This window comes from Gymnoscopelus braueri (assembly GCF_963280865.1).
Source record: "Gymnoscopelus braueri genome assembly, chromosome: 11".
Lineage (NCBI taxonomy): Eukaryota > Metazoa > Chordata > Actinopteri > Myctophiformes > Myctophidae > Gymnoscopelus > Gymnoscopelus braueri.
In genome coordinates, this window is record NC_137613.1 from 26,563,561 (window position 1) to 26,635,649 (window position 72,089).

The window sequence follows — 72,089 nt, forward strand, 5'->3', positions numbered from 1 at the left end:
AGTCTCTCAATCAGGGACACACATGGGGGCAGTGGTGTTAAGTAACTAAGTACATGTATTCAGTTACTCAAGTACAATTTTGAGGTACTTTTACTTTACTGGAGTATTTCCCATTTTCAGTACTTTTACTTCAACGCCACTATATCTATATCGAGGCAAATATTGTACTTTTATTCCACTTCAATTATTTGAGAACTTTAATTACTTTGTAGATTTTGATTTGATACAAAAGAACCACTTTATATATACATTTCGGCCATTTGAAAATAGCAGATCTAAAAGCTCACAATGGCTGGCTGCATAGCATCTTGTGAGGTTGTAGATCTGCTATTTAATTTAAGTGTGCTGGGCAGGCTGTTTCTGACGAGGTGAAAGGGTGACATCACTGAGACACATTTGATGATAGTGTGTGTCATCAGTGAAGACAATTTATCATCAAATGTAGCTGACAAACTGTACAACAGAAACACATGTTGCCCTCATTGTCTCTGGTTCAGCAAACGTCCTGTGCTCGTTAGCATAACAGAGCTGTGTGACTACGTTTGGTGAAGACGGACGCACTGTGCGTACATTATATCAACGCTTGTGTGTTCATTAAATAAACTAAACATCACATCCTCACCTGTCTCAAGGCCATTTAGTTTCCAATGAAGGTGTGTTTACTTCTGGAGACTGCGACACCGTCGTACGAGTCCGACGGATCATAAATAAAGCCTTACATATTCTCTGGCTGGCCCACCTTAACGTTGATGGACGAATCAACCCAAGCTGTTTAAATGTAAAAGGAACGTTTAAATGTAAAAGAGAACAAGAACAGCAGATAATATCCTCCTGGTAGCAGCGATCGTACCGTCAGCTGTTAGCTTGTTGCTAACATTAGCACTGTTTAGAGATGCGCGCGCCGTGCAGCTAACGTCCAATCATGAACTGCGCGTGCACGTCACTCCCATGGCAACGGTTAGTGGATGAAGAGGAAAAAGTTAGTGTACAATGTCCTTTTTTGGAGATGGAACCTTGTGCTGTGATTGGTCTGAGCCTCTTATAAATACCTGAGGAGAAATGGCTCCATATGTCAGTTACACCTTTGACTTTGTCCAGGAAGGTTGAAAGAGAGAGATAGTCCAGTAACTGACCAGACCATCAGCAACACAGGAAAGATGCTCATTGCACCAACACCATGCCTTCCTCTTCCTCCCACAATGATGATGAATGCAGAGAAGACTGAGCAGCAGTTCCAGTCATATCATGCATCAGGATCATCCATTTTTCCACAGGTTTACCAGACCAGCACAGAACAATACTCTGTGCCTGTGTACACCACTCTTGATAGGATGCAGCTGCAGCATATAGCACCCTTGCAGTATGACATGGAACCCAGTTACATGACACTGGAAGCTGCCTCAAGAGACAATGAACATGAAGACCAGTCAATGAATGCCTTATATGAACTGCTTAGCCCCAGCTCAACAATGATGGACAGCACCACCGCGCACCTGCCTCAGATGACCACCAACATGCACAGCCATGTTCCAGGTGTTCCTCAGATGGCAACCATGGACGGCCCTGGCTCATGTCCTCTTCAAGGAACGATGATGGTCACAACCACCGCACCCAGCCCCGTCCTTCCTCAGATGGCTACTGTCAACAGGCCCAGCTCAGGTCTTCCTCAGGGGATGACGATGGTCAACATGCATCTTCCTCAGATGGTCAATGTTTCAAGTCTTCCTCAGAAGGCCAAGAGTCGCCAGAAGCCTGTCATGGACTACGAGCGCATTAGAGAACTCCGCCTGGAGAAGAACAAAGGACATGCCAAAATCTCCCGAGAGAGGAAAAAGGCGTATGAGAAGTCTCTTGAGAGCCGCGTCAATGCGCTGGAGGCAGACAAGAAGCAGCTGCAAGAGAGGCTGCAGTACCTGGAGCTTTTCTGCCGTGCACGTGGCATTTCTACATAATGCATTATAGACTACCACATATGGTTCCCCGTCCAATAAATTGCCACATGCTGTCATAATTAATTGTAAACTGTAAATATTGTTAATTATATTGTTTTATATTGTTTTATATAGTTTTGTATCTGGTGAATAAAAAACAAAGAAAGACGACAACATTTGTATTTTGTTCAATTTATTTCAAACAAAGCAGTATCTCTGAACCCTAGCGTCACTATTCTGGGCATGTCATGAAGAGGGCCCAAGTATAGGCCCCATGGGGGTCACCCTGGTAAACAAGGTAAACAAGGTATAGAGGGTTTAAGTGGTTAAAGCCCTATACACTCAGTAAAGGGGTTAAAATGCCTAATGGTGTTAAAGGTTCGATTATTAATTTCTACTGGTGATGATGAATACATGGTTCAGTTATGAATTGCACTACAAACTATACACACAAAAAAATCCCACCACTATCGCTGAAGGTACAAATACTTTCCTTGGGTTTCCCTTTCTCCACTGGTTACACTACAGAAATATGTCAGGAGAAAATACAATAAAGATACAATGTCTGTATCCATAACCATCAGAAGGTAGTATAAAGTAGTATCTACAGTAAATGTAGACTCTTTAATCTAAGGCATTGAGGAATTTAATGTTTGTTGAATAAAAATAAAACCCAACATTTACTGTAATGTGGCACATTAAGTGTTGCAATGCTATCACAATGCTTTCACTGTTCATTATACAACAAAGTATATAATAATAATCATAGTAGTATCTCAGATTTACATAGCGCTTTTACCCAAGTACCCAAAGACGCTTTACTTGGGGAGGAGAAAACAAAAATAATTAACTTTATATGGGGGAGAAAATAAACTAAAATAAACTACGTCTATAGAGCTTAAGTGGTTAAATTGTATAGTAACAGATGGTATACATATGTCCAATTGGACTTGCAAAACTTTATGCAATTGAGCAAGTTAGTATTTGAAAACATAAAACATGATTTGAGGGTCTTTGGGTGGTCCGTGGTTGTATCTCTTGTTAAATTCAACAATTATTCCATCTACCTTTTATCAATATGCCACTACTTATTTCTCCAAATGACACCCCTATATACACACACAACTGGAAAGTTATGCTTTTAACACTGCTCAAATGAACATATTCTTGCCCCATGATATATTTTATCCATTTGAACATTATCTGCATCCCTATTCTGGGCATGTCATATTAGACAAACATTCTGCTAAAATAGTGGATACAAGCTCAGCTTGTAGAATGGCTATTTCTGGCAAAGAGATTAGGTGTAGAGGGGGAAAAAGCAAGTAGAGATAAAAGTTCAACTTCATAGTTTCCAGAACATATAAACCCTACAAATTGTCAGAGGTTGAAAATAAATTGACTGCATGTATCATTTTAGAGTGCTTTTAGAAAATCTGAGCAGCATTATTACATTTAACTAGTCATTCTGTAACATTAATTAATAATGTAACATTATTACATTACCAAAGTCCAAAGGTTTTCGCAAACATATGCTCACTTGTGGGTTGATTCCTCCACACTTCTTCAAATTGGAGCTTGTCTCAGGGTTAATGGGGTATTTCACTTTAAAACACTTCTGGGGTCATTTTAACATCTACTCTAGCTTTTGTGTGTACCCCAGACTGTTAAGTATGCTTAATTCAAAATAATGGGTTTATATAGGATGGGGGTATGTAAATAAATAAAGCAACTTAAAACATATTAAAAACATAAATCACAGAAGATTAAAAACTGATTTTAAAAAGTCAAGCTGGATCAAGGATGTTGCTGACATAAACTACACAACAATTTAACACGAAAAGGCCTTCCTAAATAGAAATGTTTTTAGGCCTGTCTTAAAAGAGTCCAGGGTCTGCGGTGCCCTTAAATCGCTTGGAAGGCTGTTCCACAGGCGCGGTGCAGCCGAGCAGAAGGCCTAGCCCCCCATGGTGCAGAGCTTGGTACTGGGGGACCTGGAGGAGGAATCTGTTCGCAGATCTGAGGGAGCGGGTGGAGGTTTGTGACGTAATGAGTTTTTGTAGGTAGGGAGGGGAATGTCTCTTTATACATTTATGGGTAATTCGCAGGACCTGGCTTGTAGTTGATCCTGGCTGAGACAGGGAGCCAGTGCAATGAGGACAGCATGGGTGTTATGTGTTCATGCTCACGGACTCTCATTAGGATCCTAGCAGCACTGTTCTGGATGTATGGGAGCTTCTGCATACTCTTGCCAGGGATCCAAATGAAGAGTGCGTTGCAGTAGTCCAGTTTAGAAGAGATAAAGGCATGGACAAGCTTCTCTGCGTCTGAAAGGTTTAGAAGAGGGCAGAGTTTGGACAAGTTTTTGAGATGATAGAAGGCGGTTTTGCACATATGCTTTATATGGTCATTGAAAGTCAGGTGAAATTACATGCTGCTACTTGTAATAAGTAATAATACAAAAAATGAAATAAATCTATTAATTGGTGACAGGTGAAAAAACAGAAGAACGGAACCAGATAGAAATGGAGAAATAACGACAATTTCAACATGGTTAATAAGAAATCATGACAGGCACATCCACAATTAACTGCCAAGTCTCCTCTGTAATTTTGAAGATCTGAAAAGCGAGCTTCGGATCCAATAATCACAAGCTCTTACATGAGAACCGCTCCCGATTTAAAAAGGTAGGGTAAGTGATTTTCTTTGGTTAAAATAAGTGTTAAATAGCTCTATATTTTGATAGTACTCATTGCTATAGAGTGTTTGTTCAGTAACAGGAGTCTCTATGTCTCTCCAGCTCTTTATTAAACAGAAACTGCATTTTCAGGACGGGATACCAATTTTATCCAATCAGGATAGAGAACTCAGTCAGTATACAGATTAAACAAGTGAAATTGGAAGTGATAACACAAAGAAATGAGCAGACAAAATTGGAACTGGAACACTATAAATATTAAGCTGATAAATGGGTACACTCTCTCCTGTTTGGCTGAAGTTTTGTCACCTACCTGAAAATGTATTTTCTGTTTATTAAAGAGCTGGAGAGACAGGGAGAGACCCGTTAGTGAGCAAACACTCTATAGCAATGATTACAATCAGAATATAGTGCTTTAACCTTTTAAGAAAAATATTTTAGTGAAAAAAAAAGTGAAACTTAATGAACTAATAACCACCAATACGACTAACACAAAAACCTTCACAAACACACCTATATGTTCAAACATACCGGTCAAGGACTTCCCATCCTTCCCAATTCAGGAAAGCTGCAGCACCTGTTGGAAAGAGTCCATAACAAAACAAAAATTCACTGACATAACCCAGAAGAATATTAGTGTACTTCATTGCTATACAAATCACTCAAAGTACAGTGTATTCAGGCTCCCTATGACTGCACTGGAGCAACCGATGCATTTACCCATCAACAGACATCATGGGGAACGAGTGCACTGTATTACTGTGTTATACTATACTAATCATTACTTCCAGACTCTCTTGTAAATCCTACCAGGGTATCAAAAGGTTGTCTGTCATTGAGGTGTTACTCGTCTCTCGCAAGTCCTCCACGGTCTCCAACCTCTCAACATGGGTGGTTGAAAGGGCAGGATCACTATTGCCAAGGCTCCTGACCTCCATGTAGTGTAGATGTCTCTTAAACAAGGATAGGAGAAAAGCTGAGGACAGGCAACAATGAGGAGATGAGGTGACAACGGCAGGAGACAAAAAGAAAGGAGGATATAAATCCTAGCATTAAGAATGTTTCCTAATCAGCTTGCCCAATGTGTCCTGTTCAATTCACTTTAGCTTCTTTTTTATAGTGTTTGAAACACCTCAACACTTACTTGTAATGGGCATTGGGAATATGACAGTTGTCGCCGCTAGGCCGAAGGCGTGGCAGAGACTATGCTTTGCACCCCGTCCGTCCGTCCGTCCGTCCTCTTATATTGAGCCAATGCTGTGTATAGACAATGACACTGCCTGGAGCAGCAGCAAGCCTACAGGCCAACATTGGAGGTACTGTGATTTATTTTGAGTTACATGTCCACAGTCTGAAAACAACAAAAAGGCTTGCGCACTGAAACACTTAGATTGAGGCTCTTTGGATGCAAAATAATATCTTATTTAAAAAAGTGAAAAAAGTTACATGGTGAAATTAACTGAGATAGAGGGTGGACGTTCGGTCCTCAGACCATCATCAACACTGAATGCAGGTTTCCCATGTTGTCTATAAGTATACAGTAGGCCTATTTGAGGTAACCAATGGTAGCGAGGCTGATCGAAGACACAGAGTGCCATCAATCAGCCCATTACCACTGTTGGGGCCCAAGGGCCTGCAGGAAAAATTAACACCATAATAGACATGGGGGCGTCTGGATATACATTTTGAATTACAATTCCATTCAGGTCTACATCTGGCGTGTGGGGCAGGTCCTCTCCTACGTTGGAGCCACAAGTCCTTGGAAACAGTAAGGATTCTGCCATCTTCCAATAGGATTTGCAGCATTTCTCCTTGGCTGAAACACGCCGACCATTTGTGTTTGTGCTGCGCCTGCCTTCTGTAAGACATAGAAAAAATATATACATTAGTTAACAGCCCAAGCTTCTTCCCAAGCGCCATAACCAAAGGCAGAGTTATTGCCTTTTGGTTCCTTCAAATTACAATATATATACCATCTGTATCGTTTTGTAGAAACACAAAACAAGTTCAACATTTGAGCATGTGGCTGTTATACATTTTTATTTAACATTAAAGATGTTTAAATATCTGTACTGGTGCAAAATTAAAACATCTTACCTGTTCCAGGGTCAGGTTCCTCAAAGAAACATCCTCCAAGACCCTCTGGATGTTGGTGCATTTGCATTATTGGCTTATTTTAAAAGACGTGTTTTTCCATGTATAGCTACTACATGGAAAAACATGTCTTTTAAAATAAGCCAATAATGCAAATGTTGCGTTTTTTTTACTGTGGAATGCGGTACTTGACACTTGGGAACTGAGCCATGTGATCACCTCGGCAACAGATACCAGTTGCCCAAGTGTCTTGTCCCCCAAATGGATGGCGGTCGACCGGGGGTACAGGAGGGCGTGGGCTTCTGCCTCCACCGCAGAGGTCGTGGCAATGACAGCCGCTTTAAAGAACATTGTGTTCTTGTTGAACAGGATTGAGTCATTTTTGCAGCCAAAATCTTTTACGGCATAAGAGCCACCCTCTCTCACCTTGTCCGACAGCTGAAACATAGGACACATACAGGTCAAATACTTAATGGAGTATGGGTTTATGTATGCTTTATGCAAGAACGCCACATGTACATTATGTATCGATGCACCTATAGTATAACAATACAAGGAACCAATAGCAAGGAGCACAAGAACCAGAACCATTATATTATCAAATACCCAGCCTTTATTGACACAGCAAGCATCTTCTGTTCCAAAGTAAACTCCAACAAAATCACTCTTATGCCACTGAAAATCAAGTCACCTTTTAGATCAAAACATCTGCCACACTTTTTAAAATGCCTATCATAGTTTTGACTGTAATTTACAATGGACCACAGCACAGAGAAAGTACATTTTCTAGATATGTGGGTCATGAAAGGCAATGGAGATCTATTCACTACACTATACAGGAAGGAGACTGATAGAAACACACTCCTTTTGGCCACGAGTTTTCACCCTACACCACTAAAAAGGGGCCTTCCCAAGAGCCAATTTTATAGACTAAGACGGGTTTGTCATTCTACAGAAGATTTCACCGAGAAAGCCTCAGAGATGTGAGATAGGTTTGTGGAGCGAGGCTACACCACCACTTGGGTGGACCAAGCCTACAATACAGGGCTCCAAAAACCTCGTTCTGAACTGCTCACCACCAGTAACAAGAACAAAAACAAAAATTCAGTTACTTGTATTACAACTTATTCCCCTCACTCGCAAGCCATTAAAGCAGTTTTCAAAAAACACTGGCACATTTTACAGTCAGACCCTGAATTAACCACTGCCTTTCGTGATCCTCCTCTATTTGTTTTTAAACGTGACCGCAATCTCCGAGACAACCTTGTCAATGCCTATTTTGCACAAAATAAACCAGCACAGTCCATCCAAACACGTCTTTGCCCCTTACCAAATGGAAATTATCGTTGTGGTCATTGTGCGCAGTGTAATAACACAACCAAACTAACGCACTTTAGACATCCACACACCGGAAAAAAGTTCCCTATTAGAAGTATCATCACCTGTGATAGCACCCATGTAATCTACATGATTCAGTGCCCTTGTGGCCTAGCATATGTTGGCAAAACTACCCGTAAATTAAAACAACGCATCAGTGAGCACAAAAGCTCAATACGCAGGAATGATCGCGAATATCCTGTGGCTATTCATTTCAATGATGCTAAACATGACATATCCTCTTTTAGATTCCAGGGGATAGAACAGATCAAGATGCCACCTAAGGGTGGTGATATAGACCTTCTCCTAAAGAGAAGCCTACTGGATCTTCACACTCCAAACATTGGCCCCAAAAGGCTTAAATGATGAATTTGTACTTAATGTTATGCTGTGATTAGTCATGCGTTATTTGGATGGACTAGCTATGTAATAGACCTGTGTTTTTAATTTGTTGGAGTTTTGTGCTTGATTTGTTTATTTTTAACTTTATTCTCACTGTGTGTCTTTTTATTGTCTCCGCCAGGCCGAAAGGCATGGCGAGAGAGTATGTTTTACCCCCTGTCCGTCCGTCCGTGTGTCCGTCCGTCCGTGTGTCCGTGTGTCCATCTGTCTGCAAGCGGCTAATCTCCGAAACCGTTGGCCCGGTCGCTGCAAAACTGTGCACACACACTCCCTGGATGCCAATTCAGAACCTCTGCCCCACATTTTTACATGGCCCTGTTATAGCGCCACCAGGAGGCCAATTTGTGCAAAATCCATTTTTTGATATTACTCCTACAGATTTTATCCAAACATCACGCAAATCATCAGTACACAGTATCTCTATAGTCATGTGATCAACACAGATCTGTCTGATTTTCCATATTCCATCCTGATTGGCTAAGGTTGGCTTCCAAAGTTTGCAGGATTGGTCCATTTTGAACTAAATTCCTCAAATTATGAACGCAGCTTGATATTTCCGTGAAATTTCACACGCACATTCCCACTAGGCCGAGGAAGAAATGCCACTTGGAAATTTTCAAATCAGCCTCATGGTGGCGCTATAAAAGGCCAAATTGCGTTTTTAACTGTAACTGCACCGATCTGCGTGAAACTTTGCACGCATACTCCCTAGAGGCCAAGGAAAAACATCTGCCCTGCATTTTTCACATTAGCCTTTTATAGCGCCACCAGCAGGCCGACTTATGTAAAACACATATTTTGAGATTAAGCCTTCAGATTTTATCCAAATTTCACGTAAATCGGTACACATGATCTCTATAGTCATGTGATCGAGATGGATCCGTTTGATTTTTCATATTCCATCCTGATTGGCACATCTAAGGTTTGCAGGAGTGGCCCGTTTTGAACAAAATGCCGCAAATCATGAACGCAGTGTCCAATTGCGGTGGAACTTTGCACGTACATTCGCACTACGTTGAAGAACAAATGCCACCCTTTTAACATTGCCCTATTATAGTGCCACCAGGAGGCCGATTTTTCTTTTTTATATTACTCCTACAAATTTTGTCCAAACATCATGCAAATCAGTACACATTATCTCTATAGTCAAGTGATCAAGCTGGTTCCGTCTATATTCCATCCTGATTGGCAAATTCTGAACATTGCTGGCCCACAATAACCTACCTAACCTGGCGGAGACCTGTGCTCCGAGGAGCACTTTTTCTAGTTATTATTGGGTCCACTAATATTATCTCTTTCTTTATAGATATTGAAGACCTGGCCCGATGACATGTACAGGCCTTTTCCTCTGCTATTCAGAGCCATAATTAGTGTTGCCTTGAAACAGAAAAAAAAATATTTTGTGAATGGGATTGGTGTTGCTTTAATATGATGGTGGTGGGAGTGGCTTTAGGTCTGAGATTGCGGGTGCAGCCAATGGGCTGCATGTCCGATGACCTTCACTTTGGAGGTGTAGCCTTTAAAATTGTTAGTGGTTGATGTGTTCTGTATAGTCTGTCCTGATGAAGGTCTAACGACCGAAACGTCGAAATAAAGAGCTACATTTTTTTTGCAAGTTCCAGGCGGTGTGCGGGTCCCATTCTTTGACTTAACCATCAGAGATCTCCTCCATAAAATGCCTATCATGAATTAGGTTTACTCTGTAAATGAATACAATCTGTCACGCTCACACCCGAGATCCGGGGATGGATGGTAGGACCCAAAATGCAGAATACAAATAAATACAAAAGCATTTGGCAAACTGAAAACTCCTGAAAACACAGGTACACCTCACAGTGCAAATGTCAAACATATAAATAAATACTCTCAAAAACAGAAACTCAAGCAGGAACAGAGCACAAGGCAGCAAACGAACTGGAGACAATAATCCATCAATTGAACTGAGCAGCACATAATGAAATACTCTGACAGTCTTTAACTCAGATGCATCATGCACCACAGCTTGGTGCCCACTGCCCAGGTGGAAGAACCAGTCTCTCAATCAGGGACACACATGGGGGCAGTGGTGTTAAGTAACTAAGTACATGTATTCAGTTACTTAAGTGCAATTTTGAGGTACTTTTACTTTACTGGAGTATTTCCAATTTTCAGTACTTTTACTTCAAAGCCACTATATCTCAGAGGCAAATATTGTACTTTTATTCCACTTCAATTATTTGAGAACTTTAGTTACTTTGTAGATTTTGATTTGATACAAATAACCACTTTAGCCCTATATACATTTCGGCCATTTGAAAATAGCAGATCTAAAAGCTCACAATGGCTGGCTGCATAGCATCTTGTGAGGTTGTAGATCTGCTATTTAATTTAAGTGTGCTGGGCAGGCTGTTTCTGACGAAGTGAAAGGGTGACATCACTGAGACACATTTGATGATAGTGTGTGTCATCAGTGAAGACAATTTATCATCAAATGTAGATGACAAACTGTACAACAGAAACACATGTTGCCCTCATTGTCTCTGGTTCAGCAAACGTCTGTCTCCGTTAGCATAACAGAGCTGTGTGACTACGTTTGGTGAAGACGGACGCACTGTGCGTACATTATATCAACGCTTGTGTGTTCATTAAATAAACTAAACATCACATCCTCACCTGTCTCAAGGCCATTAGTTTCCAATGAAGGTGTGTTTACTTCTGGGGACTGCGACACCGTCGTACGAGTCCGACGGATCATAAATAAAGCCTTACATATTCTCTGGCCCACCTTAACGTTGATGGACGAATGAACCCAAGCTGTTTAAATGTAAAAGAGAACAAGAACAGCAGATAATATCCTCCAGGTAGCAGCGATCGTACCGTCAGCTGTTAGCTTGTTGCTAACATTAGCACTGTTTAGAGATGTGCGCGCCGCGCAGTGCAGATAACGTCCAAATCATGAACTGCGCGTGCGCGTGCACGTCACTCCCATGGCAACGGTTAGTGGATGAAGAGAAAAGGGTTTAGTGTATAATGTCCTTTTTTGGAGATGGAACCTTGTGCTGTGATTGGTCAGAGCCCGTTATAAATACCTGAGGAGAAATGGCTCCATATGTCAGTTACACCTTTGACTTTGTCCAGGAAGGTTGAAAGAGAGAGATAGAGTCCAGTAACTGACCAGACCATCAGCAACACAGTAAAGATGCTCATTGCACCAACACCACGCCTTCCTCTTCCTCCCACAATGATGATGAATGCAGAGAAGACTGAGCAGCCGTTCCAGTCATATCATGTCCTTGCATCAGGACCATCGATGTTTCCACAGGTTTACCAGACCAGCACAGAACAATACTCTGTGCCTGTGTACACCACTCTTGATGGGATGCAGGTGCAGCATATAGCACCCTTGCAGTATGACATGGAACCCAGTTACATGACACTGGAAGCTGCCTCAAGAGACGATGAACTTGAGGACAAGTCAATGTCTGCCTTATTTGAACTGCTTTACCCCGGCTCAACAATGATGGACAGCACCACCGCGCACCTGCCTCAGATGACCACCAACATGCACAGCCATGTTCCAGGTGTTCCTCAGATGGCAACCATGGACGGCCCTGGCTCATGTCCGATGATAGCCCTGGCTCAAGGAACGATGATGGCCACCACCACTGTACCCAGCCCTGGCCTTCCTCAGATGGCTACTGTCAACAGGCCCAGCTCAGGTCTTCCTCAGGGGACGAAGATGGTCAACACGCATCTTCCTCAGATGGTCAACACGCATCTTCCTCAGATGGTCAACACGCATCTTCCTCAGATGGTCAACACGCATCTTCCTCAGATGGTCAACACGCATCTTCCTCAGATGGTCAACGTGTCAAGTCTTCCTCAGAAGGCCAGGAGTCGCCAGAAGCCTGTCATGGACTACGAGCGCATTAGGGAGCTTCGCCTGGAAAAGAACAAAGGACATGCCAAAATCTCCCGAGAGAGGAAAAAGGAGCATGTGAAGTCTCTTGAGAGCCGTCTCATCGCGCTGGAGGCAGACAAGAAGAAGCTGCAAGAGAGGCTGCAGTACTTGGAGCTTTTCTGCCGTGCACGTGGCATTTCTCCATAATGGTTTATAGACTCTATGCTTCTTCAGAGAGACCAAATGGTTCGGGCATCCAATAAATTGCCACATGCTGTCATGATTTAATGTAAAAAATGTAAAATATCACATTTATATTTTTGTATGTTGTTTTATAATATTGTGTATGATATTGTTTCTGGTCAATAAAAAAACACAGAACGAAAACAAATCTGCATTTCTTTCAAGTTAAGTAGGCTACAACTACATTTCAAACACAGCAGTATCTCTGAACCCTAATAAGTATAAGCCCCCTACTAGTCAACAAAGTATATAGGTTAAAGTGGTTAAAGCCTTATTATACACACAGTAATATGGATTTTAATTTTAAAAGCCTCATGGTGTTGAAAGGTTCAATTATGAATTTCTAATGGTGATGAATCCATGGTTATGAATTGCAGTCAAAACTAAACATAAAACACATTCCCACCACAATCACAAATAATGAAGGACAAATGTAACTATCATAATCTAATAATTAGACCATTTCCGAATGTACAATCCTCCGGATTTATACCTGTGAACACAACAGCCTGGTTTCAATGTATTACACAGTGTTCAGATCCGGCCTAGAGCCCGCCTACTGTATCCGGTAACTTTCTCCATACACATAAATGTCCATATCCGTTCCAGGGCGGATCTGCAACCTGCGAAGAGAGTCTGATTCCAGACTTCCTGATTGGTCGATAGGAGCACATCTGTTTGGTCGTCAAGGGCTGAGCACGAGTTCCGTTCCCTTGTGGCCGTAGAGCAGGGTTGCCATGTCCGCTTATTATAAGCGACTTTGGGCTTGTTTTTCTGTAAGGTTGCTTGTAAATATAAATTAGATTGGTAGTTGCGGGGTTGCAGTTTTCTGGGCTTGTTTTTAAAAGTGTAGTTGCTTATTTCGGTTTGTTTCCTAATGTTGTTTATACCAGTATTTCTCAAACATTTTCAAGTCAAGGACCCCCAAATTAATATGTATTTTTCTACGGACCCCCATGCCAGGGACCCCCCATACAGGATTTGTTTCAAAAATATTCAACATTTTTCAAATTGTCTTTCAAGATTTATTTTGAAAGTATTTTCAAATAGCCAATGGGTGAATCGCTTGTTTTCATAGACCTGGTTGCTTGTTTATATCGCAAAACCTGGCAACATTGCCGGTGAACACGGAACAGTGTAATTATTGGCGTAAAATGGCGCTGTCTCAAGGAACAAAGAAGAAAGTTTGCTATTATTATGACGGTAAATACATACATATTTATTTACATTTATCTCAGCCACTCTGGTCTTTGTTGCAGCCTTCACGCATGGAGAAATTGATTGAAAACCGCATAGGTTTCGTTTACAAAGCGGTGCCTAGTAACGGCTAGCGTAGCAACTGTAGTTAGCATGCTAGCTGGCTCGTTCACCAACGTTAGCTTGTGCTCCTGATTAGCATTAGCATTGAGTTTGCTGTAAGCTAACTGTTAGCAGTGTGTGTGCACTGGCAACATCATCTAGCAGCTAATAATGGGTTTATACATTTGTGAAATTGTTAAATATTTGATCGGATTGTGGAATCTGCCCGGAGCTAGTTTACTGATCTGACTCCGAAGAAGATGAGGGTCTGAATTCACCAGTGGTGGAAAGTAACCAAGTACATTTACTTAAGTACAATTTTGAGGTATTTTTACTTTACTTGAGTGTTTAAAATGTTCAGGACTTTTACTTCTACTCCACCACTGTACTTTTTGCTCCACTACAATTATTTAAAAACTTTAGTTACTAGTTACTTTGTAGATTTTGATCATTATTACAAAACATACATTAACCACTTAAGGCCCTACATTTCGGCCATTTGAAAATACTCTGTCCATTTTGCCACCACAGGAATTCACCACATTGTTTTGTAAAATAAACATGATTGATTTCTTCTATGCAAGTTGTATCTTAACTTGGCCATTGGTATTTTTTATTTATCAATCATTTACCGAACTTTATTGGCCTTGGATCAAGACTATGTAGATGTATTTTATCGAGTCTGACGACACGAAAGCAAAAGTCAGACTCGATAAAAATCGATAGTCTTGATCCAAGGCTAACCTGACTTGTGTTGTGCCCTAGAAAACACTTTGGATATTTATGAATATTTATTTTCTGCTCAGGACTTCACGTGAGGTCATTGAATAGACATTTTTTTCTGAGCATTTAAAGCAGCCACTGAAATCTAAGCATGAGATGCTTCCAGTGTTGCAGGTTTTTCGAGAGAAACAAGCAAACATGTCTATGAAAACAAGGCCAAAAGAAGTGATTAGGCCATTTGAAAATAGTCGATCTACAGGCTCTGCGACGATCTGCTATTTCCCCCCCAAAAAACTGAAAATGTAAAAAATGTGGAATATTTTTGACATGACAACGCTGGATGCTTCTTGCGACCTCAGTGTTCTCTCTTAACTTTCTAGAAGTCGAGAGAGATTTCTAGGAAATCTCTGGCTTTAGTGGTAACTGGAAACGTTACTAGAAGTCAGTGATTCTCAAAGTGGGGTCCCCAGCTAAATTAGATAATATAGCATCACAATCAGTTTGACAGCTTGAACCCTATTTTATACTTAGGATATAAAATAAATAGCCGATCTATGTACAATCTCACAACACCTTGCACCGCAGCGTTTTATGAGCTTGTAGATCTATTTTTGAAAAATCTTAGGAGAAAAAGTGAAGCTTTTGGAACAATTTAGAGAATTCTTGACACAAATCTGCTCTTCTGACAAAGCTGGTCTCTGGCACAAAATATATTCAAGTGGTGATCTGTGGCCTAATTCATTAATACATATCAATTTGCGTTTCCTTGACATGAAAATGTTTGAGAACCACTGCTATAAGTAATCAGCTGGCTGTAGTGGTAACATTACCATTAACCAACATGCATTGCTACCCAAGCACATGTAGCCACACCTTTTTTAATTAATGATAACATTTGTGTATAGCCACATAATTAATGTTTTTAATGTCTACAAGATTTATGAGGCACATCAACGCTGCAGAAAGCATACTGGTGTCCGTGACTGTGTGTCATTCCGCTGATGTGAGCCATTTTGTTTTTTCTCATCTAGGTGATGTGGGGAACTATTACTATGGGCAGGGTCACCCCATGAAACCTCATAGGATCCGCATGACCCACAACCTGCTGCTCAACTATGGACTTTACAGGAAGATGGAAATCTATGTAAGTTGTACATCCTTGGAATCTCTCACACACAGTGATATGCATTGGAGTCTAGGATGGCTTCATTAGTCAATGAAAAGAAAGTGTGAATGTCTGAAGAGCATGTAGCTAGGGCTGACTCGATTACAAATTTAAGTTGACGATTAATTGTCACACTAATGATTTTTGATGAACAATTTAATTATGTTTTTGGCATTGAACATTGGAACATATACACATAAAAAATACATTTCTGTTTGCCTTTTTAGGCTTTGTAATCAAAAATTGCACAGGGAAGATATGTCAAATAACTGAAATATACAAAGAAATGACTGACATTTATACATAAAAAGGTGAAAATAGCTGATCTACAAGCTTTCAACGCGCCACAAAGTAACGCGTTGTAAGCTTGTAGATCAGCTATTTAGGGGCCGTGCAATGGTGTTTTTGGCAACCGACGCAACTCAATTGACCCAATTATTCAGCCACGCTCGGTTACATTTAGGGAGAGAATGTAAACACGAACCACTAAGAATAAAGGCATTAGTGTAATAATTGCCAAGAACAATTGACAAGTAGTGACGGCGGTATGGTCCTTTAACCTCCCTGTTACTTTTGTGTGTGTGCGCAGAGACCACACAAGGCCAACGGTGAGGAGATGACCAAGTACCACAGTGATGACTACATCAAGTTCCTTCGGTCCATCCGACCTGACAACATGTCTGAGTACAGCAAACAGATGCAGAGATGTGAGTAAATATTAAATAACCTCATAAACATAGCCAACATTTTGCCAATGAGTCAGACTTAAGTATCAATCCAAGTATGTTTGACGGTAATGATACATCACTCTAGTTTTCTCAATATTACGAAATATGTATTCTACACTTGCAGGATGGATTTTCATTTAATGTGTCACAAACATAATTATTGTGCTATAATTGGCAAAGGAATCTTGGTTATTGAATGAAAATGAATGTAATATTGATGTCACACTGTAGTCAGTTTTTTCTTATGTGGATGCTTTCTGTGCATACACTACAGTCTGTTACAGTCTATGAGGGGGGACAGAGGGTTAGGTGCCCCATTTTATTTGATCTTTTTTTTGGAAACATGGCCTCCGTCAACTTAACGGCTAATCTAGCACTGTGTGCTTTCCTTCCACAGTCAACGTAGGAGAGGACTGTCCCGTGTTTGATGGCTTGTTTGAGTTCTGTCAGCTCTCAACAGGCGGCTCAGTCGGTAGGTCTCTCCAACTACACTTCCCACAATTCCACATCTGTCCCTCTCTCTGACCATATTCCTCTTCACACATTCCCTTCTCAGCTGATCAAACACAATCAACATCACGCCTGCATCGTGCATTGTGCGTCTTTTCAACCTCCAATAAAGTTTCGCATAAATATCATACAGATATTGGATTATATTTTATTAAATATAGCAGTCATCCGCAAGTTTCTGAACTGACACTTCTATTACTCTTGAAGTTTTTTTTATTGAATTTGTGCTGTTTCTGTGTCTTTTTTAAAGTTATTACATTGGTTAAACTGAAATGGATGGAAGCATACATTTGCCATTTGTCTCTTGACTTAACGTTACACTCTGTGCTATTCTGTAGCCGGGGCGGTGAAGCTGAACAAACAGCAGACAGATATTGCCATCAACTGGGCCGGTGGTCTCCACCATGCCAAGAAATCTGAGGCCTCTGGTTTCTGCTACGTAAATGACATTGTCCTCGCAATCCTGGAGCTGCTCAAGTAAGAACTGATCCGTCCGTTTTTCCACTTGAAATTCCTTTATGTATTTACTGTGTACTCATACCATATGTGGTCGTCTTCTCCCTAGGTACCACCAGAGGGTGTTGTACATAGACATAGACATTCACCATGGAGATGGAGTGGAGGAGGCCTTCTACACCACAGACAGAGTCATGACTGTCTCATTCCACAAGTATGGAGAGTACTTCCCGGGCACTGGAGACCTGAGGGTTAGTTGTGTGTTGTGTACACACGTGTGTATGTGTGTGTGTGTGTGTGTGTGTGTGTGTGTGTGTGTGTGAGAGAGACTTCACTACATAAACAGTAGCTTACCTATTTTGGGCATGTCATAGTAGATGAACATTCTGGGAAAATAGCAGAACCACAGCCTTCGCAAAGCGATGCGTTGTGTGCTTGAAGATATGCTGGTGAAGAAGAGATTTGGTTGAGTGGGGAAAAAAGGAGCAGACTAAGTATAGTGCCCTGGGGAACCCCGCTCTGATTTATTGATTGAATAAGTTATTAGAAATGTAGACATTAAGGCTAAAAGATAACAAAAAAACGTCCTGGGGATTTGTTTCCATTGTGGTCCTATGTATTCAATTCATCAGCATAGCATAAAAAATGTACACAATAATACATCAACATATACAAACACTGTATAGGTGACAGTGTTGGAAAAATGTCAACTACGTATATAGGGCTTAAGTGGTTAATGGGCATCTCCTATGCATTGCAGGACATCGGAGCAGGAAAGGGCAAGTACTACGCAGTGAACTACCCTCTGCGGGACGGCATTGATGACGAGTCCTATGAGGCCATCTTCAAACCCGTAAGTCTGCTTGAATCACTACAACTATAAATGCGTGTCTTTCTTTTCAAGACCAACGTGAAAAGGACATTATGTCTGTTTCTCATAAACATGTTGTTTATTTCATTTTTTAGATCATGGCTAAAGTGATGGAGATGTACCAACCCAGTGCAGTGGTTCTCCAGTGTGGAGCTGACTCTCTCTCCGGGGACAGATTGGGTTGCTTCAATCTCACCATTAAGGGTATAGAATAATACACAACTCACCAATACACTAAGGCTCATTTGTAAACAAGCGTTTCCTCCTAAATTAACATGCTCCTGGGACATCCTGTGGAAGTGTTCAATACCCCCTGTGAACCCTAGCGTTGCTATTCTGGGGTTAACATTTGGTAAAAAAATAGCCGTTCTACAAACTCACCAAACATTGCAAGCTTGTAGATTGGCTATATTCCGTGCAGATATTTTGTGTAATGCAAAAAAAGGGGGGGCCTTGGGAATCCGATCAAAGCCAAACAACCCTAACGCTGTGTGTCGTTTCGTTGTTCCAGGCCACGCCAAGTGCGTCGAGTACATGAAGAGCTTCAACCTGCCCCTGTTGATGCTGGGCGGAGGCGGCTACACCATCCGCAACGTGGCGCGCTGCTGGACCTACGAGACGGCCGTGGCCCTGGACTGCTCCATCCCCAACGAGCTGCCGTACAACGACTACTTTGAGTACTTTGGGCCCGACTTCAAGCTGCACATCAGCCCGTCCAACATGACCAACCAGAACACCAACGAGTACCTGGAGAAGATCAAGCAGCGTCTGTTTGAGAACCTGCGCATGCTTCCCCACGCCCCCGGCGTCCAGATGCAGGCCATCCCAGAGGATGCCCCCCACCCGGACAGCGCCGACGAAGAGGAGGAGGACCCTGACAAACGCGTTGGCAGTAAGACTAGTATTCATAGTTGTTCTCGTACACGCTATTTATTTTAAATAAACAAGATGGACAGACTAGTTATTCTGGGCAGTGTTTTGAATTGTCCAGCGTTATAAACATACCGTAATATAAAACGAATGCATGTAGAAAATATTACTATTGACAAATAGTAATATTTGTTGAGTCAGTCAGTGAATTATTGCATTTTGTTTGAGCACATCCTTAGTATTTTGTAATTATTTTACAGAAGTCTTGATTTCAAAAACATTTAGTTGAATTGTGCAATTCAAATTATTTAAGCTAGATGGCAACGGCCAGCACATGATGACCCCACAGTAGAACGCAGCAGCACTCGTGGTGAAGAAGACCTGACACTGTGTGTGTGTGTGTGTGTGTTTCAGTCCGTGCTCATGACAAGAGGATAGCGTGTGAGGAGGAGTTCTCAGACTCTGAGGACGAGGCTGAAGGCCAGGGAGGAGGCCGCAGGAACGCAGCCAATCACAAGAAGGCCAAACGAGTTAAAAAGGAGGAAGAGAAGGAAGGAGAGGAAAAGAAAGGTAAGAGGCCATAACCTTTTCTGTTATTTTAATGGCTGCAACGAGCAATTATTTTTTCGATTGTTTGGTTGGTTTATAAAATGTGATTTCCAAAGTCCAAATGTTGTCCCTAACCCAAAGATATTCAGTTTACTGGCTTAGGAGTAAAGAAAATATTCACATTTAATAAGGTGTTGTTTAGGTAATTTTGCCTTTTTCAAACCACTCATCAAAATAATAGATTCATTTAAGTCAACAACTAAGAGATTAATCGTTGCAGCTATAGCTATGTTCACATAAAATTCACACACACACACTATAATAATAACCCTGTTTCACAGTAACATTCACCCTCACACTGCAGTAACCCTCCCTGCTTCACATGATAACATGCACTGGTGTAATAACCCTTCCTGTTTCATTTTCCAGAAGTAAAAGAAGAGGAGAAAGAGGAAGAGAAGATGGACACATCAGGGTAAGAGAAACAAAGGGTTCACTTTCACTAAATCAAAATGCTGGAAATGACATTGAACAATGATAACATGATGTCCTGCACAGCTACTAAGCAACAGGCAATCTGAAGCAATCAAGACTACTAAGCATCCTGCACACACCATGCAGACAGGCATCCATCAACCGTCTCTAAAATATGATTTTGTTTTCCAGACCAAAAGAAGAGGTGAAAACGACTTGAAGAGGACAGTTTTAGCATCGTCCAGAAGACCCCCACCCTCCCCTTCCCTACCTTTCTTCTTGTACTGCAATGATGTAAAGGACTGAATTATTTTCTACTGGACTTTTACTGTGTTGTTACCCCCAAGAAACCTGCCACGAACAGTGTTTATTGAGAGTGCCAGGTGGATTGGGCACTCCCTGAGTGCCAGAAAGTTGAGACCATCGGAGTGAAGTATTTGAAATTAAACGTAGCATACTTTACTGATCGAGAGCTTACCTGGCACTATTTTATCTGTATCTATCCAATGAGGTAAACCCCCCCCCCCATCCATTTGGTGCTCCAAGCAATTAAAAAATAAACAGTTATAGACACTATTCCAGCCAGGCAAAAATATCCTGAGTTACTGTTCCCCATCGTGATGTTTTATGATTCACGACAATACACAAACGTGTTGTCTGAGAGACTCAAATCACGGAGTTCACCCTTAAAATATGCAGTTTTAAGTGAAGCCTAGAGCTGACATGCAAAAAGGCTTTTCTTAGTTTATAACATGATACTGTTAGAATAACCAGCATTTGATGAACAGCTGTTTGTTGCGTTAGTTTAATCAGTGAATGCATGTTAAAAATGTCTGCCTTCTGCATGTATATATCACGCTCCCTTTGTGCAGGTTCATTTCAGAAGCAGTCAGCCACTTTCCAGGCCCCTTAACTTTGTCTTTCAGTTATTTATTTTAAATAATGAAAACACGATACGTTTTAGCCCGTCTTCCTATGAATATCTGCTCAGTGTTTTTCCCCCACCAACCAGTTTCTTGAGTTTTGTATGTTAGGTATGAATGGGTATGCACCTCTTCAGAGGGGGATGTTGGGCAGCGAGTGACCTGTGTTCTAGATATTTTGTACCGTTATGCATTAACAGGTGGAGACAGTTCAGTTGGAAATTAGCCCTCCACATGTGGTTGTTGGCGTTCTTTTGTTAAATGTATTATCATAATTGACTTTGTTATAAAAATAAAGAAAACTTCAAGGTTATTTCATTGGTCTTTTTATTTTATTTGCGTAATCAAATTAAATACACTCTGGGTTAAGTCCAGTCTGACATTGCAAATCCAAGGGTACAAAAACAGCTTGTAGTGAGGACATGCTGCTATGGTAATATTCTTTAGTGATGTTAAATGATTTGCCTATTGAAGCAGTGGAACATACCATTCTCATTCATCTACACAGTACACCCTGACCACCTCTTCTGACCTCCTTTTCTCCATTTGCACTGATCTAAAAGAGTCACACAGGCCAAATCAAGTCCTGGACTGTCCTCCGCCATGAGTGCGCGATGTCAGATCGGTTCACATTAAGGGAAGGAAATGAGGAGAGGTGGTCAGGGTAGACTATGTAAATGCACTCGAGTCCCCTTGTTGGGGGTACACTTGATAGCAGATGATGCTATGAGGATGAAGTTCCTTTTTGTTTTATGACTCCAGCTCAAAGTCAAAGTACTGTGGGTCAAAGCAGTGAATCCTTGTGTATCCGTCCTCTCCGCCGCTGGCGTAACTGTAAACCACACAGAGAGGAAACAAATCAGTAAGGAGCAACTATCACAATACTACTTGGACTTGCCATATATTACTTCTTATTTGTACAGGGGTTGTGAATTTGTGTTCATTTCTTACCTCTTGCCATCAGGGTGGAATGCCACACAGTTGATGGGGCCGAAATGACCTTTGACTCTGCCAAATTCCTCCTCATAGGCTGCATGGAAGAACCTGATGGCGTAAAAACATGCCCAGGGTTAATGTGGTTAAAAACACACTGTTCAACAGTGGTACCTCATAGCAATTATAGCAACACTAGGCTAATGGTGAGGTGATATTGCAATCCGTTAACACAGAAAAAAAACCCGAATGGTTTGTCTGAGTCAGGTAACTATAGCTCAGATCAGCCTGCAAATACATAAACATCACTATTTGCATTTCCAAAGAATGTAAGACTACAGTAGATATAGAAACTATGGGGAGCAATTACTTGTGTTTCACAAGTGGGGACTCTGTAAGGGAAATGAAATATTATGGGCCCCAATAGAAACAATGAAGTTGTATAAATTATTTTTACAGCATGCCATTTTTACAGGGGCAAGCTGTCTAGAAAAGTGTTTATGTAGTCAACAGTCTGTCCATATTTGGACAGACGTCATAAAGTTGATAATAGAGATCCACAGGGAAGCCACACCCATTATTAGACCCTGTCTAACATATTACATTTAAAATCAAGTGAAACGTTAAGACTGTCTGCATGTACAGTACTGCCATAGCAACATGCAATGAGTCACAGCATCTGTGTTGGCTGAAAGTCACTCCAGCTGCCACAAACAGTATGTTTAGTGGCAAGTATAGTATAGTGACAGTCTACATCACAAAAAGATCCCAGCTTTACTCATAAATATGAACTACTTGGAGTCATGGACACAAATGGGTCCCATTTTGAGTTTAGAGCAGTAAAGGGCCAAGAGCCCTGAAATGATCTTCATGTTTGACCCAGGGTGGGAAGATGGCCACCAGCATGAAGTTGGTGGCAAAACTGCATGCCCTTACCTGGCCTCAAACTTTCCGATTCTTGTGGAGGTAGTGGTCACCTCCATGGCCTCTTGTCCACCACCCATCACCACCTGAAACACAGACACACACACACCAAAAGTCTCAATGGTCAGTGACGAGAGTCAGACTCTGGGGGCAGATCAATACATCAGTCTGGCAGATTGGCAATTGTGACTTATTTGACGACATCGGTATTGAAAATTATGCAGCCGATGCGTCCTGATTTTAACCTGGCATTTTTGGCATGGCATTACAGGTGAATTCAAAAATATTTTCAAAAATTCTCTAAAAAAGCAGATACACAAGCTCAATGCATTAGCATTGTGACGTGTTGTGAGCTTACAGATCAGCTACTTTTTGAATTACTTTACTTGTAAATGTGTTCTGTAGGCTTTGTGAAAGAGTGTTCTTACATGGTCCATGTCGGATGAGATGGCAGCGGAATTGACAGGTCTCTCCGTCTTGAAGGTCTTAATGTGGTCCAGAGTTGTTGAGTCAAACAGCTGGGAGGGAAACAAACCAAGGGGAAACCATTAAATGCTCTGCCCTATTGCTGCAGTTCTCATCCCTGCCGTTTCAGGTCCCAACTGTCCCCTTACTAGACAGCCAACATGACAAGAATGTCAACTACAACTTAATTTAATGAATAACGTGCTATTTTAACCACCAACATTTTGTTGCTTGTACTTGCATGAGTGAGTGACAAATACAATTCTTTGAATCTATATGGTAGACTCCGTTAATATCATCTGCAGTGCTTGGAGGTGGTCTCCTTACTCTTCCACTGAGAACTTTAGACCCCGGTGTCAAGTAGTAGGTTGACAAGTAGTACTGCCTAAAAGGCCGTTCACACTGAGCACTAACTATAAAAACATAGTTTAAAAAATCGTTCTAAGTGGATGGGCAGAGTTCACACCAACTATAAAAAAAATACAATGGTGAACGATATAGTTATAGTCATCGTTATAGTTATAGCGCTCAGTGTGAATGGCCCTTTGTTTGCTCACTCACGCAGGATAGCGGATTCAAATGCTGTGTGCAGGACATTAAGTTACAGATTGCAACTTTAACTTCCTAGTAATGTGACGGGGAAAAAAGGTGATACCAGGGGTCTGTGAGGACAGGGCACAGGGCCAGACAACTTTTCAACCACTGGCCACAGCAGCTGATGGTTTCCAAATAGCACCTGCCACTTAAGCCTTTAACAAACCAATGACTCTTTTAAAACTCCCCAAATGCCATCCACTTTGGCAGGTGTGCAACCACTGGTCGTGGCCGGCTGGCTACCTGTCATAGTGAATGGTACTTGGGGAGTCAAATTTACCAGCCAATGTCACAGTTTACCAGCATTTGGCTTGTGGCTAGCGTTCATTTTAAATTGCATTACTGTGTGGATAAATAAGAGAAGGCCATGCTGCTTGGTACCTTGGCAGTGTTATCCTTGGATGCACTGATGACCATGGTTAGGTCCACGGATGGCTGCATGTCATTGACCTGTTTGGTGTGTTCCTTCACCTTCTTCACAACCTCTCCAGTCTGAAGGAAAAACAAACAGTAGAGTCAGGAACCTTATGTGACAGTGCAATAGCTGTATGTTTATATTACTGGTAATAGATACGTATGATTATATTTATATCTCAATTTATTAATAGTTAAGACATTATGCCAACCCACTGAGTCCAAGGGTAGATGGAAATGTCAGACTTAAGTTATATCTCTCTACTCTAACCTGTATCGGTCCTGTTCTAACCTGTATCGGTCCTGTATTATTTCATGCAGTGCTGCTATGACACCTGCATTTCAGCTTTTTGAACACCAGAATCATATGATGAATAAAGATAATCATATCCATGTATATATGTTACAGGGAAATTAGCATTCCAGGGAAATTGAAAGGGGAGCGCTTGTTTTCACCACCCCCCCAGGCAATTCTGTAGAACCAACGCTAGAGGGCAATGCAAGCCAGACATGAGCCCCACACCACACACGCACGCATGCACACGCGCACAAACGAGCACGTACACACGCATGCACGCACACCGCGAACAGCCTTATTCCATCCAGTTGAAGCACGAGGGGGCAGGGCTGGCGGGCCATGTTAGTGCAGTGATCAGTTGGGGCAAATCATAGAGGGGCAAACGCAGTCCCCACAACATCATTTATGATTCTGTGCCTATCGGTACATAACTCGGACGGCGCTTAGTCGACTAGCAGACCATCGGCCGGTCGTCGCGGGCACTCGCGCCTGGAGGCGCTCGGGCGCGACTCCTCTGCCTCAAGGTCTGCTGAGTCGGCACGCCTCTGTCATGGTCCAAAACTATACTTTATCGGCGAAAAAAAAGTAGTCTGCGGTTGTTTGAAAAAGTAATGTCCCAAGCGGGAGTCAAACCCAGACTCCCAGTGGTAGTGGATGGGGAGTCTTCTTATCGAAGTGCGCCACTGAGGCCGGTATGTATGTATATCCATGTTGTCGTCGTCATCCTCGCATCAAAGCCCCGCCTCGCAGCCCCGCGCCTAAAAACAAGCGCTCCCCTTTCAATTTCCCTGGAATGCCAATTTCCCTGTGACATATACATTTGGAAAACAGATTGTGTGCATACTTTGGCGCTGAACTGGTTCATCTCTCCGCTCTCGTGTCCGGTGATGACATACTCTCCCAGAGGTCCCCATACGGCACTGGTGATCTTGGAATCACTGCAAGATACTGTCAGGTAGGGCTGGTTGTCCTCTAATGAGACATAGGGAGAGAGAGACACAAACACACCCTTAACAAAGCTCACAAAGCTTACATCATTCTGAAATGACATCGGGCAGCGCTACACCTATCAGAGAGGTGGAGTGTATGTCGTACCGATCTGCTGTGGGTCCCTCAAGTCAAAGTAGTTGAGGAAACACTGGTAACCCATCTGTTTGTCTGTGGAGAACATGATGATGTTGCCGCTGAAGTCAAAACCGCACGTCCTGACTGCCGAGCTGGTCTTGAGCAGTGCTAGCTGTTTGCCTGAGGACAGATGAGGGTTAAGCAGAGTTAAGCCGGATATAGAAAAAAAAAAAATTATTGCAATATTGCTTTATACGGCATTAGGGTATTAGTAGGGATGCACGATTAATCGTTCATAATATCGGTATAGCCGATATTGACCTTAGAATTTCACTAATATGTAGATCAGTGGGCCTAATAAATCAGGTAATAAGAATGCATTCTTTTTTTATAAGTCTGTATCTGCAACCAGAATCACAGTTACTGTTTAACAGGTGTACGATACACCTGCCTGGAAACTTGTTTTGTACTATCAGTATAAGTCGATTTGACCATGCAATTAATCAATCATCGGCATGAAATTAATACAAAGGCAAGCATGAAATTAAAACAAAAGGCAGTTACTCAAGAGGAACCCATATGCAGAAACATACCTCTATATTCAAACCATATGCATAATATGTGAGCACACACATACGCAAAATCTTCTCTTAGCTCATTTCAACTTACCAGTCTCACAGTCCCACAGTCGACAACTGTTGTCAGCCGACCCCGTCAACACGTTTTTAGTGTCCCCTGAGTAAGCGTCATGTTAGGGAATGAAACGACTTCTCAATCACACACACACAAACATGATCACAATAACACAATGTTCCAGACAACAGTTAACAAAGAGAGTTTGATGTGAATAGGATACAGTCGCAGTCGACACACCACACAGCGCCAGTGTGTCCGTTGTAGGTGCCGAGTCGCTCGCCGTTGACAGAAAACCACACATTGCAAACCTAAAATTCAACACAGACATAGCGGTCAGATGGAAGACAAGAAAGGACTCAATTATGACACTTTTCCTCTGCATGGTATAGCCTCAACTTGACATTTGGGGTTTTCTATCACACAAAAGGAGTACCTGGTGCTAACATATGATTGATTGATTGATTGATTGATGTACTTTTATTTAGTAAGACATGAGAATCACAGTACATGGAAGTACAAAATTCACAATACAAGGTCTACTAAACTGGAAGACTCAGTTAAGCACGCAGCTTGTTTAAGATGAGAACCCCATGCACACAAATCATGATGACATATATGAGACAGACAGATATACACACTACTATATAGAATGTCATACAATCAGCTTTCAGGTTACTGGTATGAAGAGAGAAAAAATATATATACAAAAGAGGAAAATGAAAGAAGGGGGGGTAGGTTAAGACTTAGACAGGGGCAATTTTCGAATTGCAGCCTCCTGAAGGTGTATCTTTAGGGCAGTTTTGAAAGTGAGTAGGGTTTTACACTCCTTTACTCCTTTTGGTAGGGCATTCCACATTTTTGATGAATAGCATGAGAACGAGTTCATTCCCTTAGTTGAGCCAAATCTGGGTTGAACATGATTTGTGGAGCTGCCTCTGGTGTTATGATCATGGACTTCATTAACATTTTGGAAGTATTTTGACAAATACAGGGGGATCCCAATGTTGTGGTGTATCTTGAAGACCAGGCCCATAGCAAGTTGCTGTACTCTGTCCTCAACCCTAAGCCATCCAATCCTAGCAAAATGAGCAGGGGTTAGATGGGTTTTGTGACTGAGGCCAAGAAGTAGCCTTACAAGTTTGTTTTGGGATGTTTGGAGCCTTGTTTTTAAGGCCTTGGAGGTGTTGTGATACCATGAAGTGCATGCATAATCATAATGACCTTGAATGAGGGCCCCTGCAAGAAGAGTATTCTGACTGACTAGACGATCAATCCCATCACATGATATGTGCACTCTCAAGAGTTCAATGAACACAGGATTTTACAGAGTATTATTTTGTAGTGTAAAGCAAAGTACATGGTACCAAAAGCAAGTCACAGCCATGCAGTGGAAAAGTGCCAAAAGGGACTAAAAGGTGTGGTTGGTCTTTCCATGAAAGTACAGTTGACTTACTGGATCTTTAGCGACAGAGAAGATCAGGTCTCCTTCTCTGTTGTATTTGATTTGAGTGACAGCCCTTTCATGGCCCTGGAGCAGAATGGGTTTCTGTGGGAGACGATACATAAGACCAGACAAAACGTTCTTAGTCACAGCATGGACATCCAGTGTTTTCAGTCGCCAGGTAGGTACAACAGTATGTGTTTTTCAAATGGCGGTACTAGGGGTGCTTTGGGGTACACCTAGGGGTACTCTAAATGTTCTATTTTCTTGGTCTAATATTGGTCCTGAACATTTTATCCTACAATGTAAAATCTGTTAAATATGGAAACTATCATAATGTTTTAATAAAAGAATCTGTGCTAGGCATCTACAAGATTTGTTTTTTTGTGGGTGGCGTATATTGTGAGATTAACGTAATATATGCCACCCACCAAAAACAAGTTGCCAGCTAGCTCCTGGCATATTTTTGTTATCACCTGAACAGAGTTTCAAAACACATACATAAAAATACAATAACAAAAAAACGTTGTAAGCATCACTCAGGGACAATGCTGTGCTGGTGAAAGGGGATGCTCAGCTGAACAAATGATGTAGTGGGGAGGGGGGAGGGGGGGGTAGTAAAGACAGTTTGAGAACCACTGTTAACAAGACTATCATAGATGTATTTTATCAAGTCTTTTGCTTTCTGATACAAAAGCAAAAGTCAGACTTGATTAAATACATCTATGATAGTCTTGATCCAAGGCTAGTTTGATTTAATACTTTATTTTAACAGTTTGCAAAAAGGTACAGTGGTACGATTATACAAATGGTGCATGGTTCTAAAAGGATAACACAAAAGGCCCAGATGGCTGGTTTCCATTGTGGTCCTGTGTATTCATCGAGACATTTAAAGACATACAACAATATGCAAGACATCATCTACACTAGTAATTGAAAAATATGTATACATATGTAAAAAGAAAAGAAAGAAAAAATAGCAAGGCAGCATTACAGATCCAGAGGATGTTGATTGATTGAATACTGTATTGTGTATTAGACAGAAATGCAATCATTTGTGTCACAATGTGACATCTGGGCTAAAAGGATAACACAAAAAAGTCCAGGGGACAATTGCTTCCATTGTGGTCCTGTGTATATTTCTCCTAATGTGCAAGTGACGATCGTTGTTTACTTATAATATACATAAAGTATGTGTTATGGGATAGTTATGACTCCAAGTACACTGTGCATATTTGCAACAACCACCGGCAGCAGCAATTAACTTAAAACGTAATTAAGCGAGCACGTAGTTATCTCGTGACATCTGTCTGCAATGCATTTGGTCAACGTATAGTTAGCTCACATGCTAGGCTAACGTTAGCCCGGGGTGGATAATAAACCGACACAGATGAATAAAACACCTTCCCGGTAAACATATATTCGCGGGGATATTTTCCACGATCTAATGCGCTCAGTCTGCTCACCATGGCTGTAAGCGGAGTGTTTCCACTCGATCCTTTATGGTCGTTATTGTAACTCAATAACGAGAAAAGATGAACATCGTGTCCAGGCGGCGAAGCTGCGGAGGAAAAGGAACGCAATCACTTCCGGCTTACCATCCAGCAGTGAGGTTTTGTTCGCGCGCCCCCTGGTGTCAGGAGGACTGCTGGTACACTGGCAGAGTGTATGAAGAAAGAAAGAAAGAACGAACGAAAGAAAAAACGAAAGAACGAAAGAAAGAAAGAAAGAACGAAAGAAAGAAAGAAAGAAAGAAAGAAAGAAAGAAAGAAAGAAAGAAGGGAAATAATAGGCCACTGTTACATAGGGGGCTGACCGTTGACAACACGTGACGTCATTGCAGATTATCAACAGAAACAACACGTGACGTCATTGCAGATTATCAACAGAAACAACGCGGCCGTATGGAGATGTCGCCATGACAATACACAAGCCCAGTGTTTAATGTTGCGCGTGCAGAAAGCATCAGCCAATGGGCAATGGGCAGCCAACAGTATATAAAGCGTCTACAGTACGTTAAAAGTTCATTCCTTCTTTCTTGTAACAGAGAAAGAACAGAACCCAAGCAGCAGAGAAGACGACTCATCCATTATTATGGCTGTAGTTTCACTGCTGTGGTCAGACCTGGTGGAGATGGAGGAGTGCAGGGAGGAGGAGTGGAGGATCAAGGAGGATGAGTGGGAGGCCATTCAGGAAGAGAAGGAGGAGAGGATGGAGGAATGGGAGTCTCTTGTGGCCGACTTCTTTTCTCTCCGCAAGGTGGAGCAGAAGGAGACTCTTCAAGAGACTCTGCAAGAGTGGGAGAAGAAGGTGGATGAATGGGAGGCCATTCAGGAGGAGAAGGTGGAGATCATGGAGGAATATGAATCTCTTGTGGCCGACTTCTTTTCTCTCGAGCAGCCTCCACCATATTCTGCCATCATGGAGGAATATGAGCAGCCTCCATCATATTCTTCCATCATGGAGGAATATGAGCAGCCTCCATCATATTCCTCCATCATGAATGAATGATTCATCATCTCAAGACCCTGCACCGACCCCCCCCCCCCCCCCCCCCCCAACGGCCCTTTTAAGGGCCACCTTCCTCTCCTTTTGCTGTGACCTTGCCGTGGTGGAGAGGCTTAGTGATTCAGTGATCCTGGGTCCTATTCTGGTGGCGATTGACCCTGACAGGTTTAACCACACCGGATTGGTCACAGGAGAGAGTCCAAACTAACAACAGCAAAATCTCTGTGGTGAAGTCCAGAGATTAGCCCAGGGCTCCCCTAATTTAGTACTTTAGTTTATTTGTATAGCACATTTAAACAAGGCAATTCTAAGTGTTCTGCACACATTATTGAACATTAAGATTATTAGTATAGTATTATAGTATTATATACAATTTTCAAACAGTAATTAAGTCAAAGAGATAAGTAAAACTAATATGCTGCTCTTGATGCACTGTGCATATTTCACATTTTCACTTGCTTTTCATATTATACAATCACCCCTAAAATGTAAAATGACATGTTACCACAGTTCACCTAAGTGCACAATGTACAAATTAAAGTTAAGATATCGGCTGCACAGTACTTCAGATTAAGTTGGTCATAAAGGATATCATGTTTGAAAAAGTAGTGTCTACCATTAGATAAGCATAACATTAGGTTCCATAATGTTTGATACCCAAGAACAGTACATCTGAATGCATATGGAATGTGAAAAAAACATCAACAAAAAATCATAACTTTAACATTACACAATATTAATGTTATTATTACAGTGTCACACAAATTTACAACAGGCTACACCGGCTGCTGCAGCTCTTCATAACACTGACATTAGTCAAAAATAGCTTCTTAGCTAACATTGTGGCACTCTTTGTTACATTTAATATTATGCCCAGTCACTTTGCGTTTAATTTGTGGAAGTAACACAAGTAAGGCAAATGTAATAACACATTAATTACACAGAAAGTAATCCCATTATGTACATGTATCTTGAAAGTAACTTCCCTAACACTGATAATACCTATATAAATAAATAAAAGAAAAAAGATGCATTAAAGGGTTGCAACATAATCTTTATTTGTTTTGTACAGTATTTCCACTGGTAACTTTAAATTCAATATATTTTTTTCTTTTATTAATGCTTTTTGTATGTTTGTAATTCTGTGTCATGTTCAGTTTAGGTGTATCAGTTTTTTGTCACTCATTCATACCGTCAAGTCACAGTTTAAGATGGGTAATTGTAAGCAAATGAACATCTAGTAAGATATTGAAATAAAACAATTTTTAAAGAAAGAAATGAGAGGACCAGAACAGAGAATATATCAAGACTGGTCGGTGATGGCATATGAAAAAATATTGTTTTACAAACGTAGCATTGTAAACATTTGTAGCATAGACAACATTACTTGACAAAGCCAAGCATGGCTTCATAATTTTGATATAGACATCCACAGTTTCTAGGACGGAAGACCTTTTAATATCGCCATCTATTTATTTATATATCAATATCCATCCATCCATCCAACATCACACGTTTTTGGAGCGGTATGCACCCTCATAAGCTCAGCCTCCCTCTTACAGAACATAATGAAGCATTTTTGGATATGTTTGGTCATTTAAGAAAACGGTCCCCTAGGGTGCATTGTTATTTGAGCCCAAGAGGATATATAAAAAAATAAAGAAATCAGGCAAATCACATTCACAGTTGCATCGTTTATTTATCAAGAAACATAATATACAAGGCCAGATAAAAGTACTGCAAAGTAGACAAAAAGGGAAACAATCTTTGGTTCTTGTCAATCATGGACATGGTGAGTCTGTAGTGTGTGTAACGACGTGGAAGAAATGTTTGCGTTACCATTATTATTACCATTGTGGTACAAAGTTAAATCATTAGTGGCATAAATTAACCACACCAATGACATATATTAAGTAACCCAAGCATGTCTGCGGAGTGTTATGGAATTAAATGAACATTACATGAACTGTCTCTCACTGTGATATACACACATGACCATACGCCATCTAATCCTAATTTTAGCAAAAGCATTCTTTTAAATCATTACGTATTCCTATATTTACCTGTTTGTACATCCTTAGGCTTGATCTATGGTTCTTTGAGTGCCGATGTCACGCGCAGACCTGCAAGCTCATGAGTCACGCTGCTGTGTCACGTTGTGAGCTTGTAGATCAGCCATGTTTGCCACGTGGCAACGACAGGCAACTAAGCATAAATCAGGCTATAAACTGAACGCATGTAGGAGTCGATGGCTAATGAATATACATTCTCAGCTAAGTGCTTGTCGTGTCAGAATGCCACTGAACAAAACCAAGAGACAAGGGTTGCATAGGGATCCTTTAACACTCATATATTATACCAGTACTACTGCAATGACCTTAAGTAATTTGCAAAAAAATACAGACTGATTTACAAAAGATGGACTTAACTGGCATAAATGAAATTGGTCAAGTGACACGTCGTGACTGCAAGAACAGCCAACGGACAAAGAAAATCAACTGATATAAAGCGAGCAAAGGAAAAGACAATTAGGAATGGAATGTTGTTCCAAATACAATACCTTCATAAATGATCTCAAGTATGAAAAATAGACTGATTTATTTTTATAGTGGTGTTTTTCCAAGATACACACTTTAAAATTGTAAACAATAAATACAATCCACAAGATGAGAAGCACAATGCAACCAAAGAAGATTCAACAAAACAAATCAGAAAAAAAGAAACAGTAGTAAACCTAAGATGGTCTACAAAGTGATGCAAACTGAAACTTCAGGAAAACGTGATGTTCTAACAAAACTTATACTGCCTGAAAAAAGAAGCAAACCTAGACCATAATGACATTTTTAATTTCTATATTTCCCCAGATCACTTGTGATTCAAAATTAACATGCCGTCTGCAAGTATTGTACTGTCTAAAGACATTATATAATTGACACCTGTATTAAGACTGTAAAAGCCAAGGTTGTGCTACTAGAACTTCTGGCCTTTACAATACTGCAAACTCTACAAACAATATCCGACACACATGAACACAAACGTGGAATGCATGAACATAAACCAATTACATAGGAATGGACTATTTTCTGTGACTTTTGTCATCCTGAGCAGCATTGACTCTCTTATCTTGCACAAATATCTCTGTAGTTTGCACATCACGCGTGGAATGTGAAGCAAAAAAGAAAAAAAGAATACAGGACAGAAACAAGAGACGCAGGATAAGATTTATCCCTTCAGAAGGCACAATCTCCCCTTCGTTACCGTGAACCCCAGACATACCCGGAAGAACACGAGCAAACCCTACCACCATCGCTGTCAAACATTTACCAGATAAAAGCAACAACTGCTACTGAAACGGCGCTTAGTAGCAGAGGTTCGCACGCTAGCGTGTGTGTGTGTGTGTGTGTGTGTTTGCGTGCGCGTGTGTGAGGGCTGCAAGCCTCAGTCTTGGGCAGTGAGAGACTGGGGGCATGCCTCTCCCATTAAACCCTCTGTGTCCAGCTCTGGGCCACAGTGACAAGAATGGGAGCAGGGCGTTGCGTCTGGGGCTGGGGGGATGCTGGCGACCAGGCTGGCCTCCTGAGGTAAGTCCGTTGGGGGCGGAGAGGGGGAGTCGGCCTTGGGGTCCTCCTGGGCTCCGCTGAGGTTCTGGACCTTCTTGCTGAGCTCGTTGCGTTCGACCTTCAGCGCCCGCCTCAGCTTCTCCAGCCGCTGGACTTTCCCCTGCAGGGCCTCGAACTCGCGGTCCCGCATGGTTTTCTGAGCAGAGACAACATCGTCAGTGAAAAAAACGTCAACCCTGTATTGACATGTCATCCACGTGCTGCGCTATTCTATGATGTTTTGGAGACATTAATGCCAGACATCTGGAGTGGCTTACCTCCTCGGCCATCTCCAGGAGAGCCTTGTTGCTGCTCTCCCATCTGGAGCGATACATGGTGGTCTCCTTCTCCAACTTCTTGATCTTTTTAGTCATCTGAAGATACACAATTAAACATAAAAGGAAGGCGAGCTCTTGAAAGGCAATTTCTTTCTTTCGAACATACCCGCCTCCACACACACACACACACACACACACACACACACACACATTACCTTCTCCATCTCCTGTTTGAAAGTGGTGAAGACCTCATTGCTCTTGGATAAAGTGGTTTGAAACTCCTCAAACTTCTCTGTGTAGAGTGACAGCTAGGAGGAAACCATGAGGGTTGGTCAGGTACAATCACATCAGAATATTTAAACCTCCCTCCGAAATGTTCTCAACAAACCATCTACAATGTCACTGGTCAATCATGTCACATCGCTATGGAAACCAGAGCAGAACAGAGTTCACCCTCCTCCACATATGAAATCTGATCAAATCCAAAAGGGGTGTATAGCTCTACAGGTTGGCACTGGCAAACATGGAACAGCTCAAAAATAGTGGAACATAGCCAGATCAGACTAGATCAGAGCATAAGATCTTAAGGACAACCAGGCCTCTAAACACAAAACACTACAAATAACTTATAGTATGCCTGTAAAAAATATCAGTATATTTGCATTAATGACACCTTTACAGATTGGCTGTCCTGTCATATAAGTAGTTATTTCATTAACATTGATTTTCGCTTTCTTTTGCATATGTTATGTGCATTCCATGTTATTACTTTATTATTATTACTACTACTATCACTTTGCGCTACAAAGGGTCCAGTCAAACCTGTTGCTTGAGGTGGACTTCCTGTTGTTTCATCAGCTCACACATCCTTTGAGACTCCACTGCTTCTTTCAGCAGCTGAGAACAGAGAAACCCGTCAAGGAATTAGGAGACAACACATGTGTTTATGTACAGTATATGTATGTACTGTATGTGTTGCATGTGGACGTACAAACTCTTTCTCTCTGTCGTGGCGTTCCTCAGACTCCTTGAGCAGCTCCTGGGCCTGATGCAACTTGGCGTCCACCAGCTGCTGCTGGAGATCCTTGTGCTTCACCAACTTGTCTATGTGCTGGGGAAACACACACACACGATAAACTCCTACTACTACCACCACCAATAACAATACATCAAACTAAAGAGTTAATAAAGCCATGTACTATACTCTGTAGTAGGCCTGTCCCCGACTAAGGATTTGTTTAGTCGAATCTAATTGGCGACTAATTGCCAATTAGAAAAAAAAAAAAAAAAAAAAATCCTTAGGGCCAAAATACATTTTATTTCAAAGGGCCAAGTCTACACAGTTTGTTTTGTGTCTCCAGCAGAGTTTCTAGTGTCTCTATCTCTCTCTGGAAGAGGTTGCACATGAACTCTGCAGCCGCACTGAGGCGCTCCAACACAAACAATACCAATACAAAGACGAGGAATAAGAAGAATAAAGTGGAAGTTACGTGTGGTTGCAGGTGTAGACTTGGCCAAAAAACAATTAAAAAAATGTTGGCCCTTGAAAAAAAAATATATATATATGTTTCTCTTTTTTTCTCTCGACTACATTCGACTAAGAGACACGCAGTCGACTCGGACCCCCCGCGACTAACCAGTCGACTATTCGACTTATTTGAGGTCAGGCCTACTCTGTAGTATGATGTCACTTGCCAAAAAGAGCTAGAGTATAAATTAAGCTTAAACGCAGCAGCATACTACTTTTTGTGAAAGCAAAGTTTGACGAGGTCAAAAGAACAAAGTTATGTAATTGCAGATACCGAAGGAGACATTCACTTGCCGAAGTTCTTTTTGGCACTTCTTGCACCTTCAAGACTTTCTAATAAGCCGAACATCACCATAGAATACGCCAATATGAACATTGTGTGTGCTTATGATTTATTCTCTGAAAAGGCTACAAACACAACCAGATGGCAATTAATTCATGGTGAGAGATAGCACACAGTTTGTCCACAGAACATTGTCAGAAATGGCGAATCTCCAAGACAAATTGTGTGAAAGCACATCGGAGGGTGATGTAAACAAACAGTGGAGATCCAGGTGTCCGAATCACCGTTCCAGCACTGTATAGTGCCATTTAGTCCGAGGAGAACCTTTTCATAGTTATTTTGAAGTATGCTGCAAGCTTCAGTCTTACTAACTGTATATAGTATCTTCATCATAGAAAAAAAGCCCCAAAAACACCACAGAATCTTGAAGACAATAATTCCCCCGACAAGGGAGGGCAAAGGAATTACCTCCTCTCGCAGCTTGTACTGTTCTATGAGCTTCTTGAGTTTCTCAGCCAGCTCTGTGTTCTCCTGCCTGAGGCTGGCGTTCCTCTCGTTGTGCTGCTCCATCTGCGCCTGGATGTCGTTCAGGGTCACCTGGAAATGGGATGTCACCTCCTTCCGTTTCTCCTCCTCCAGCCGTGCCCTCTGCACACCTTCGTCCTGGGGGGAGAGAAGAAGAGGGGACTGCATGAAGATGGTTTCCATGGGGCACAACGGTAACTGACCGGATAGCACATTGACCATATAATTGGTTTGATCCCAGAGACACTGGGTTTGCGTATCGTCACTGACGGGTGGAAACCTTGTACGTCCAAAACCATTACTTTTCAGGAAAAGGAAAAAATAACCTCTGTTCCAATGTAGTTATCATTTAATCACAAGCTTGTGTTAATCCTTGTCATTGGTTTAATATTTGTAACCCACAATCACAACATATCGGGTTGCAACATGTTATTTTTGCTAACATCCTACTAAGTAGATTAATACATTACAGATTAGTACATTCATTTAAGAAAATAAATACATATGGAGATACGAGGTTTCTGCCCAACAGCAACAATGTCCTTCCCCTTCTCTGCCCTCAGTGTCCTGTCTCTCAATTATCCTATCTAAAAAAAGAAAAAAAAAGACAAGAAAAACGTAATTAAAAACATTCCTATGGCAAGGACACACTGTCAGTATGCAGACCCAAAGCAGTGACCTCTTTTTATTTTTAAATGCAACTTTTGTTTAAGAGCAGCAGCTCATCACGGTCATTTTGTCTTCTATCAACTGGAACTTCATGTTATGTCTCTGTATTTCCATCTTGACTGTGTTGCTTAGCTTCAAAATGGAGAGCCTGCATAATGTATAAGATGTATAAGTAAGTGTTTAGCGTGTGTATCTTATTCCTAACAAAATGTTCCATCCCAATCACTGTGATTTGGTTGAGACGCACGGAGGGACGCTCATTTGCTTTCACATGACAATCTATTCTGTCCACACACGGCTTGCCAACTCGGATGGCGCATTTTTCAAAGCGTGAGGCCTTCGACTGCCGAGTGCAGTCACTCACTCACTTAGCAACTCGCTCAGGCGCGCCTCACAAGCCTCAAGGCCTCGTGGTGTGCCTGCCTTGAACTCAAGTCATAGTTACCAGTTATTTTCATCTGCAAATATGATGCAAATCCTTTCAACGTTTGCCCACAGATTAGGAAGTTAGCAACAAGTGGCTTTATGCAGTGGCTATGTTAAGAACAAGGCCTACAACTATGACAATACACTAAAAGTTGTGTACTGACTGCACATTTTCCCAAAGACTGCTTTTAGTTAATCACTTGGGCCCAAATTCTGCTTGTAGGTCTGGCTATTTTCAAAAGATTTTAATAAATTCCCATTTCTCCCCTTTTTGTTAAATGTTCGCTTATCCTGATAATATACCCCAAATAAGGGACGCCAGGTTGAAAGTGATTAAGCTTGCTTAACCCATTAACTGCCAGAGGTATTTTCATATTTATTTAGCCAGTGCCAGAGATATTTCATTGGAAAAAAAAGATACAGAATTTTTAAGTTTTAAGTTAACAAGGAAGTGGATAGGAGTCTAGATCTTCGAAAAATCATATCTCCTTGGTCTTTGGGTCAAATATTTTATTATAATTTTTTTTTAAAGTTCACGTAGATCTACGCGACTGGCACGTGGCGGCTTTAAATAGGTTCGCGTAGATCTACGTGATTGGCAGTGAATCAGTTAATGGCTAATGTTTCCCTTGCTAACTGCCAGATCATATGTCATGAACTGACTTGAACTTATGATACCAATACGTTGGTAAAACGATGATGTAATTTTCGTTGGACTGGTTCAAACATGTAGGGCTGAAGTCCTCTAGTATTCTTTTTAGCTACTATTTGTTTACCAATGTTGTTATCTGTCAAAGTAGGCTGAAATTGTGGGAGGATGGGTAGGGACTGTGGGACAAGTGACCAAGTCAAAACTATTATTTTAAAATGAGCTATTTGCATACTGACTTCAATGTACACTTGTGGGAATAAAACCCCCCAGACATATATAACAGTAATACCCAAGGATCATTATGAAGGAGGCAATAGGACTATGACAGTAGGATGGTAAGAGCTCATTTTTTTTATAGTTTTCCAAGGGCAAAGCATTGGCAGCAAGACTTGCAACCCCCCCCTCCTGCAGATGTCTGACAAACGCTGCTTCTCTCTGCTGGCCATGTGCCACTTGGGCTCTGGAGCCATCCAGGTTTTACATTTGGACAACAACAAGCAACCTATTTTATTTAAAATAATGTTTTCATAATCGCATAATTTTACAAAATGCAGCAGTTATCACAACAAACACTAGAGAGTTTACGTACAATTTGGGGTTTTGATAACATGTTTGTCTTTTCTTCTGTGTATTGTCAACTTATAAATAATAACATTACTATGAGCACAACTTTCAGACTTTCGAGAGAAAACTGTAATTCATTCATTCCATACTTTCTCCAGACCTGCAGACCCTGCACCCTGTGGTGTGTGTGGAGTACCTTGAGCGTGCGGTTGTGTCTCTGCAGCTCTCTGCAGAGGCTCTCCAGTTTGCTGCGGGCCAGGATGGCTTTGCTGTGCTCGCTCCGCAGGTTGTCCTTCTCCTGCACCAGCTGCGTCTGCTTCTTCTGCAGCTGTCGCATCTGCTTCTGAGAGTTACGCTGCTCTTCCAGCTGTCACACACACACACACACACACACACACAGAGTAAAGCATTACTATACTTGTGAAGACATCAACATTTTACAACGTAATCTTTAACACATTGAATGCCAATCGCGTAGATCTACGCGAACCTATTTAAAGCCGCAGCGTGCCAGTCGCGTAGATCTACGCGAACCGCCGATTCCCATTGAAAGTGCCCGAGGTGCACTTTCCGAATTTTTTTGATCCATTTCCGTTTCCGGTCGGAAACAGAATTATTCGGGTTCCGTTTTTTTCGATCGTATCCGCTTCCTGTCTGGGATCCTGTTTAAAACTCGATTTTCTCGGTTGTTGTTTTTCTCCTCGCTGATCACTGTTTACCGTTGATCGGCTGTATCTTCAAGATGGCGGCTCGCATTTGGAAACTGTTTTCGCTGGCCGTTTCTCACGGATCCGCTGTGTGTTTAGAACCAAATGAACGCGCACTTTTAACTTATTTAGCGAGGTCTGTGGCGACATGAAAAAAACAAAAAAACAACAATAAAACGCTGGCACTGGTGAGTACATTATGAGATTAAACTCTGGCATGGAATGTGTTAATGCCATTTCTACCTTTTTTGTGTGCAATTTGTAACGGTAACACTAAAGCCTGAGTTGAACCTAGTTGCGTGCCTAGCTTGTAGACGTGATATTTCCATAAACGACTGCGCACTGCGCAACTAAGTATTAATCCGGCATAACTCTAACCCCAACCCCTAAACGCCTAATCCTTGCCCCAACCTGAATCTGTTCCTAACTTTAAACCTAACTCTAAAAATCTGTTTGGTAGCACTTGCTATGCATCCCATGTTTATAACGCATTACACATAGGATGCATAGCAAGTGCTACCATCTGTTTTAACCATAAAACAACAATTTATCTTGTGAGGACCAGGAAAGTTGTCCTCACAATATCTATGTCTTAAATGTATGCTATTCACACACATTTCAGGACAAGCTGAGTCAAGGTTAGGGCTGTAGGATATATCACAAGTAAGACGCGCGAACGCTGGAAGCGAACGCAGCTCGAAAATATTGTGTATTTACGGACTTGTAATCCGTGTTATTTCACCGTGATGGGGAGAGAACATTGACATTGTGTGTGTGTGTGTGTGTGTGTGTTGCAGGCTGTTGTGCATTGTAATCAGAGCATTGTCTAAATTCCTGCACTCTGGCGCACTCTGACGGCTGCTTACAGGCAGTGCACGCATGTGAGTCACATGGGGGCGCGAGCCAATGAGAGCATGAACAAAGACACACAGACACACAGACACACAGACACACAGACACACACACAACCCGAGCACGGTTACATAGTAAGCTCCACTTGGTCGGAGGCGCGGCGAAGCGTTCCGACCGCGTTCCGACCGTGTTCCGACCGCGTTCGCAACAAAGACACAGAATAAACATTGCAAGTTGAAATCTATAATTTTATGAAACCTGAGAAAATTCTGGCTGCTCAGTAGGAGTCTCAAAGAGACTCCTACTGAGTTAGACTCCTACCGATCAAATTATTGGCTTAGGAATGTGACAAAACTAAAAAATCTCCATGAATTCAAGGCTTCATGGGGTGTGTAATTGATATAAGTCATTTTTGGGGTAAACTACTCCTTTAAAGTCACTTATACAAAATTATTTTATCTTGGAAGCTCACACACACCCTCCTCTCTCTCTCTCTCTCTCTCAGAGACACACACCTCCAGTGCAAAAACAATCACTAATGCAAAATGCACAGAATGATGCATTTCTCCCTGTGGGTTACAAAATAGCCCTAGGACATAGAGGACATATAGGACAGAGGTCTGCATTGCACCAATGTGTGTGTGTACACTGTATGCGTGTTAGATTCCTGCACCAGATAATACATCAGTACCTTATTTCCATAAGTCACTTAGTGCTCAGCTGTCCAGTCTGAGAGGTCAAAGTAATAAAAATCCTTCAAATGACGTCCTGATATTTCCATTCAAGCAAAACTCAGTAACCCTAATTACTCACATTTACTACCTTTGAGGTGATCGGATCCTTTAGAAACATATCGTCGCTGTCGGGCAGAAACCTCTTATCTCCATATTTTAACTTTTTGTGTTTTTTTTGTAAATGAATGCCCTACTTGATCACACTACAGCGTCACACAAAAGCATCAGACCCACAAGCTCGAAACATTTGAGCTTGTAGATCTGCTACTTTTGAATTTGAATCCTGAAAAGTAACAGTTTCGGACATAAGTGTGAAACGTCTACATCAAGGAAAAAAAAGTGGCAACAGCGTTCATGTCGGTTCGTTCAGTGTGACAGCACTGACAGGGTCAAGAAGAGCGGTCTATGAGCTGATGTACGACGTTGTAGGCTCAGACGGAGGTCTGTAGAGTCTGACATTTTGGGCCACGTTCGTGCAGCGTGGCTGGTTGCTACGACGCTTGTCGATGTGAGACAACATCTAACATGCAAAACTAAAAGGATGGTCATTGTTGGTCGAAATTATGGTGGCAAATTAATATCAACGTTTGATCTATACCATTGGTTCTCAAAGTGGGGTCCGGGGACCCCCAGGGGTACTTGAGGGGATACCAGGGGGTCCCCAGCTAAATGATTTATAGGAACCAAATGGACCATTATGGGTCTGTAACTCTGAGAGTGTACAAATGGAACCATTTGGTTCCATTTGTACACTCTGAGTTAAATTAACATTGATTTTACAATATGAATTGGGGTCCCAGAGATAGAAATGCCATTAAATGGGGGTCTGTAGCCTAATGCATGTCAAACTGGGGGGGGGGGGGGGTCCTTAAATTACAATGATTGAGAATCACTGCTAGAGCCGTACAAATCTTCTCTTATGGGGGTCCCTGGCATATCTTTACAAATGGGGGTCCGTGGGCTAATAAGTGTCAATTTGGGGGTCCTTGACATGAAAAAGTTTGAGAACCACTGATCTATACAAGCTATTAAACGATCTATTTTGGGAGCACCATTTCCCCATTGCACATCATGCCATGTAATGGAGATATAAGAACGTTCAGTGCGCCGGCACCTCAAGAGAAGTCCTGCAGGATCAGGAAGTGTGATGTCACAACAACCCTTCTCCAGCACTGACACAAAGCAGACCTTTTGGCAGAGGCACTCACCAGCTCAGCGTACTTCTTACACAGGCCTGCTAGCTTCTCGTCTGGGGTGCTCAGTGTGTTCAGAGTCTGCATCAGAAGAGTGATCTCTTTACCTAAAAGCACACAGAAAACATGACGTCACAACACCATCGCTCCATGTGACTATTTTAGACATCACAATGCGTTTTCTGTGTGGAGTGTAAATATAGCATAATATTACATACAGTATAACAGCATTATGGAAAAACTGTGTTGTTCTGTGCCTGTAGAGTGAACTAGTCATTAGTCAGATTACCCCAATGACTCACTCTGGGCATTTTCTGTTTTCCACCACTCATTCCAGATGCAAAGAACAACATGCTATGCTTTACTCCACACACTAAACAGATTCTGATGTCTACAATTCAAAGTTCCCCTTTACCAGAGATCTGTTCATTTTTTGTTTTGTTATTTAGTCGTTATGTCAATTCCAAGGGCTCTTTGCACTCGGACACTTTGCAGCAATCCCACAAGTGGCCTTGGGTGTGTTTACAGTGTTATTTTTAAATCCAACTTGGAACTGAAATGCCAGGATGTTTTCCACTTTTGTGTTTAAAGCGAACCTTCATCCTTTCATTCAGATGACCTTGTTCTGTTCCAGTCAGTGGCATGATGACAATAACCAGCATACAGAGTGGTCTGGACATGCAGCCTGCAGATGCTCTGTAGTAGACTAATGAAGGTTCTACATTCAGAACGTCTACAACAGAGATTCTCAACCTTTTTTATTTCAAGGACTCCCAGCTTGATATAATGCAGATTAGGCCAGTGGTTCTCAACATGTTGGCCGTGAGGATATTGCAAGTGGCCCCCAAATAATTGTCAAACACAAAGATTTTAATTATAATATAAATAACAAATAATATTTTCTAAAATACTGTAAAAAAAAAAAGGCATTTTTTTCCTTTAAAACGTTAAATTGTTTTCATTGTGATGCCGTTAAATACCAAATTAAATAATTATGATTATCGATCCAAGCCAGAACACAATTGATTACGGTAATTGATCAATAAAATAAACAGGCTCTGAAAATGCACACGGCTCCATCTGATCACTTAAGTGGTCACATGGGTCGGCCACGAATGCTTTTAAGATCTTCAAGTGGGTCCTGATCCAGAAGAAGTTGAGAACCAACGCATATTAGGCCATGTGTTATTTGAATTCTGAGTGTGTACAAAATGTAACCAAATCCATTTGATCGATTTGTACACACTCAAGAGTTACAGACCCGTAAGGGTCCATTTTGTTTCCTACTATCAATCAATTAGCTGGGGAGGGGACCCTCTGGAATCCCCTCGAGGACCCTTGAGAATCACCGCTCTACAAGAGGCATTCAATAGAAGCTTCCCCTTACCGAGTCCCTTCACTTTCCTCGTCTTCTCCTGCATCTTCTTGGGCTCCTTCTCCCCTCCCCCTCGTCCTCCTCTGCCGCCGTTGACTTTGTCTGCCTGTGGCTTGCCGTCCTCCCTCTCGCTGGCCAGCAGCAGGCCGTTGAGCTCAGTGCCGCCGTGGGACTGGCCGTTGGGCAGGGCGGCCGAGTCGTCGCCCATGACCTCCATGCAGTAGGTGCTGAGGATGTCCTCCAGCTGTCTGCTCAGCTCGTCCGCCATTTCACTCTGGGACAGGGACATCACCACCTCCGGCACTGGATGGATGGAAACATGGATTTAAGACAATTTTAAATCTCACAACTGAATTTCTTTTTGTTTCGCTAGGAAATTTGTGAAAGGAGCATGAAAGGAGCCCCCCTACACACACTAGCGCTGTGTTTCATAGACAATTAGCAGACATTTGTGAAAAAGCATGAAAGGAGCATGACAGGAGCCCCCCCCACACACACTAGCGCTGTGTTTCATAGACAATTAGCAGACATAAACAATTAGCTGATCAATTTTACAACATGGCTACAATAATTTGCCTACTGCCTGCCATCACAGTAGCCAGATGATTAGATATCCAACATCTGGGGCATAGCAATTGAAAATTGTATAAAGATAAAATTTAAAAAAAGAAAATATGAAGTGTGGCTTTTGGGATCCACATGGGAACGGCTTGGCTCCAATGTGGATGTCATGTGATCAGCCTGTGACATCTGTCGTCTAAGCTTATTTTCATTTTATTTTATTTTTACTTAAAACGTCTGTTACGGGTCCATATGGACCACCATAACTCTGGTGGTCCTTGAAATTAAGAAGTTAGACAACCACCAGTGTTGTAATTGTATAGCAGACGTGAAGTCCACATACCAGCTCTGACAGTGTTCCGGAAACAATTCCGGTTCCTCAATGTTGGACCCGGTTTCCGGAATCCGGATCCCAACCACACTGACTATGTACGAGTGCAACTTGCCTGGCTCAGTAAACCCCACTGAAGTAGCTTTACCTTCACACTCGGCCCCGTCTCCTTGTGGAGGTGTGTTTGTCTGCGGTGTCTCTGCCTCAGACTCTTTAGGACTGCTGCCGTCATCAGGAACTTCAGGAGCATCTTTTGCAGCAGTAGTTATTAACTCCACCTCTCCTGTTGCAGGTGGCATGTCCTGGGTAACGGACTCTTCCGCGTCTTGCTCTTTCATCTTTTTTTCCCCTACAGTATCTAAAGGGATGACAGGAAATGATTAGGTTATAAAATGTTATATTGTTATATATGTTACATAACCATAATCTAACGTTAGGTCGACTGTAGAGCTGCTTATCTTAATTCAAGTCAAGCTCTTTTGAATAACCCCCTTTCATCTTATTATATTATTGCCCTAATATTGCCCTGCCCTACAAAGGGCTGGGCAATGTACCAACTATGATGCGAGGTATTTATACAATTTAATGAATTATATGAACAGTGCAACATCCATATTTCACAAATAATGTCACTAGTTTCGATGTCATCTTTCAACAGTGCAAATGGGTCTAAGTTCTCCAGAACTACAATAAATAAAAGACAAGGTGGAAATTTTGAAAATGACACATTATGGAGAAAATGTGAAACAATATAATCTTACCAACATAAGATATAGTGATAACGCTTTAAACTCAGTTTAAAGTCACTTATTATATTAACACCACCTGGCACACCTTCAATAATAGATTAATGAGCAGTGGAGGAAAGTAACTAAGTACTCAAATACTGTACTTAAGTACAATTTTGAGGAATTTGTACTTTACTTGAGGATTTCCAATACTTTTACTTCTACTCCATCTTGGATCCAAATATGTACTTTTACTACACTAGGTTTATTTGAAAGCTTAAGTTAATAGTTACTTTGTAGGTTTTGATTATTATTACAAAATTACATACATTACCCACTTCAGCCCTATATACATTTTGGCCATTTGAAAATAGGCAATCTACAAGCTCACAATGTGAGCTTGTAGATCAGCTATTTTCAAAAGATTTTGATACATGGGACACTCTGCATAATGAGTACTTTTGGTACTTTAAGCAAATTTTGATGCCAATACTTTTGTACTTCTACTCAAGTACATTTTGAATTCCTGACTTTTACATGTAACAGAGTATTTCTACAATGCAGTATTGATACTTTTACTTCAGTAAAAAATGTGTGTACTTTTCCCACCACTGTCAATGAGTTAGATTTTATATCATTGACCTGTCAAATCCAGCTTTACTAAAACCTGCTAGTTAAGTAGCCAGTGTTAGCTGGCTATGGCTATGTGAGTTAGCTCATGTCAGCAAACAAGCTAAGGAAAACCTCAGTGGAGGTCATTTAAAACGTGTTCCAACGTTCCATGGACATGTTAGTTGCCTGTAAAAAGAGCACGGCGCATTGCTTTACCTTTAGTTATGTCTCAGTATGTTGTTATGTGATAGATAGGATGATGTGCAGCTTTCCCCAGCAGCGTGAGAATGAAGCTTCAGCAGCGTTCTGTCACAAACAATAATCTCTGTCTCGTCAAGTCTCGCTGGTGAGCATTTAACTTCCGGTCGGTGGACATGAAAATAAGAGTACATTTCATGAATAACACAAATTACAGTGAAAAGGCACTAACTTTTTACAGTGGTGGAAAAGGTACTCACATTGTTTTCTTAAGTAAAAGTATCAATACTGCAATGTAGAAGTACTCTGTTACAAGTAAAAGTTCAGAATAAAACATTTTACTTGAGTAAAAGTACAAAAGTATTAGTATAAAAATGTACTTAATGTACCAAAAGTAGAAAGTAGTCATTATGCAGAAAAGAATGTCCAATTTCACAAGTTTTCAAATGTATACAATTATTTTGAAAATAGCAGATCTACAAGCATCGCATCACGACGCATTGTGAGCTTGTAGATCGGCTATTTTGCTATTTAGCTGAAGTGATTAATGTATGTTTTGTAATAATAATCAAAATCTACAAAGTAACTAATAACTAAAGTTTTCTGTTTCTGTACACAGGACCCCAATGGAAACAAGCCATAGTGCTTTTAGCATCCTTTTGTATTGAACTGTAGCCAACTTTCTTTGTGCTTTTTTTGCAAACTGTTAATAAAGTATTCAATCAATCAATATATCAATCAATCAATCAATCAAATGTTGTACTTGTTTGTGAGTGACTACAATAAAACTATCAGATCTACAAGTAACAATTTCACAAAATATTTTAGGATTATTTATGATGATGATGATGATGATAACTATTATTATTATTATTATTATTATTATTTTCGCATTCTTGATAATATCTACAGCACCTTTTAAATATTTGTTATTGTTTTTCATCCACAAGCCTGCAGTCAACAGGTCAACCATAGTTTTATTTTAAGTCCACTGAGAGGAAGTTAATTGCTTACGGAAGAACAGCTTGATGAGCGTGTGAATTTTATTTATATTGACGAAAACTCAAACACAAACTTCCGGTTATTTCGTTGTCTTCTTCGTTCATTTTATGGTAACAACACATGTGCGCCCTCTGCTGTCTGCCATCCACTGATCTGGAGTATTGTACAAACAAAATACACAGTGTTGGGTTGACGCAATTACACAGTTATACTGTCACGACTGAGTGACAAATTGACAACTCATAAGAAATACTGGTTTACTGGGAAGGATGAAATGCACAACAAAACGTAAACAGCTGGGCTAGCTTGCAAGCTAACGGCAGCATAAAAAGAAAGAAAGAAAGAAAGAAAGAAAGAAAGAAAGAAAGAAAGAAAGAAAGAAAGAAGGGAAATAATAGGCCACTAGTTACATAGGGGGTTGACCGTTGACATACACGTGACGTCATTGCAGATTATCAACAGAAACAACGCGGCCGTATGGAGATGTCGCCATGACAACACATTTAGCCAATGGGCAATGGGCAGCCAACAGTATATAAAGCGTCTACAGTACGTTAAAAGTTCATTCCTTCTTTCTTGTAACAGAGAAAGAACAGAACCCAAGCAGCAGAGAAGACGACTCATCCATTATTATGGCTGTAGCTTCACTGTTGTGGTCAGACCTGGTGGAGATGGAGGAGCGCAGGGAGGAGGAGTGGAGGATCAAGGAGGATGAGTGGGAGGCCATTCAGGAAGAGAAGGAGGAGAGGATGGAGGAATGGGAGTCTCTTGTGGCAGACTTCTTTTCTCTCCGCAAGGTGGAGCAGAAGGAGACTCTGCAAGAGACTCTGCAAGAGTGGGAGAAGAAGGTGGATGAATGGGAGGCCATTCAGGAGGAGAAGGTGGAGATCATGGAGGAATATGAATCTCTTGTGGCCGACTTCTTTTCTCTCGAGCAGCCTCCACCATATTCTTCCATCATGGAGGAATATGAGCAGCCTCCATCATATTCTTCCATCATGGAGGAATATGAGCAGCCTCCATCATATTCCTCCATCATGAATTAATGATTCATCATCTCAAGACCCTGCACCGACCCCGCCCCCCCCCCCCCCCCCAACGGCCCTTTTAAGGGCCACCTTCCTCTCCTTTTGCTGTGACCTTGCCGTGGTGGAGAGGCTTAGTGATTCAGTGATCCTGGGTCCTATGCTGGTGGCGGTTGACCATGATAGGTTTAACCACACTGGATTGGTCACAGGAGAGAGTCCAAACTAACAACAGCAATATCTCTCTTTAGTGAAGTCTGACCTCCTCACTAAGGAGCCATGTTCCCCATACACCTGATGTCCCAGCTCAGTCCCCAAGTCTTGAGCTTTACAAATCCGTAGAGAGGAGAGGAGGATAGGATAGCCCAGGGCTCCCTGGGCTCAAAACTACGAAATGTAGATGTGATCATTATTATCTGAATTAAATTATACAATTCTCCAATCTTAGTGTTTGTCCTGTAACATTGAGTGGTTTTACCCATTACCTGTGCTTCAGTGATGGCCACACATAATGTAACATCCGGAGGGCCTAACTGCTTCCTTCCTCAAACTGACCTAATCCACTAGTTAGAATGAGTACAATGTTCAAAGATATAAGTCAAAGAGATTAAGTCAAACTAATATGCTGCTCTTGATGCACTGTGCATATTTTTATATTTATTCCATTGCTTTTCAGATTATACAATCACCCCTTTCCATCAATTACTGTAATCAGTTAAAATGTGAAATGTACACCTAAGTAAAATGACAATATATTTATAGATCTTTTATTTTTCCAAACAACATTACATTACATTACATAAAACAAAATGGGCAATTACATTAAGCATTACAAGACAATCACACAAAAATAACAACAACAAAAGGACCACACACAATGACAATAACAACAGCATCGGCAGTACTCCTCTCCAGGTTCTTCCATTAAATGTGACAGATTATTATTTTTGATATACCCCACACGTCCTGAAACAACTCTTGTTTGTCCTTAAGAATATACGTATTGTTTTCCAGAGGTAGACATAAAGACTCCTTGAACCACCGTGCAATGCTTGGTTTGTCCGGCCTCTTCCAGGTTAATGCTATTACTCTTTTAGCTTATAAAAGACATATATCTATAAACATTTGTTCATTGCGCTTTATTCTGTATCCAACTGGATAGTGCAAGCAGAAATAATTTTGGTTCTGGTACAATATTAATTAACAAGATCCTCTGTATTTCCTGCCCAACCTCTCTCCAAAACTCCTCCAATCTTGGACATGACCATAGACAGTGGAACAATGGCCCCGATTCATAAAGGGATTTACGACCATATTTTGTACGTACTGGCATTTAGGACAAATCCTACACCTGCAGTCGGATTCATAAACGTTTTTTGGTCTGTGTTTTGTGCGTCAGGTGCGCACCTTCTCAGGTCAGCCCCGAGGCTGTCTTACCAGGGCTGAAATGTGCGTATGTCTTTAGAATGCTTTATTATTCATGCCAAAATCAATTACAACAGTGGCAAACCTCAAATAAAATATATATGTGCCCAACATTTGTCAACACATATATATAAAAAATTAAAATAAAAATGTCAAACGATGTATGCTTGTAGCCTATGCATAATATAGACATGATGTAGATTCCACCGCTTTTTATTTATTTTCTAGGCTATCAGTTGCATTTTGAGCTGAATTATTAGTGTGTTTGCCAGCGGGCCATCTCAGCCAAACTGTCACGTAATAATGAAAATAGGCTATGATGCCTTAATGAAACTGCGGAGGGACTGACGCACCTCTGTCCGTGCTGCAGTATTAATTTGTAGGCTAACTAGAAGTTCTGCCCGCTACGCGGGCAGAATTCTAGTACCCCCCCCCTAACCCCCCCAAAGAAAATTTTGTTTGGGGGTACAAAAGCATGGGATAAAAAAAAAAAAAAATACCCAGAGGGTTGGGCCCCCCCCTTAGGGGTCCCTGGAGACCCTGGGGTCTCCAGGAGACACGGCGAAGGAAAACTGTAAAGCCACAGCCACACATGCAAGATGTTGCACATGAACTCTGCAGCCGCACTGAGGCGCTCCAACACAAACACTCTGACATTAAGCTGCACACAACAAACATCAGCAGCACACACAACATTCACCACAATGACAAACAAATTACGTCCGCGCAAAAATAAAGCGAGGGCTCGCGTATTTTGGGGGTGAAAAATCGTGGGATAAAAATTTCCCCCAAAAACGTTTTTACATTTTTTTAAATAATTTTACTCCCAGGGGGTCCGCGGACCCCCTGGGAGTCTTGGGGACCCCCACGAAACATCGCAGACCCCCGTGACACATCGCGGACCCCATCGGCTGTTTTTAGGATTCTTGGGACCCCCGCGAGACATCACGGACCCCCGTGAAACATCGCGGACCCCATCGGCTGTTTTTTTTGTGTGTGTGCGTGTGTGTGTGTGTGTGTGTGTGGTGGGGGTGGGGCGGGGGGGACAGCCATGACGGAACGGGACTTTTGAGATCGCCATCCCCAAAATAGGTTGACTTATTGGGATACATGCGTGTGACTGGTCGCCCCTGCCGGTTCTCTGAATTGTTATTTTTAAATAGGCTCTGTCATGATTAATTGACCACACATATGAAGTGAAACAACTAAATTCTATCCAAACGATATGTTATAAGTGAATTCCGTGCGTCAAAGAAGAAGTTTGAGAGCGTTTAATAAGCGAAAATAAGAAGTCAAGGCACTCGCACCCTGACTCGCACAAAACAATGGCTGCCGTTCGTCTTTTTTCAGGCTGCGAACTCGCCACCTGATTGGCCAGCTTTTGCTGTCAATCACAGAACGATGAGCGACGTTGCCATGTCCAGGTTTTGTAAGCGTGAAGTGGGTGTAAATTGGTTAGAGAAAGTGCGTCCACGCATGCGCAGTGCGCAGCTTTGTGTTTTTTCATGAAGCTGGTTGCTTGTTGCTCGCGCACGATCTGGCAACAGCGGTGCATACGCATGCGCAGTGGCGAGGTGGAAGAGGAATGGCACAGAGAAAGGAGACTCCACGCATACGCATGCGCAGTTTGCAGTTTTTTTTCCCCACCTTTCAGCCAATCTCCCCAATTGTATGTTAGAGATAGTCTACTGTAGGCTACTACTGTATTTTGATCACATGAACACCACACACAACAGATCTAATATAATATATAATATACTATCAGATCTACAAGTAACAATTTCACAAAATATTTTAGGATTATTTATGATGATGATGATGATGATAACTATTATTATTATTATTATTATTTTCGCATTCTTGATAATATCTACAGCACTTTTTAAATATTTGTTATTGTTTTTCATCCACAAGCCTGCAGTCAACAGGTCAACCATAGTTTTATTTTAAGTCCACTGAGAGGAAGTTAATTGCTTAGGGAAGAACAGCTTGATGAGCGTGTGAATTTTATTTATATTGACGAAAACTCTAACGAAACAAACTTCCGGTTATTTCGTTGTCTTCTTCGTTCATTTTATGGTAACAACACATGTGCGCCCTCTGCTGTCTGCCATCCACTGATCTGGAGTATTGTACAAACAAAATACACAGTGTTGGGTTGACGCAATTACACAGTTATACTGTCACGACTGAGTGACAAATTGACAACTCATAAGAAATACTGGTTTACTGGGAAGGATGAAATGCACAACAAAACGTAAACAGCTGGGCTAGCTTGCAAGCTAACGGCAGCATAAAAAGAAAGAAAGAAAGAAAGAAAGAAAGAAAGAAAGAAAGAAAGAAGGGAAATAATAGGCCACTAGTTACATAGGGGGTTGACCGTTGACATACACGTGACGTCATTGCAGATTATCAACAGAAACAACGCGGCCGTATGGAGATGTCGCCATGACAACACATTTAGCCAATGGGCAATGGGCAGCCAACAGTATATAAAGCGTCTACAGTACGTTAAAAGTTCATTCCTTCTTTCTTGTAACAGAGAAAGAACAGAACCCAAGCAGCAGAGAAGACGACTCATCCATTATTATGGCTGTAGCTTCACTGTTGTGGTCAGACCTGGTGGAGATGGAGGAGCGCAGGGAGGAGGAGTGGAGGATCAAGGAGGATGAGTGGGAGGCCATTCAGGAAGAGAAGGAGGAGAGGATGGAGGAATGGGAGTCTCTTGTGGCAGACTTCTTTTCTCTCCGCAAGGTGGAGCAGAAGGAGACTCTGCAAGAGACTCTGCAAGAGTGGGAGAAGAAGGTGGATGAATGGGAGGCCATTCAGGAGGAGAAGGTGGAGATCATGGAGGAATATGAATCTCTTGTGGCCGACTTCTTTTCTCTCGAGCAGCCTCCACCATATTCTTCCATCATGGAGGAATATGAGCAGCCTCCATCATATTCTTCCATCATGGAGGAATATGAGCAGCCTCCATCATATTCCTCCATCATGAATTAATGATTCATCATCTCAAGACCCTGCACCGACCCCGCCCCCAACGGCCCTTTTAAGGGCCACCTTCCTCTCCTTTTGCTGTGACCTTGCCGTGGTGGAGAGGCTTAGTGATTCAGTGATCCTGGGTCCTATGCTGGTGGCGGTTGACCATGATAGGTTTAACCACACTGGATTGGTCACAGGAGAGAGTCCAAACTAACAACAGCAATATCTCTCTTTAGTGAAGTCTGACCTCCTCACTAAGGAGCCATGTTCCCCATACACCTGATGTCCCAGCTCAGTCCCCAAGTCTTGAGCTTTACAAATCCGTAGAGAGGAGAGGAGGATAGGATAGCCCAGGGCTCCCTGGGCTCAAAACTACGAAATGTAGATGTGATCATTATTATCTGAATTAAATTATACAATTCTCCAATCTTAGTGTTTGTCCTGTAACATTGAGTGGTTTTACCCATTACCTGTGCTTCAGTGATGGCCACACATAATGTAACATCCGGAGGGCCTAACTGCTTCCTTCCTCAAACTGACCCAATCCACTAGTTAGAATGAGTACAATGTTCAAAGATATAAGTCAAAGAGATTAAGTCAAACTAATATGCTGCTCTTGATGCACTGTGCATATTTTTATATTTATTCCATTGCTTTTCAGATTATACAATCACCCCTTTCCATCAATTACTGTAATCAGTTAAAATGTGAAATGTACACCTAAGTAAAATGACAATATATTTATAGATCTTTTATTTTTCCAAACAACATTACATTACATTACATAAAACAAAATGGGCAATTACATTAAACATTACAAGACAATCACACAAAAATAACAACAACAAAAGGACCACACACAATGACAATAACAACAGCATCGGCAGTACTCCTCTCCAGGTTCTTCCATTAAATGTGACAGATTATTATTTTTGATATACCCCACACGTCCTGAAACAACTCTTGTTTGTCCTTAAGAATATACGTATTGTTTTCCAGAGGTAGACATAAAGACTCCTTGAACCACCGTGCAATGCTTGGTTTGTCCGGCCTCTTCCAGGTTAATGCTATTACTCTTTTAGCTTATAAAAGACATATATCTATAAACATTTGTTCATTGCGCTTTATTCTGTATCCAACTGGATAGTGCAAGCAGAAATAATTTTGGTTCTGGTACAATATTAATTAACAAGATCCTCTGTATTTCCTGCCCAACCTCTCTCCAAAACTCCTCCAATCTTGGACATGACCATAGACAGTGGAACAATATCAATATCTCTATCTTCACCGTATCTGGTGCATAAGTCCGGAATATTGTTATTAAACTTCTTAAGTTTCACTGGTGTGATGTACACTCTCATAAGCCAATATATTGTAAAGGTTTTGGACGTTTATTCCCGGTCTGGGATTGAGCTTCTTTACACGCATTGTTCCACTGTTAGATCCTCCTGTAGGTCTGCTCTCCAGGCATTAAAGGAGAATTCCGGACAAATTAAGTGTTATCTTTCATGTCTCGTTACTCACCTAGCGACGTAAAAAGTGGCGTTCTTTTTTTCCATATATTCCCCTGTCGTCATTTTTTAAACACCCTCCGTTGTTATAATGGGAGCGAGTGGGTTAGTGAAGTTTGTCTATTATAACCGACGCAATGTTATTTTTTTCTATACTACGATTCATTGTAGAGTCTCATGATAGTCAAACATGCGCTGAAAATTCCTGCGAGCCTGCCGTTAATGGCGAACGATTTAACACTGGATGCTTGTTTCTTTCCAGAACCTGGCAACTCGTGTTGCCAGATTCTGGAAACAAGCAACCAGTGTTAAATCGTTCGCCATTAACGGCAGGCTCGCAGGAATTTTCAGCGCATGTTTGACTATCATGAGACTCTACAATGAATCGTAGTAGAGAAAAAAATAACATTGCGTTGGTTATAATAGACGAACTTCACTAACCCACTCGCTCCCATTATAACAACGGAGGGTGTTTAAAAAATGACGACAGGGGAATATATGGAAAAAAAGAACGCCACTTTTTACGTCGCTAGGTGAGTAACGAGACATGAAAGATAACACTTAATTTGTCCGGAATTCTCCTTTAAGCTTATATTCAGAGGACTCCGGAGAAAATGACATTAACAGATCATACAATTCTGATATTATTCCCCTTCCAAATGGGTTTTTAACCAAAACTTTCTCCAACACAGACATGGGAGGGGCCAGCATGGAATGATCCTGGTTAGCTCCGATAAAATTCCTCAGTTACAGGTATTTGAAAAAATGATTACGAGGGATATCATATCTATGACAAGCTCCTCAAATGATAGCATATTCCCATTAAAGGAGAATTCCGGACAAATTAAGTGTTATCTTTCATGTCTCGTTACTCACCTAGCGACGTAAAAAGTGGCGTTCTTTTTTTCCATATATTCCCCTGTCGTCATTTTTTAAACACCCTCCGTTGTTATAATGGGAGCGAGTGGGTTAGTGAAGTTTGTCTATTATAACCGACGCAATGTTATTTTTTTCTATACTACGATTCATTGTAGAGTCTCATGATAGTCAAACATGCGCTGAAAATTCCTGCGAGCCTGCCGTTAATGGCGAACGATTTAACACTGGATGCTTGTTTCTTTCCAGAACCTGGCAACTCGTGTTGCCAGATTCTGGAAACAAGCAACCAGTGTTAAATCGTCTCGCAACATACAGTACACCCTCGCCCAGGTGACCCAGCCGGAGTTGATCAAGCCCCCGACTTACGTCCCAATAGCTACCCACGGTCAGTCCTCTTAGGGCAAGACAGGGCCCCTCAGTCCACTTCTCCGGAACTAATCAGCCGGGACTGGGGGAGAGGAGAGGCTTTGTTGGGCTCCTTCCTCATGGAAGACACAGGCTGGGGCGCTAACCCATACTGCTCCCGGATGCCATCTACATTCCGGCTGTCAACCGTCTCTCCAGTGGTCGATTAGCAATATTATTACACAATAAACGTTATTACAGTGTGTGTCACACATTTTTACCACAGGCTGCTGCAGCTCTTCTTAACACTGAAATTAATAGCAAAAATAGCTTCTCATTACTAATAACATTGTGGCACTCTTTGTTCCATTTAATATTATGCCCAGTCACTTTGCGTTTCATTTGTGGAAGTAACACAAAAGTAAGGCAAATGTAATAACACATTTATTACACAGAAAGTAATCCCATTATGTACCTGTATCTTAAAAGTAACTTCCCCAACACAGACAACTACAAATTCAAGAAAAAAGATGCCTTAAAGGGTTGCAACATAATCTTTATTTGTTTTGTACAGTATTTCCACTGGACAACTTTAAATTCAATATATCTTTTTCTTTACATTTCTAATATTGTTAATGCTTTTTGTATGTTGTATGTTCATGTTTGTGTGTGTCGTGTTCAGTTTAGGTGTATCAGTTTCTCGTCACTCATTCATACCGTCGGTAAAGTCAAGTCAAGTCACAGTTTAAGATGGGTAATTGTAAGCAAATGAACATCAAGTAAGATATTGAAATAAATATTTGTTTTAAAGAAAGAAATGAGAGGACCAGAACAGAGAATATATATCAAGACTGGTCGGTGATGGCATATGAAAAAATATTTTTACAAACATGTAGCATTGTAAACATTTGTAGCATAGACAACATTACTTGACTAAGCCAAGCATGGCTTCATAGTTTTGATATAGACATCAACAGTTTCTAGGACGGAAGACAAGAAAGTCAGATTTGAGATATTTTAGTGATTCTTTCTAATCAACAGATAGCAGGTTCCTGATTATTTCCTGACCTGACGCCTGACAATCTTGTGGTTTAAACACAATGACTCAAAAATATAGCCCCAAGTATCCAATAACCACATCAGGCAGTGAGAACAAGAAGACCAGAAAATCCCCCTTTTGTCTCCTGGTGATGGCACTCATTCTGATGAGGCATTTCGCCACTTCTCAGAAGTGATTCGAAACGCATCAGAATTGAGGTGCGACAAGGGGGAATGGTCCCCGTGTCAATGTAATGTATCAGAACATACATATACCTCCATTTAAATGTTTTGATCACGTTTTAATGTAAATTACTTCACAATTTCTGAAGAAAAAAAAGTCAAGTAGTTGCCTCTTTTAACTCCACCCAGTGGAAGGAGTACAACAAGAAAAAGGTAGCTTCAATATCAGTCTTCGCCTCTGGAGGGGGAGGGGGTGCCTGATTTAGGATTTTATTTCATTTTTTATTGCAGTTAGTTTGGTGCATTCTTTGTTTTAGCTCCTTGCCGATAACACTTTTAAAGAAAAATGAGGTGTAAGTAACTGACCTATCAGACCTTCCACTGAGGGTGAGAGACTAATCTATTGATGGCTGTGTGAAGATTGCCAATTACAGTCAAATGACAAAAGGAGATAACAAAAAACCTTAAGATCAGTATTTCACTCAACCCACAAGCTTTGGGGAAAGAACTTTTGCCAAAAAAAAATAAAAGGTCAGAATATGGTTTTGTCAGGAGAGCAGAAGCCTCCATGTTTAGCGTTTTGTGCCATTTGACGTAAAAAGACTAAAACCATAGTTCTATCAGCGCAGACTTTCTTTGCACATCAAAAGAGGGGCTGCAGCCCATGAGCAGCACTAGCTATGAACTTTATAGCTGCAGTCTAAATATACCTGATACTTTGTCCAACAAATTGAAATCTAATTGGACAGCCTGTAATTTGCAGTCCTACACAGTGAAACCCACGAAAGATTAGACAGCTAAGAGCATTGCGCCAGTTTCACACCAATAGACAGCAAACTGCTTTAGAGACCAGTATGCAATAATTCAAGTCTACCTTTTTTTCTTTTTTCTTTTCAGACAATTAATTCTGATTAATTGGTTCTGATTAAATTCATTATTTAGGTGCCCACATAAAGAATGCCACTTCTTGGAAGAAACAATGGCAAGCAATGTAACTTTTTAAGATAAGAAAAATAGAGCAGCAATGTTTTTGCACAAAATGTGTGCACATTCAAGTACAAATGAAAGGAAAAAAGTAAAGGAAAAAACAAATCTATAAGTCAAAGAGATACACATGAACCTCCAGTCTTTGTTGGTCGGATTGGCACTTTAGTGAATAGGAGTGCATTTTTTTTTTTTACTTCTCATAAATATAAATATTCATTTTCTTTTTGATACATGGGTTCTTTTTAAAATTTCTATGCCACCAATCTGCCGTTCTTTGTAGAGCATGCACAGAAGTGGACATGAAACTGAAGACTATTGATATAAATGCTCCACATATAGGTGATGCAGAGTTTAGTTCTTGTTGCTCAATTTTTCATAATTTCACAAATGCTTTTTACCTTTTATGTCTGCTAGGAGCATACATGTTCTGTGGATGACATCTGTTGCAGCACTGGCATGTCAATGGCCTGCCCTATCACCAACTGCTTCACATCTTGCAACATCTGACACTAGAATGTTCTGTACTGTGTTGACAAGATGACAGCTTAAGTAAAACTAGAATACCAGAACAGATAAGACAGTAGATACAGACGGGTGACAAATTAAAGGAAAAGCCAGTGTCTTTGTACTCTTTTTCTTCTTTCCTGATTACAATAATAATATAATTGGAATTATACGTTACTGCATGTGGTGATGCATTTTGAAATATGGTCTATTATTTATATATATATGAATGATTCTACATGTCCTGGAGCAACTGGTAACATAGACATGATCATGAACACCAGTATATACAAAGATATTTAAAGCTACCATTTGCGACTTGTTTTAATGTATTATATGTTATTTTAACCAAACTGTATGGTAAACTAGCACCTCTCCAGTGGTTGGAGTTGGTCTCCCTACTCGTCTATTGAGAAATGTGTTGGGTGGGACTGGGGCATCTACTGATTGAAATCGTTTTTTAAGCAGACGACGCACTGGATTGGACAAGATGCACCACCATCTGTACTTTAGTTTAGACATCGTTGCAATTACCTCTCTCTGTCAGGAGAGGGAGACAACGGACATAAAATGTACAGATTGTAGCTTTAAACAACAAAACAATGCAATTTAATTTGTCACCCTCAGTATATGTTCACACAAGTCCCATCAAATTCAGGGAAGTTAAATGTTATCTATAAAGAAACACTAACCTGCTTAAAACAAGGGGCCAAAAAAGAAAGAAAAGGTATTTCATTAAAGTAAGGGTATTCAGCTGACCAATTGGTTTTAGAGTATATAGCTCTATTTAAATGTACACAGTAAAATCCTTAACTGTATATAGTCAATGTTTTATGGGCTTAAGCCAGTCCGCTTTAAACATGGTCAGTCTACAGAACATGAGCTCCCAGTCAGACTTGGATAGGGACACAGTAATAGCATCAGTCGATCTCTTCCTCACACAGTGCTTGTCAGTCAAACATCACACTACCAGACAATTGTGAGCCATGAGCTCTGTCCACAACCCCTTCAACGCTGATCCTGGAACAGCCCTGCTTCCCCCAGCGCCTTCCCCAGTGGTTTAGGGTCGTTGGAAGCAAACCTGATGCAGGATCACGTTACGGGGCAAATTCAATTCAAACCATCATAAGTCATGTGGCTAGGAGCTGGAAAAGGCTTCCATAAAACACCTGGACATTTTTGGATTGCAGAAAAAAAAAAGTTAATCTTTATTAAACTCTTCTTCAAAGACAGCAGGATTTAAAAAAAGAAAATACCGTTGCTTTGTGAGAGAATAAAAGTGCAGTTTCCTTAACGAAAGTGCATTGATAAAAAAAAAAGCAAATTCTTTTCATATTTCCGAGGTAACCATTTAAATGTCAAAAATAAATAATCTGTGATTATGGAAACCATTTCCACATTCTACTAGCCATTCATCTGTGTGAGGTGTGTGTACAGTGTCTGCTGGTGTTGTATGCAAGTGTGCATGAAGTGTGTGTGCAAATATATATTCTGTACTAGAAGTTTCTGTTGCGGTTAGGCTTGTCACTTGTCTTAGAGAAATATCCCCAGCCAAATCCTGGCTGTTTCGAGACCCACGGGGAAGGAAAAAAATAAGTGTGTGTCACACACTTTCCTACCAGTCAGGCAGGCAGAGAAGGATAGGCTATATATATCAATACCTAAACATATTACAATGGACCCATGCGACATCACTATCAGCTGTCACTTCCATTCCTCACAATACAGTGATATAGAATGCAGAAGTTTAGATATCAACTCTAATTGCTAAACAAGACAGCACCACCACTACACTATCACTGTTAAATGCCAGCAAAAACCAACTACATTATGGCCCAAAGCCTATACCTTTCGACTCCACATGCTGCAACCACAAGGGTGGATGTTATCCGCCTATTGTCTTATCTTTCTGAGCCAACTATCTGTGTTTGGCCAGGGATACTCTGTGACTGTAAGTAGGGTAATAAAACGCCATGCAAAAACCCTACCACATATGCTGGGGGGAGACGGGGGGTTGGGGGCAGGGCAGGTGGCAGCACAGGGCCTAGCTAACCAGCAGCAACGTTATTTACACCGGGCTTCAATGGAAAATCAAAAATATAAGCTTCAAGTTGAGTCCAGTGAGATCCACGTGAATGCTCAACGAACGCCTTGACCCACTATAAATTATCATGATCCCTTGAAAGCCGAATCTAATGTAAACCAGTATTTGCCTGGAGAAGCTGTCAAATATAAATGTGTCTGGTTAGACGCAATGTGCTGCAGTTGGATCCTTTACCCCCCCAGCTATGCATCGTATAAGAGTTAGATGATCACTTCATATTTCAAATGTATCGTTGTTAATAACACAGCACACGACGAACATTAGATCTCTATACTATATCAACCTCGAAAAAACCTGGATATTTTCATTTTTATATCAATGTTCCAATATGTCCCCCTCCCCCGACGCCCAATTCATTCCCTTTCTGAAATCTCGTTCAGATCCCTTCCTATGCCCACACCATTTTTTTTTTTTTTTACGTTTTCTTTTTACGTTTTGAAGCCACACGCTTCCCATCTTTGATCCCCACACCCTGCACCATTTGACTCAGTCCTCAAAACAAAAATAAAAGGGAAAAGGAAAAGAGGTTAAACATTGCAAGATGGCAAAAACAATACCTGCTGTTAAAGTAAAGTGTGTGTGCTGTCCGTCTCGTCTTCTAAGCTCTAGTCTTAACCGGAGCCTCAGTCTCCGGGCTCTCTGGATTAGATTCTGAGCCGAAAACCAGTTGCACATCAAAACAGGAGAGTGGGGGGGGGCCGGGCTGTTCAGAACTAAAAAATAAAGCTGATAAATAAGGATGAGGGAGAAAACTAACTCATAAAACGAAAGAGCATAAAATGTTACAAGATTATTATTTATTTTAAATTGCACTAAGTCAGACTGACATCAAGAGCTGGGCATATTTTACCTCATGTACCCCGAAAGCATTTTTTTTCGTGGGCCTGCATGGGTAATCCTCTAACAGGAAATGTCCCACTGGGGAAAACAAAAAATAAAACTCTGAAGAGAAAATATAAAGATATTGACCAAAAACCATCATTCCCGCTGAAGAAAGAATCTCACGGGTATGAAATGGTAGGAAGATGTCTCTATGTGCGTTTATTTTTAAGCCAGGACAGACTCTCACTTTGGGCTTTGAGGTGATTGATTCCTCTAATAACCATATTGTTGTTTTTGAGTTTGTTTCCCTCTCTCTCAGCTTTGCCTACAGGGTTTGCGTTCTAACAAGACGTTTGACAGGTCTGCGCTGCCACAGCGGCAAGCGAGGGGCAGATTCTGTAGGCTGGAGAGCAGGGTGAGATTTGGGGAGTTTGGGGGGTAGAGAGTGGTAGACGCCTAGACGGGAAAGAACGCATGGAGATATGACTCGGGCATCTGGGGGCCCCACACTTCTCTAGGGGGCCCCCATACTTCTCGAAGTATGGGGTGGGGGATTGGTGGTTGGGATTTGGGTGGGTATTTTGGAGGAGGGGGAGGAAGGGTGAGTTATAGCTGGAAGCCATCCATGGGGGCCTCTTGCTGCGGGAAAAGGAACTGCTGGTTAGCCTGGTCTACTTGAGGCGCCAGGCTGGGGTCTTCTTCCTCCACGCCGAAATAGTGCTCGATGAGGTCGAAGGCCTTCTGGTAGATCTCCTGGTTGTCGTGGCTCTGGAGGAACTCAATCTTGTCCAGACCTGAGCAGGAGGAGATGAGGTGTGTAAACAATTAAATATGTACAATCTGGAACTTAGTTTAATGGATAAAAGTAGTACTGCCTGAAGCTCAATATCTCTGACCATACGGGAATGCCTTACAGACCTTTGCAGCGAGTTTCCGGAAGTAAAAATCCCAATCCCAGGATTGTATTATCAGCTATATAATGTCATAACAATCTAATGTAGACTATAGGGTACTAGTTGTAAAACGATGCTATATGCTCCCGCAGAAGCCCCAAATCTGTATGCAATCAATCTAGTTTTAAGAAAGACATTAATTTACGATGTCACAAAGAAGTTAAGCACGACCCACAATGCTGTAACATCCGGTGACGTTGACGTCTCTGATTGATGGAGCTTTCGTTACAATGGAAATGTTTCTGTCCACAGAACCTGCCGTCTGTGGAAGAAACAAGCAACCAGCGTCATCTCGTTCTGCACGAACGATAGCTCGTTCGCGACATTCAGTGCATGTTTGAGTATCATGAGACTCCACGATGAGCAGTAGTAGAGAAAAAACTAACTTTGCATCGGTTATAATAGACGATTTTCACTCTTACACGGGCTCCCATTATGCCAACGGAGGGGGTCGCCAGACTGAACGACAGGGAACTCTCTGGAATAACTCAACGTCCCTTTCAATGATGGTGAGTGATTAGCGACACATCAAAGATAACACTTAAAATGTCCGGATCTCTCCTTTAAGGAGACTCTTTGTGTCTCCTACTGGAACCGCTGCCGGTCATCAAATTATTGGCTTAGGAATGTGACAAAAACAAAAAAATAGCCATGAATTTAAGTCTCCATGGGGTGACTAATCGAAAAAGAAAAATTCAAAGAGATTAAAATTCTTCATATACGAGACACCCCCAGTGTCTCCCACCCTGACAGCAGTGGTCTTCAGAAATGTTGACTATATGGAAGTGGTCCTTGGTGCAAAAACATATGTGGAGCCCTGCTCTGATACAGTAGGGTTTATTACCATATGCCTCCTCTATGAGGCTGCAGTAAGGGTTGACTCCAGTGCCGTTGTTCTCCTGCTTGGCCTCCTGCTCCCCAAGTCTCAGTATGTTCTCCAGTCCGTTCAAAGCCACCTGCACGATCTTGGAGTCCATCACGGTCAGCAGGTCACATAGGGGCTTGATGCAACCCAAGTTCACCAGGTACCTGCACGCATGCGCACGCACACACAAAGGCATGATCAGTATTTCACACGTGGAGACAGAATCCGATCATATGGAGTTCATTTGGTGAGAGGACGCATTGCTCAGAAGTGTCTTGTGACATTCCACCGTAATTCAATCTGGACAAGCGTTTCGTAATGAAGACGCGTACATGCATGAGCACGCATATATTACACACACACACACACACACACACACTTAAGCAGCCATCTAATATCTCTGGGGCCATGGAGGAATTTTTATGTGATTTTAAGTGATTCACTAAGCTAGAGATGGCAGCATCATGAAAAATAAAGAAAGAATATTCCTAAGATCTGAACTACCCGCTCCCTAATCTGAGTTCCCAGAAGTTTTCACCAGCTCTCGCATACAAACGGGAGGGGCGAGGAAACTTCTGGGCCAGAGCCCTGGTATTTGTGCGCGGGATGTAACTTACGCTCAGAATCTGAGCGGACACGCCTCTTACCGGTCTGAGAGCTGTGCAACTCGTCTAAACAGTCCGACGAGAGGCAAACAGCAGTACACAACAATGGCGGCCGCAATTTCTCAAGGAGAAATTGCTTCCCGTCGCTCCTATTTACATGCAACACCCACTGCATGTGGATCCCGCCCCCTTTTCTTCATTGGCTGTTGATTTGAATCAGAACGCAGTGGCCGCGCCCCTGTTGTCCAGGCTCTGAGGCGAAGTCTCCCAGACTACCCGCTCCCTGATCAGGTCAATAATAAAAAAAATCATTTCATTTATGTTTGTCTCTCATCAAAAATCACCCTTCAAGATAAAGAAAGGAGGGGTGTTAATAACAGCGTGGCTTCCTTATGGCTCTCGGACTTAATGTAGCAGGTTTGTGATATCAGTCATCTGTGACATATCACTCCATATTTGGGTAACGCTCTATGACTTTAAAATGAAAGATACGTATTTGTAAAAAGGTTCATAAAACATATGCGGGGGATTACCATTATGCTTTCAGCCTAAGACATCTTGCTCACTGGTCTCTCCCTCCTGAACGAGCCCCACCATGGTTTCAGATAGAGAACCACTTCTGTGATAGTCTACCTTTAGTATATTTTACCACTGCTCAACTACCTGAGGCTATTAGTAACCATCCCATTTTTCTCCATCTACGTTGGGTGTGGAAGAAAATGTCCCTATTTTTCAAATTTTACTTATTCCTTAACCCGATCTTCCAGCATTTGGCTGAATCCGAAACTCCTTATTGATTAAAAAAAAACTTATTTGGAATCTATGGGTAGGAAAGGGTATTCTGGATCTGAAGGATCTGTATGAGGGAGACACAGTTAAAAGCTTCACAGAACTTAGTGAGCAATATGATCTTCCACGTAATCACTTCTGGAAGAATCTTCAAATTCGGCATTTACTATTAACAAATTTAAGATCTCACCCCAATATGCCAACAGAGTTTGACCTCCTGAAAATAGTGTTAACTATATTTGGAACAGGACATGAGGCATCAAAATATTATTCAATGATGATAGCACACCAAGGTCAGCCCTCAATTCTAAAGAGGATTTTTGGGAGGTTGACTTAAATCAATCCTTTACTGACAGTGAATGGAAAAAGATTCTACGTAACTCAAAGCAGATGTTCAGTGAACTTAGAACCAGATTACACTTCATGTATTACAATTCATGTATTGTGGGAATACCCTTGAGTACAGACTCTGTGGTGTGCTATTCATGAGAATATAATGCAATAATGCAAGGCCAGGATATTCTTTATACGCCTGGTCTGTTTATTCTGGGTAATCCATCTAAAACATCTCCCCGCACCTCTGGTGGACTGGATTCATACAGCACTTATGGTGAGCAGGAAGATCATTGTTACAGAATGGAAATCTGAGGATTTGTCTCCAGCACATGTATGGCTCGGAACTGTGGCATCTTTTAAGATGAATAACCAGTTCGCCAAATATGATTTGAAGTGGAATGTGTATCTTAGTAGGCCCTTGATGTTATCTATAGTCTTTTGATTGGTCGCTGTTATTTTTTAAATACATATGATACGGAAGATGATGCTGCATTATTGGTCGTGAAAACTGTATGTTTTTTTTTAATCCTCGTCAATCCTTCTTTTACATTTTTTTTAATTTTTGGGCTCTCATATATAATGTGCATGTATATTTGTATATTGCTGTTTGTGTTTTTTTGGTGTACATTTTCTTACTTTGATTTTCTTTGAATATTAATTTTATTAAATGTTTATTTGTATCTTGTTTTATTATTTGTTCTGCTAAAGGTAAAACTCAAATAAAGTGTTGCGTAAGAAATGTGGCACTGGTCGCTCCAGTGGTTTTGAGATTGGCTCCTGACGGACACACAAATCAAAAATGTATATCCATTTAGTCCAATCACTGATTAGGAAAAGACAACTTCAGAAAGACAGGAAACAGAGTGGAAGACAGAAGAAGGCAGGCAGCTCTCAACAGAGCTGTCATCTCACATGATTAATAACTAAAGGCTGAGTGAAGGTTGAAGAGAGGAAAGGCTAATTTGTCAAATTCAATCTCGTCGTTAGGATTTGCCGGCGTTCCGCTCGGCGCTGGGAGGGATGTCTGACCTGATCTGTTCTGGCGTTCCTCCGGACGTGGCGTTGGTTATCGCCCACGCCGCCTCTTTCCTGGTTCTGAACTCCGCCTTCTGCAGGATGTCAATCAGAACCGGGAAGATGTTGGCGTCGATCACCGTCTGGGAGGACAGTCAAAAGAAGAAATGAAAAAACAACAAAAAACAGGATCAGCAATCAGTGTGTAGTACAACGTCCATATAAGCTTGGCATATAATACATCAACAGCATTTATTAGTGGCTGCCACAGTACCTTATATAAACAACTTCACAGGTGAGGTAAGAAACCCATCTAGGGTTTAAATTGGTACCACACCATAACTTAAGACTGTTTTAACATAAGGAGACAAACAATGCAAACAAAAACTAACCCTAACCCAAAAAAGCTGAGTAAGGAATTTAAATTAACCCATCATTTACAAAAAGACAAAACAGTAAAAAGATACACAATTTTAGGCTATACTTTTTCACATCTGGGTAGTTTTCTCAAAAAGTGTGAAATTCAACGTCAACTACATTTGGGCCATGATGATGCGTGTCATCACCTGTATCTGCGCTCTGTTCCCCGCTGTGATGTTGGAGATGGTCCAGCACGCCTCTTTGCGGATGGACTCTTTGGCGCTGCTGAGCAGGTGCAGCAGGCAGGGCAGGGCGGAGCAGTTCAACACCACCTGTAAGCAGAGCGAGAGGCACCAGCTTTAACCCATCTAGACCTGAGACCGATTCTACAAAATGTCTTCTAAATTCTAACTGTTTTCTGAAAAACTATTGTTGCTATATATCAGTGGTGCTCAAACTTTTTCATGCAAGGACCCCCAAAATTAGGCCTATATGTATTTGGCCGCGGACCCACATCTAAAAAAGATTTCAGTAAAAAGAAAATCCCTTTAAAAATATGTATGTATTCAAATATTTGCACAAATGTTCAAGATTGTTAAAAAATAGTAGATCTACTAAGTTCATAGTGTGCTAAGTGTGGCACTCGGTGCTGCGCTATGAGCTTGTATATCTGCTATTTTTGAATAGCCAAAGTATGAAATATGGCTAAAGAGGGTACACAGATGCGTTCCCGGTTTGAATGGGGTTAAGACAGAGGCCACTGATGGGTTTCACTGAGCAGTTGTAGACAGGCTTTGCCATTTGTCATATGACAAAGTATATAGGATAGGGGCTTAAGTGATGGGGTTTGCGGTTATCTGTGGTTAACCATGGCGCAACGTAATCTAGCTATGAATCCAGGAACCAGTGTCTCGTCTGTCTGTGTCCATTTATGACCAAATATGGAGATCACTACATTTTGCCAAGTTGGTGAGTCATATTAGATGACTGACATTATAGACTGGCCATTGCGGTGCAAAAGAGCCTTGCACACAGCAATTGTACCATATATAGTATGTAGCACAACTTTCAGTACTTGAATGCAGCAAATGAAGCCAACATTACAGACAGTGCCTACAAGGTATCCAAATAACATTTAACAGCCATCTGTGTTTCTGGAAATGTTTTCCACTTGCCTTGTGGTTTCCTAGTTGTCTCTATCAGCTATACACTCTCAGAGCAAAGCCTTTCATTTATTTTGAAAGCCAAGGCATTAAAAACAAATTAGCAGAGCTTTTTTTATGTAGAATACAAAGTCATGCGTCACTTGTTTTGATGTTAATGTTATAGATTTAGTGGAGGCGAGATACATATTTGATCCATATGTTGTAAAATCCCACAGAGGATACAGTTAATGTTAATATTGCGGCTGTCGGTCAAATGGTGTGGTTCAGCTGGCACTGCTAGTGACGCATGTCAGCACAGCGCAGTGGCTGTAAAAGCAGCCTGTTTTTTAATACATTGTCAATTACAATCTTGTGAGGGCCGGGTGGGGGGGTTTGTGTTTGTCTTGTGCGTTTGTTTGTTTGTTTCACAGAAAATTTGAAGAGTCCTCTGTCATTGTTTATCCTCCTGTAAAACTGACATCTTCAATAAAAATTATGTGAAAATAAAGTAAAAGCAGCCTGTGTCCTAGAATGACACAGTTGTAGTACAAATTAATGTGTTAAATCATGCATAGACATAATCATAGGAGCATTTCTATATATGGCCGCAATTCTTCCCTGTGATTACAACAGTCTTTTTCTGGGTAGTGTACATTGACATGAGCTTGAAATGGAGTATTCCGTTCAAACCACTTAAACCCTATATACTGTTGAACAGTGTCCCCCCGGGCTTTATAGTTAGTCCCCTCTTTTTTCCCCTCTACACCAAATCTCTTCTGTGAGAATAACACATAAAAGCGCCGCAATGCGACACATTATGAGCATGTAGATCTGCTACTTTTGCAGAACATTTGCCTATTATGACATTTCCATAGAAACAGGGATGTTAGGCTTCATGTGGTTGAGCCACAAAAACACTCACCTGTGTTTGGATGTCATCTCCAGTGACGATGTTCCCTACAGCTCTCAAAGCAGGGGACGCCACCTTATAGTCTGTGTGCCTGCAGAAAGGTGGGTTAATTAAAAAGGGACAAATTAATACACAAATCCCTTATGAATTCGCTTCAACGTATACACAGTACAATGAACATGACTCATGATGACTTGTCTCGCACAAGTACAGCGGGAGTCACAACAGTGTCGACTCACTTGTCAACACTGTAGTGCCTCTCAGACTGAGTGAATACCACACTTTGTCGACCGACTCACATGAGTAATTCTACGAGGCGTCTGCACACGCCTGAGTCAATGACGGCCTGGATCTTGTCGTTGGGTCCGTCTGAGAGGTAGGACAGAGCCCAGCAGGCGTCCGCCAGCAGGTCGGGATCACTGCTGAACAAGAGCCTGGAAAGCACTGGCAGACAGGGAGACACCTAGAGGAAACGCAGACAAACAAACGCATGCGAATATTATTAAGCAAACATGACATTCTGCAAGGATTAACCATGTCATTATTATATGTCATTATTATACTAGAGAAGCTAGTGAAAACGGCAGACACAGTGCCTGCCAAAAAAAAAAAATTTACTGATCCAAAACATGACATTTATGAGTCGTGTTTACAAGTGACAAGCGACAGTATGCTACTCGTACTCAGTATACCTTAAAATAATCTCTATCTTCAAATAAGACATCATTACACGTAGACTCATTAGATAATTTAGGCTGATCAAGAACTACTCAAGGCAAGTTTATAGCGTAACACTGTAATTCTGGATTTAAAAATGTGGTTATAAAAGAAAAGTTTTTTTAAACTTCCACTCTTTGGCACAGGCCCAGAGTCTATCATCTGGTTTCAATGTCATGAAGTTGGACCACACCTTCTCAAAGACGGGTGGGGGGTTCTTTCCTCTGCAGAGGTTAGATAGGGCCCACACTGCATTCCTTGTCATGGTCAGTCTAGTGGATTTGGTCAGAAGCCTGGGGAATAAAAGACAATACATGTAAGGTCACACACAGATTAAATAAAACTCGACAGCTATAGGGCTGCATGAGTGCTCAAAACTGGCAGACAGGAGACTTACATTAATAGTGGTGGAAGGATATTGCAGTTTAGCACATAGTCTCTGCACACAGCGCTGTCTCCTGCAATATTACCCAAGGCCCACACAGCCTTAAGGAAAGACAGAAAGAAACAACACTCTTTATATACTGAATGTATGCATGTACCTGTATGTATGTATGTGTGTATATATAACATTTGTATTTTCCCCTATTTTTGTCGTTATGCCAATTCCCCAATTTTCCCCACAGATGTTTAGTCCCTGTCGCAGCCATCCCCTACAGTTGGTCATGTGGGAAGGTGTAGACAACCACGTGTTTCCGACACATACAGTCGCTGACAGTGAGGAGTTTCAATGGGAGGGCATAACATGTGCGGAGGAACACGCTATCCCTCCTAGTTACGCTCCCTGAACAACCTGTTCGAGTTTCTAGTGCAGCAACCGAAATCCCGCCAATCAAGCTTCCCACCATCAAAGACGGCGAATTATGTTTGATGGAGTGCCCGGCCAAGCCGGAGGCAATGCAGAGTATTCAAACCCCTAGTCCCCGCTGTGGTGGGCACTGGGCAGGAACCTTTCCCCTGTGCCACCTGGACACACAGAACTAACATCAGCTTGTACATTTGACAGTACAAGCTGTGTTTTTTGTTTCATGACCAAAGTGAACAGTAGTGGTCTAACCAACGTTGCCTTTGACTGACCTGTTCCTGGACATCTTCAAAGTCAGAGTTAAGGAGTTCTATGAAGATGGGCACTGCCCCCGCCTCAATCACCGTCTTTGTCTGCATGGATGTGCCTGAGGCTATGTTAGTCAGCGCCCAAGCTGCCTCGAACTGGAGAGAAATGGTGAGATAGACGCTTTAGAAAAGGATCGTTCACATTTATACACAAAAGAAAACAAGAAAAAATACAGGAACAGTTGAGAGCCTTTGAAACCTTTCATGTATTTTAGAGAGCTGACCTGTAATGTGCAGTTGATGCTCTTCTTGAGGAATTCTACAAACCTCTCCACTACTCCTGGTGTGTTTATCACCTCATCGATCGGTGGGTTGGGTTCTGAAAGTTAACACGCACACAATACAAAATGTAAGACTACATCTATCTACAGTACACATTTTTGTTTGGCCTCAGTTATTACAAAGAGAACAAAAATGTTTAAAAAAAGTTATACAAAAGAAAGTAGCCTAAACGTACCTTTGGAAAGTAATTTTCTGAACTTTTGTGTTGTGGTGAGCTGGAGCTCTGGGTCCTCTGAGAAAAGCATCTCCACCATGTCTCTGGTAATAACTCCTTCCTGAAAGACAGCACAAAACCACAGGCCATCACAACACAAGCCGTCAACCATCACACTCTTATCAACTCAGCATTCCAATCCAACGGCAGATTTTCGGCTCCCCCCCCCTTCTTTTTAAAATAAATAGCAGCAAAAATGGCAGAAAAGCCGATCTACAAGCTCAACATGTCTGCTATTTTAGCTATTTTTGTATGACACCGTTGTACGAAGAAGTATAAAACAGGGCTTGAGTGGTTAACCACTATCAGAAATTCAATTTAGTGGATTATAAAAAATATTATATTTTTTTCACATTGATTCACTGATGTACACCATTATTATTTATTTGTCTAAATAACTGAAAAATTGCTAAGAAAGTAATAGATACTTGCAGCCCTATAACGAAAAAACATCACATGGATGCACCTGGGACGTATCATCAGTGTTGTAGCCTGGGGTCATAGGATGTTTCGGGTATCGCAACATACACCCTCGCCCAGGTGACCCAGCCAGGGTTGATCAAGCCCCGACTTACGTCCCAGGTAGCTACCCACGGTCAGTCCTAAATAGGGAAAGACAGGGCCACTCAATACGCTTGTCCGAAACTACTCTGCCAGGAATGGGGGAGAGGAGAGGCTCTGGCACGTGGAGGGGCTAGGCTCTGTGGATAGCCTCCTGGCCGGGCTCCTCCTCCGTCTCACCAGGTCCAGGACCTGAGCGTTGCACCAGACTCCCCCGCTCCAAACATTGCATTCTGGTGTGATGGTGTCTTGGCCCGTGGTGGTACTGCAGGCTCCCTTTGCGGCTTGCTTGAATGGCCCTCCTAAAGGCCTCACCGTGCATTTGTTGGGCTTCTTCACTACACTGAAGGACTGAGTGTTAGCTAGGTCTTGAACATATTTTCCAGGGCATTTTATGCGTGGGTGCAGTCAAGACTAACTATTTCTGTTATGCTGCTGCAGGCTAGATGATGCTGATTAACAAAGCAGCTTTCATCTAATACAGTATGGTGCACCTGAACACACCTCTACCTCGACTGATCCCTGCCTACGATTACTTTGAGAATTTAATCTGCACATTCTGCAGTCATCACTTTTGATAAAAACATAAAATATTGTACAGAACATTTGGACTATTTTGTAATTTCCATGACAGGGAAAACTTCCAAGATTTCCAGGAATGCGTGGGAACCGAGTCAAGTGAAAGTCTGTGTTGCGTGTTTGCCGTTTGATGTAATAAGACTTACCGTTAATGGGGAGGTGGGATAGGAATCCACCAGTGGACTCTCAAACATGGCTGCCTCTTCATTCAGAACATCCACGTTTCTCCTCTTGAAGAGCTGTGATTAAAAAGAGAGTGTCAGAGCTAGGGCTGTCACGATTATGACATTTCACGTGATGATTAATTGTCACAAATTATTTGCGATTAACGATTTAATTGTGTTTTTGTCGTTGGACACGGGAACATATGAATAAAAATGACTGTTTGCGTTTTAGGCTTTGAAGTTGCACAGGTCAGATATGACAAATAAAACAATTTACACCTGTAAACCAGTGATGTGACAATAACATTGATTCTTGAATATAATATAATTTCCTTTCACACTTGACATACGTATAATATGTAGGGAATATGAAAAGAAAATAATTG

General features: G+C 41.5%; 4 protein-coding genes across 4 annotated transcripts in view; 1 reads left to right on the forward strand and 3 right to left on the reverse strand.

Moving 5' to 3' along the window:
* Positions 1–13,739: 13,739 nt before the first annotated feature.
* On the forward strand, positions 13,740–21,506 carry hdac1 (histone deacetylase 1). Its single transcript, XM_080443135.1, has 12 exons — positions 13,740–13,828; positions 15,679–15,791; positions 16,402–16,519; positions 16,938–17,012; positions 17,389–17,527; positions 17,616–17,757; positions 18,267–18,359; positions 18,473–18,581; positions 18,889–19,269; positions 19,662–19,817; positions 20,226–20,271; positions 20,463–21,506. Exons 1-12 carry the CDS (start codon positions 13,780–13,782, stop codon positions 20,488–20,490), a joined length of 1,449 nt encoding a protein of 482 aa, XP_080299261.1. The 5' UTR covers positions 13,740–13,779; the 3' UTR covers positions 20,491–21,506.
* eif3i (eukaryotic translation initiation factor 3, subunit I) lies at positions 21,504–29,559 on the reverse strand. The gene is made up of 11 exons (XM_080443136.1): positions 29,430–29,559; positions 27,976–28,068; positions 26,743–26,830; positions 26,556–26,621; positions 25,917–26,066; positions 25,666–25,793; positions 24,491–24,601; positions 23,479–23,568; positions 23,063–23,136; positions 22,145–22,237; positions 21,504–22,025 (listed from the first exon to the last, which is right to left on the reverse strand). The coding sequence occupies exons 1-11, from the start codon at positions 29,430–29,432 to the stop codon at positions 21,944–21,946; spliced, it is 978 nt and encodes a 325-aa protein (XP_080299262.1). The 5' UTR covers positions 29,433–29,559; the 3' UTR covers positions 21,504–21,943.
* A 2,591-nt stretch (positions 29,560–32,150) lies between these two features.
* Positions 32,151–46,392, reverse strand: txlna (taxilin alpha). The gene is made up of 11 exons (XM_080441536.1): positions 46,305–46,392; positions 44,897–45,106; positions 43,869–44,159; positions 42,497–42,588; positions 39,192–39,362; positions 36,628–36,822; positions 35,340–35,459; positions 35,171–35,245; positions 34,564–34,656; positions 34,349–34,444; positions 32,151–34,227 (listed from the first exon to the last, which is right to left on the reverse strand). The coding sequence occupies exons 2-11, from the start codon at positions 45,084–45,086 to the stop codon at positions 33,910–33,912; spliced, it is 1,641 nt and encodes a 546-aa protein (XP_080297662.1). The 5' UTR covers positions 45,087–45,106; positions 46,305–46,392; the 3' UTR covers positions 32,151–33,909.
* A 9,601-nt stretch (positions 46,393–55,993) lies between these two features.
* kpna6 (karyopherin alpha 6 (importin alpha 7)) overlaps positions 55,994–72,089 on the reverse strand; it is a 19,200-nt gene continuing 3,104 nt past the window's right edge. The window contains exons 3-14 of the mRNA XM_080441325.1: positions 71,686–71,778; positions 70,361–70,460; positions 70,128–70,222; positions 69,868–69,999; positions 69,188–69,276; positions 68,984–69,083; positions 68,373–68,536; positions 68,086–68,164; positions 66,225–66,350; positions 65,674–65,801; positions 62,894–63,078; positions 55,994–61,890 (exon numbers count right to left, since the gene is read on the reverse strand). Coding sequence (XP_080297451.1) covers positions 61,703–61,890; positions 62,894–63,078; positions 65,674–65,801; positions 66,225–66,350; positions 68,086–68,164; positions 68,373–68,536; positions 68,984–69,083; positions 69,188–69,276; positions 69,868–69,999; positions 70,128–70,222; positions 70,361–70,460; positions 71,686–71,778 — 1,479 coding nt within the window. The 3' untranslated portion in view covers positions 55,994–61,702. The remainder of the gene's footprint in view (positions 61,891–62,893; positions 63,079–65,673; positions 65,802–66,224; positions 66,351–68,085; positions 68,165–68,372; positions 68,537–68,983; positions 69,084–69,187; positions 69,277–69,867; positions 70,000–70,127; positions 70,223–70,360; positions 70,461–71,685; positions 71,779–72,089) is intronic.

What these genes read in the sequence shown, in the direction of transcription:
- hdac1 (XM_080443135.1), top strand. Translation starts at nt 13,780, where the DNA reads ATGGCGCTGTCTCAAGGAACAAAGAAGAAAGTTTGCTATTATTATGAC. An exon ending in CGGGCACTGGAGACCTGAGG is followed by an intron (nt 17,758 to 18,266) that starts GTTAGTTGTGTG and finishes TATGCATTGCAG; the next exon opens with GACATCGGAGCAGGAAAGGG. An exon ending in GGAAGGAGAGGAAAAGAAAG is followed by an intron (nt 19,818 to 20,225) that starts GTAAGAGGCCAT and finishes TTCATTTTCCAG; the next exon opens with AAGTAAAAGAAGAGGAGAAA.
- eif3i (XM_080443136.1), bottom strand. An exon ending in TCTCATCCGACATGGACCAT is followed by an intron (nt 23,137 to 23,478) that starts GTAAGAACACTC and finishes TCTGTGTTTCAG; the next exon opens with GTGGTGATGGGTGGTGGACA. An exon ending in TTCCACCCTGATGGCAAGAG is followed by an intron (nt 22,026 to 22,144) that starts GTAAGAAATGAA and finishes TGTGGTTTACAG; the next exon opens with TTACGCCAGCGGCGGAGAGG.
- txlna (XM_080441536.1), bottom strand. Translation starts at nt 45,086, where the DNA reads ATGAAAGAGCAAGACGCGGAAGAGTCCGTTACCCAGGACATGCCACCT. An exon ending in AGTACAAGCTGCGAGAGGAG is followed by an intron (nt 35,460 to 36,627) that starts GTAATTCCTTTG and finishes GTGTTTCCCCAG; the next exon opens with CACATAGACAAGTTGGTGAA. An exon ending in ACGACAGAGAGAAAGAGTTT is followed by an intron (nt 35,246 to 35,339) that starts GTACGTCCACAT and finishes CTCTGTTCTCAG; the next exon opens with CTGCTGAAAGAAGCAGTGGA.